The following is a 72089-nucleotide window of genomic DNA, read 5'->3' on the forward strand; positions in this document are numbered from 1 at the left end:
GTGAGTGGAGAAGCATAGTCTTCCACACGTGCTTCAGCAATTACAATCTGCTAGAATACGAAAGACAGATGCATAAATAACCATTAAATAAAATGTACTAGAGGAGGTTATAAGAGTAGCCCTCCAGGCCAGAGGATATAAAGCCTTGAAAAATTCATGGAATTTTGTGAAAGAAATATGGATGGTTAAGGGAATTTTAGGAAGCACAAATACTTGAATCTATGGTACAAGTTTGTTTTTAATTTTAACATTAGTGGTATCAACTTGCATGTTACTATCCCTACCAGGTAAAGAGTGATTTGTAAAACAGTGATGTTTGGCTGCACATCTGTGTGATCAGTTGTGCATAGAGGTGACCTTCTTTTCTTCTCTCAATTAGATTTTTGGCAATAGTGAATCCACTTGCCAAAATTCTCAATACAGAATTCTTAATAAAAAGACACAAATTTCTCAAATAAAATGTCTTTTGCAGTTCGTGATACAACATTGATTCAAAAGGAAAATGCACTGTGTATGTACAGCAGGTTACCCTCAATTAAAGACAGTAGGAATTGCCAAAACTCTTGGAAGATATTATATAATGTTCAAAGCTAAGACAAGTTAATATAATCTGTTCTTGAATTTTGGAAGCTTAAAGGAGCTGAACATCTGTCAATATCTTCTGGCTGACTTTTAAGAGACCTGTGACATATAAAAATAGGTTGTCAATTGAGACTTCAAAAGAAGAAATGGAAAAGGAAGAAGGGAGGGTGGGAACATGGGCAGGAAGAAGTATCACCATGTTCCTAAATGTGTATATGTGAAATACATAAAAAGTGTTCACCTTAAAAAGTTTTAAAATAAATAGTAAAAAAAGATAAAAAGAACATACTAAAAATAACTAAATATATAAAAAATTATCAAATAGAAATGCAGACTATACAAGTATACCTCAATATTTGCCATACTCCTGAAATCATTCTGCTAATGTAGCACAGCTGAAAACATGACAAACATGAGTTAAGAGGGAGCATACTTTATGAGATTATACCTAATAGCAAAAGGCAAAATGATTTAACAAATGTCAATATTTTTATTAGAAAATACAATTAGACTCAAACTTTGTAATACAGAAGAAAACAGGGAATAAGATTGTAGGCATAGATATTTACCAGTTTGTTTAGTAATCTAGAATTACATTTAATATTAGGTCACTTATTTTTTCTCAGAAACACTGTTATGAAATTCATGGTTCATTGACAACAAATTGTAGCATGAATGAGGAATATTAAAAGGAAAAACATAGGAAACATTCTATAAGTGGCAAAGGGACAATCCAAGTATATTATCACATTGTCATACTATTTGCTTTGAATTCCAGGACTGTTTCACATTGATCTTTAAAAATAAATTACTTTTTAGTACCTGCTTTGTATTAATTGGAGATACCTATCAGTAATCAACTCTGAGTACTTTTGACTTGTTTTATGGAAGACCATTTTAACAGCACATTATTCAAATGAATATAATTATTCTTGATTTATGGAAGGCAGTTTTATTGCTCTTTGTTTTCTAATGGTATTAGACAAATTCTTTAACTCATGGTTTAAAATGCTAGGCTTCCACAGCACCTAAGAATACTCTGCAACAGAAGAGCAAACTTAGACTGCCAGCCAGTGATAGCTCATTATATAAACCCTGAGACTGGATTCTGCATCACTGACTTGAACATAATTACTCTCAATTCTCCACCATGTACACAAAGGAAGGAGAATCAAATATGGTAACACAGAAACTTACACAGTTGTACGTAGGAGAATGATGGCTATTTTCCTTTCATTATTTGAGGTTTATATTATATTATAGTTTGTGAAAGACAGTATTTATGTTAATGTGTATCTACCAAACACTAAGATTGCAAGACAAGAGGATTTTTTGTTGTTGTTGTACAATCTGTGAGTAATTCTAGTGATGGGTGGGATAGGGTGGAGTCAAGTGTGGAATAAAAACAACACTAAAATTTCAGTTATCAAATAATAGTTGAAATTCACCTTTCATAGTAAAATATTTTCCTGATAAGTAAAATGAAAAGTATTCTTAAGAATAAAATAGTTCAGATATATTAGGGGTTATGTAAGTGAATTGTTTTATAAAACACTATTTGGTTTCAATTATCCACAGCTTTACTGATTTTGTTTCTTAACATTAGTGAAATGGAGAAATAGTGAACTTTGAAATACGGGACATCTTCAAAACATTCATGAAAGGTGTGCATTACATTTTAATTCCATTTATCCCTGAGCTTTCTGAAGTAGCCTCACATATCCCTCATATCTGAAAAAAAAATCTTTTAGGACAAAAACAATAGCACAGAACTCTAGGTTCTTATTCCAAAATATTAGAAGAGATATCGAGGAAATTCTATGCCATTTCTTTTTTTTTTTTTTTTTTAATTTTTTTTTCGGTTATGTTCGGGGAAGCTATGGTCAGAAAACTGAGTCATGATATGTAGGACCACGCTATAGCTGGCTAATACGGCTATTATAGGGGAGAGTGTTGTGGTGCAATGGTCAAGCTGCTGCTTGGGACATCTGCATCCCAAATCTGAGTATCCATTCAAGTTCTGGAAACTCTGTGCTTTCAATCCAGCATTCTTGGTAATGCTCCTGGGAAAGCATCAGATTATGGTTCAAGTACGTGAGTACCTGACACAAACTGGATCTATCTGGATGGAGTTCTTGGGTCCTGTCTTCAGCCTGGCCCAGCCCCAGCTGTGGTTATTTGGAGAGTGAACCAGCATATGGAAGCTAGGTTTTCCCTCTCTCTGTCTCTCTCTCTTTCACTCTGCTCTTCAAATAAAACAAATAAATCTCTCTCTCTCTCTCTCTCTTTTTTTTTTTTTTTCCTAAACGGCTGCCTGTCACAGCAGCAGTGCAGAAGTGCTGGCTCTGAGTCCCAGTTGCTCTACTTCTGATCCAGATTTCTGATAGTGCACCTGGGATGGCAGCAGAAGATGGCCCAAGTACTTGAGTCCCTGCCACCTATGTGGGAGACCAGGATGGAATTCCTGGCTCCTGGTTCCTGCCTTTGGCCTGGTCCAAGCCTGGCTGTTGCAGCCATATGAGGGATAAACTCCTAGATGGAAGACATCTCTCTCTCTCTCTCTCTTTCTATTTCTCTCTCTCTCACTCTTTGCTTTAAAGATGGCCATTGTATAAGCTCCTTCAAAGTTACTATTTTTACATGAAAGATCCAAAAGTAGCAGGCATCTATAATGTGATATTATTCTTAGCACATGGAGGTAGCTCTGTGGCAGGACTTTGAAAGCATTGCATTCCCTTCATTTCTTCAGCCTCCTTTTCATCTTCTTTTAAGATATGCTCTGCCAGACCTTTCCCACAAAAGAAAACAGGCCCAATGTCCCTGTAAAATTAGGGTAAGGTCATATAGGACTGTGTGAAGACTTGCTTTAGACAAAGCTCTTTTTATAGCTGTCTAAAAGCCATAGAGCATTGAAAATAGGCTGAGAACAAGACACCCAGATGCTCACTGCAAAAAGGGATGTCTTTCAGTTGAACTTTACCCCTTCCCTGATGGATGAACCCTCTGAAGGTTTGGAGCTAATTGGAGCAGGTATAACACCTGTGAATACACCTTTCCAGACTCCATTTTGGTCTCTTATATTTTCAGAAATTGTCTAAATTCTTAAGAATCACGTTAAATCACTATCGGAAACTCTATTCAGTATCCATGGTTCTGGAACACTGTGTCTGTAATTTACCCAACAACTCCCACGAACAACTTTGGGAGCTAGGCTGTAAGAAAGGACTTGGATATTTTTTCCCTTTCCTTCCTAAAATATAAAGACTAGAAGACACCAGATTCTGATGAATGAACTTGCTGGTGATGACAGCTATGGTAATCATCATTTCTACCCATCTAGATAGCTGTAGTAATCATTATTTTTTGTGCATTTCCACACAACAGCATGTTTTTCTTCTAGTTGGGTCTCAAAAGTTAAATCCTTCATTTGATCACATATTTTATTGTTACATTTATCTCAAGGATTGTAGGGGTATAGAGGAGTATTTCTGCCAAACCGATTAACAAGTGTTTTTCAGCACAGGGAACATGATTGATTGAATAGTTCATCTACTATATTTCTCTACATATTAAGCTGAAAAACAGATGTGAAGAGCTGCTTACACCCAGAAGCCGTGTAACTCTGGAGATGTCACTACCCTTCTGTGTAGCTGGGTTTCCTTTCCATACGGGGGGGGGGGGATAATAATAATATCTTTCCCATTGGGCTTGGGAGGAAATTAAGTCAGTTCATATGTGTGTCCTCAACGAATGTCAATTCTTAATAATTACTTTCTCCAAGTGTTTCACTTCAGTATAGACGAACAGGGTCCTTTTATTTGAAGTTCATTTTTGAACTAAAAATACACTTAGCTTTTTCATTTAATTGAAATGTAAATTATTTATGAGTTGTTTAAATCTATTTCTCCTTCCCAAGGATAGTTACATTTAAAGACACCTACAATTAAAACTGAAGATATATATATATATATATATATATATATACACACACACATATAGAATAACTAGGTTTAGGAAGTAGAATAACATTATTTTTCTAAAACTTGCTAATTATGTGGCCTTGGGCAGGTGACTCGTTTTAAAAAGTACTCTGTATTTATTTTCATTTTATTTTAAAGAGAGAGAGGGAGAGAGATATGAGGAGAGGTAGTATTTTCATTGCTTCACATTCCATATGTTCACAATAGCCAGGGCTGGGCCAAGCCAAAGCTATGAGCCTGGCACTCAATCTGGACCTCTCTTGAAGGTAAAATGACCTCAGTAATTGAGGCATCATCTCCTGCTTCCCAGAATGTGCAATAGCAGGAAGTTGGATCAGAAGTATAGTAGTTAGAGCTCAACCAGGCAATCCAATATGGGATGTGAATCTCCCAAGTGACATCCTCACCACTGTGTGAAAACTCCCACCTTTTATCTCAGACTTTTAATCTGCTATATGCATATAATATTTATTCACAAATTATTGTGAGAAAATTAACTGGAACCTACTAAATAAAGACATATTGTTCAGTATACCTTCAGTTGCAAGAGGTAGAAAATCTAATTCAAAATAACATAGGCCAAAAAAGGGATTCATCAAATCGCTTAACTGGAAACGTCAAGGAAGACCTGGTTTCAGGCACACCGGGAGCCAACTGGTCCAATAAGATTCTCGGGCATTAGCTTCTTTCCATTCTTTAACTCTTTAGCCTTCTTCGGAGCCAGCTTCATTCTCGTGTGGGTCTCTCCTCTGAAGAAGGCCTTCATTGGCCACAGAGAACCATCTCCACTGTTTGAAGTTCAATAAGTAAGGTGGCTGCTCTTCACCAAGGTTCTAATGAGATCCTGCACCACATCTCATGCCCACCCCCAAACAAATAACTGCAGATAATAGGTACCTAGTGACCTGCGTATCCAGGCTTGTCCTCTCTGCCTATTCCTGCCTACTCTTCAAGACCAGACAGTTAGGGCAACTAACTTAAGCCACAGAGAAGTTCCCCAAGGACAATTAGGTTGTTTTGAATTTAAGAATAGACAAGGAGACAGGCTGGACAAATATGATACATGTCTCTACAAAGTAGTTTAAGAGCATCATATTGGAACTGACTGGGGACTGGTTTTCAAGGACACAGAGCTTTTAAATCCTTTTGATGTCTGACATGAGGTAAGTTATAAATACAAATAAATGGGGGCCAGCACTGTGGCATAGTGAGTAAAGCTGCTGTCTGCAGTGTCGACATCCCATATCGGCACTAGTTCGAGTCCCAGCTGCTCCACTTCTGATCCAGCTGTCTGCTATGGCCTGGGAAAACAGTAGAAGATGGCCCAAGTCCTTGGGCCCCTGCACCCACATGGGAGACTTGGAGGAAGCTCCTGGCTCCTGGTTTCGGGTTGGTGCAGCTCCAGCTGTTGCGGCCAATTGGGGAGTGAACCAGTGGATGGAAGACTCCCCCCGACCTCTCTCTTTCTCTCTGCCTCTCCTCTCTCGCTGTAACTCTTTCAAATAAATAAATCAATCTTTAAAAATAAATAAATAAATACAAATAAATGAAAAAGTCCTCAAAAATCAAAATTATTGTCACTTCTATTTATATAGAACAATGTATTATATATATATATACACGCATGTTATATATGTAGATTTAATGTTATATTTCATATATATCAACCATGTATGGTGCAATATAGTGATCAGACTATACATACATATTAATATATATGGTATCTAATGAATATATGTATGCTGTATGTGATATGTATTGTACGCCATTTCTTAGAATTCTTTTTTTTTAAAGATACCATCTTTGTACATTGGTATTAGAGAGTAGTTATAGTAGATGGTAAAATGCAGGGAAAGTTTTACAGGTTAATTTTACATCTGGTACTACTGGTTTATTGGCACAAACACAAAACTCATATGAATGTGGTTAATACTGGGTATTGCCATTGTTAATGCATTTTGTTCGTTTTATGCCTCCTCTAAAATGCATATCTGTGCATGTCACTTTCAAACTAGCACCATGGGCTTTATAAACATTATAGTACCCCTGTACAAAGCTGCCAGTGAGTGTGTTGAAATTTAACTACAATACAGCTAGCCACAAATTTAGAAGTAGTTTTAACCAAGGAAGAAGGAGGAGAAAAAAGAAAATGTAACAACAGGTCTGGTGTCTTTATTAGTGGGGCCAGGTAGAAACATTTGTTCCCAGGACCTGGTCTGATAGTTGCCAATTGTTGCTGAGTTTCTCCTTTTGTCCACACCACAGCACACATTAAAACCCACAGCCTTTCTCTAGGGTATGTGCTGGAAATTCGAGATCACAAAGTTTCATGTCTACAGAGGCCAGAAGGTTCTCATTAGAAAATCATTCCTCAACTTCCTAAGGAGAAAACAAAAGACCCCTGCTTTTCCCACAGGATGGGGCCCAAATGATCAGCACCAAGTGGTTACTAGGGAGTATTGAGCAGCTCGTCAGGATGAAGCGAGCTTTTCATTACGAAAACATGATTTAGGCAAAAATATTCGCAAAGGGCAGATCAGTGAGGCAATGGCTCTGAAGCCATTTTCCTTACTTTTAATAATATTATTTCTGTTCTATGTCTTCATTTAAAAAATGGTTTGGTTCTCTGAAAGGTGACATTGAAAAATCATTTTGTTGTAATCAGATTGTGGATACTTTGTTTTTGGTCAGCTCTCTCTCCCTCCCTCTTCTCGCTCTCTCTCCCCCTCTCTGTCTTTCTCTCTCTGTGTCTCTCTCCCTCTCCTTTCCTGGAAAGAAGAGAACTGTGAGTTGCCCCTTATCATTCAGAACCAGAGAAAATGCCCTCAGCCCTCATCAGTTGCCACCTGAAGCCTGATAACGAGCAGTTTGAGTGTTGCTTGCTGGGCTATTTGCCTGAGAGCATTAAGCATCCCTTAGGTCCCTGGTGAAATCGTATTACACCACCACCAACTTTCTTCCTGTGGTAGCTCGAGTATGTGGACCCCTTTGATCATCTGCTATCCAAGCTCACAATGAAGTGAAAAGTCAAGGAAGGCACAGAGATCCTGTGGAGAGTACAGAGCTTTGTGGAAGCCGCATGAGAGTTGCTATATCCAAACTTCAGTGAACTCAGCCTCTGAGCTGGACAGAGATGGCCCAGATAGCTGGAAGGATGCTCTCTACAACCTTTATTTTCCCAGGACCTGACTTTGAGGCCAAATTGAAGTTACCCCCGAAACAGACAAGCCTTTCATTACAGGACTTCCTTGGAAAGCAAGTTTGACAAGTTTGATATTTATACCAGGACCATGAAGTTTACTGGCAAGTTCAAAGGCATAATCCATTACTTCAAGCAGCTGCAAGTGAAAAGATGTTTAGTAGTATTTTCACATGAGTGACAGATGCTCTCAAGAAGGCATACAACTTCTTAGGAAAAGGCTGATGTTAGGTGGGCAACACTTGGGTTATAGCAACCACCATCACACTGGGAAAAATTACAGATCAGAGAAATATGTATTCAGTGTTTGAGTCCCTAACCTCCACTTCTGCAAGACATTTCTCCCACTCTAATGCATTTCTGGTGTAAAACTCAGAAACACAGACACACTTATAATTAACATATATGCATGTTTAAGTACATACAAACACACTCAAGAAAGTAATCATACTGACTCCAAAATCCACATTATATTCTATCACCCCCTTTGGTATATAAATACTCAAGAAAACCATGTGACATACCAATTATCTACATATATTTAAAAAATTGTGTCAATATCTTAGGTCTTCATTGAGATATCTCTCTTTCTTTTAACATTTTAAGTCTTAAAAGAATCGGAAGAATTGACTTTGATGGAATTCATGGTGTAATGGGTAGACTGAACAAGCAACAGACAATGTTGGAGCCGTGGAGAGAATTAATAACTAGATTGGGCACCAGCTTACTGCTGACTTTTAACAAACCAGGCCCAGTCTCTCTTCACTGCAACATGAAGAACTCAGTGCTATGGATTCAATATGGTTTGTCCCCTCAGAAGTCAAGTTGGAGTTGCAAACCCTCGTGAAGTGTTCAAGAGGTGAAAACCATCCAATGAGGTGTTGAGAAGTGGGTCCTTGGGAGCTGGCTAGGAGTATATCCTCTCAGCCGGCTGGATTGGAAACTGGTAGCTTCATGAGAAGAAAGAGAGAGAGAGGCCAGAAGAGACACTCCTGTGTGTTGTCTGACGATTACCATGCAACGAACGTCCCACATCCCCTCAGGACTTTGCCAGCAAGAAGCACAGCCCCAGATCGGCCCGTCACCCTGGGTGCCACGCTTGACTTTTCTTCATAATGTCCCCAGTCTGTGCTACTCTCATTAACTACGCAAAACCAACTAACACAATCATCATCGTGCTTCTCAATTTTTCCAAACACAAACTTCGAAAAACAGACAAGAATGAATATGCTCTCTACCGTATTTAAGAGGAAGGGCCCTCAGCGACCGGGACAAGCAAGAATTTCCTTTAGAATCTTGGGGATTTTTTATTTTTAAAACATTTTTTTGTGAATTTCCTTTATGTTTTTGCAAGGCAGAGTGGCAGAATGACAGAGACTGACAGAGAGATCTCTCTGTTGTTTCATGCCCCAGATTCCTGCAGTAGCCAGGGGTGGGCCAGGTCACAGCTAGGAGCACGAAACTCAATCTGGGTCTCCCATGTGGGTGGTAGGGACCCCAGTGCCTGAGTCATCGCCTGCTGCCTCTGATGAGCATCAGCAGGAAGCTGGGCTTGGGAGTGGAGCTGGGATTTGAACCCAATCATTCTAATATCAGATGTGAACATTCTAAGCAGCATCTTACCTAGTGTGTCAAAAGCACTCCCCTGGATTTATGTGCTTATGATGTAAAATCCAATCGAATTTTGTGTCCTACTCCATAGTACTTGGGTATTCACAAAAAGGTATCAAATTTTGTGTCCTACTCCATAGTACTTGGTTATTCACATAAAGGTACGGTTTTCCCTCATAACTTTTTCAAGTACATTTTCAGCAAATTAAAACTGTATTCAAGTCTTAGCAACACACATCTCACTGGTGCTCCACCAGGTAATCCTGAAGTTATATTATGACCCAGATTGAGAAGCAATGAATTATTGAATTTAGGCATTTCTGATGTGCCATAGGTCTGCAGTTTTTGGTAATGGGTAGTTAAAATGGCATATGGACATTCACAAGTGTGACTGGCCTATGTTGGTCAATGGCACATTGGTACAGAGTTCATCTTAAATGGCCACTTCAGGCTCAAGAATGTTCTACAGTAGCAGTTACTTAAAAAGTGGACAATTAAGAAATTCCTGGACAAGAGGGTGATCGCAGGGGCCTCTTTGCTATTGTGGCATATTTTGGAAATGCAGAGTTTTTGCAGTGCAGTAATTCTCTGGAAACATGAGATCTTGCCTTTGGGTGTCCCAGACCACCATAGACCAACACCAGTTACTGAGATGCCCCAGAAAGTGGGGTTATCACTGACACGGTGATACACAGCTGACTACAGGCCTGAGTTTCCGATGCACTGAGCCAAGACTGGCTCTGCTCATGAGGGGGGCTGTGAAGGTTGACCCAGGGCACTGCCGAGAGAGGACAGGAATTTTTACCAAAAGAGAGAGCAGTAGGCCAGTGGCACTCCTTGGAGTAGCATTTTCTCAATTCATTATATTCTCACTGGGCTCTGAAAATGAATCAGTTGTTTATTTTTCATGTATCTCTGCGGCATGTCCAAAAGGCACAAAACTTCAACCTGAAAATCTGCCCTTTATGTTTTTCTTGTTTTGAAATGAGAGTTTGCTGAACAAGAAAAGCTTTGCTCATGTTCTGTTTACATCTGTCTTCTGATTTTGCAAGAAGAAAACCTCTGTTCCCTGTGGGACTTTCCTATCCCTGCTCACTCTGTTATGCAGCCACTAGCATGATATTTTTTAAACACCTGATAGGCCTGTCCCACTCTCCACAGCAAACAGAAATCAACTTTCTGAGACAGCTAGAAATGGTTTGCCCAGGGATCAATTCTGTAGGGACACAGGAAAGAAGTCAGTAAAAACCTTAAGTCAAGAAGCACATGATTTTTGAGATTAGATTGCAAATAGGCAGGATCTGGACATTTGTCTGGGTAGTGAGGAACACACGTAAAATGATGTGATTTCAAGATGCTTGGCTTTCATGGAATTCTGTAAGGTAAATCATGACACTGGGTAGAATAGAAGAGTCTTTTGATCCTTGTAATCTCTGTTACATGAGACCACCGAACCTGGGTAAATATCATCATCAAAACAGGTAGGGGCATGCAAGACCCTCCTTGAATTTGGAGGGTGTTTAATGTATCCTTAGTTTCATAAGGGATGCATATTTCCAGATACAGTCTGTGCAACACATTTTAAATCACCACCGTGTGCTCATTAATATGAAAATGTTTGTGCTCAATTTTCACAAAGTGAATTTCTGGAAAGCCTAGGAACTAGTGTTTTTCAAAAAAGATTTATTGATTTATATGAAGGACAGAGCAATGGGAGGAGGGGTGTTAGAGAGATAAGGATCTTCCATCTGCTGACTCAAATGGCTGCATCGGCCAGGGCTGGGCCAGGCCAGCCAGGAACTCTATTCTTGTCTCCTACATGGGTGGTGTAGGCCCAGGTTCTTGGGCTATCTTCCTCTGCCTTCCCAGGCACATTAGCAGGGAGCAGGACTGTAAACAGAGCAGCTGTGACTCTAACTGGCACTCTGATATGGGATACTTGCCTCAGGCAGTGACTTTGCCTGTTGAGTCAGGAATTGATATTTTTATAATATCTCCATGTGATTCTTTTACCTCAAATTTTGTGAGCCACTTTATTAGGAAATGAAAGTTTTCTGTATTTGTCGAAATTTATTTTTAATTATGAAGGACATTTGTTAAGTATACTCCCAGTTGATTCTAAATCAAGAACAATCCAAAATATGGGGTTTGATAGGATAACAGCAGAATGGAGGAAATCTATATTAAACTGATTTCTGAATCTTACTCAACTGTGTGGTTTCCAAAGCAACATACAAAAGAAAATTAAACCTGCTATTGAATTTTTGTAAAAATCAGTGTAAATTACTTAAAAAAATCTCAGAAACAGAATTGTGCTTTGAGAATTTGGGTCCTTGCTCCATGTCAGATCAACCAGGTAATTGCTTTATCTTGAGTTCCTAAACAGAAAATTACTCTTCGTACTTCAGGTAGTTCAGTGCGTGTTTAATTGACCTTCTTTAATTAGGTTTGCTTGATGATTTTTTCATTAAGACTGACAATATTGTGATTACTTCTTTTACTCTTTTGCAGAAAAACTTATTCTAAAGCTGGCTGCACATAGCATTAGATAGAATCAAGAAATAAAGAAATGAGAGAATGTAGTTTAGAATGAGAGTTTGTTCAAGATGGTAAAGCAAAAGATAATTTCATAGATGGGAAAGAAAGCAATCTTGCATAATAGAGAGTATCAGTGCATTACTTAGTGTAGTTCTAGTCCTGACTTTTGGCGACAAGTCATATATCATTTTTGTGTGTCAATTTCTTACATCTGTCATGGAAATTGACTGCAGTTGTGACAAGGGTGACCTATTATATTCAGTGGCCAATACAAAAATTAGCTGATAAGCCAATGACTGAAAAAAGATTTATGTAGGCAGAGTAAATCAGAAGTAGCTTACTGAGAGTTCATCATGAATTGGGGGGTGAGTGAGTGATGTAGATGCCCACAACCCATATCGCAGTGCCTAGTTTCACATCCAAGCTCCATTTCTGATCCCAGTTTCCTGTTCCATGCATACCCTGGGAGGCTGCAGGTGCTGGCTCCAATACATGGGTCTCTGCCACACACATGGGAGACTCACACTGAGTTCCTGGCCCCTTGCTTCAGCCTGGCCAGCCCCAGCTATTTCAGCTATTTGGGGAATTAAACAATAGATGGAAGATCCCCTCCCCATCACCCCCATTACCATTGCACTGTCTTTCTGCATTTCAATTAAATATAAAATTTCAAACTCATTTAAAAATAAATAAAAAGTCCATTAACATTTCACAATGGTAGATGAGCTACCACACTTTCAAAAAAGAACTGATAAAGGATGAGCAATGCTGAGATGAGACACCAGGAATTAAGCTCAGAGGTTAGAGTCTGAGTGAACAGGCTTTTCCTATACAATGTGCTGAGGTTACCCACACTTAAACATTAACTATACTTGAACATTCTCTATACTTAGGCACTGAGACTTATATCGGTCACTTAGCCCAATCCTTGAGCAAATCACAGACAATCTTAAGACATTATTAAAAATCAATTCCCTATAATTTGATGTCATCAAACTGTAGGTTCCTCTTTTACCTTCATCTTAGTGGCTGAGGGTACCTTCTCAAGTGTGGTTTTACATTAGTCTGAATACCAAATCATCTTCTGTTAGCGTTAGATATTTCCTGCATCCATCCTCCTAGGGTCTGTGTATGGCATTATGGGTGCCAGACCCCCAGGCAGGCAATCTCAAGAGGATTTCCTTTGGTGTCCAAAGCCTGCTGATAGCAGGTCCTTGCCTATATCTTCAGATCAAGCTGTCTGGTGAGCTTGTCTCAGTTCATGCTCAGAATATGGACAGAATGATTGGGGTTGTAATATCTTCTCCTAAGGCATGATCTCCACTCTGAATCTAATTTTCTTAACTCTGGCTTTGCCAGATGGCCTGTTTGGTGTCATGAGCAAATTTATGTATGGCATGCCACTGAGACCCTTGGGTTGGGGAAGCAGCAAGATTATGGGTCTGGTGCTGTGATGTAGTAGGTTAAGCCTCTGCCTGTAGTGCTGGCATCCCATACAGGCACTAGTTTGAGTCCCAGCAGCTTCACTCCCCATCCAGCTCCCTTCTAATGGTCTGGGAAAGCAGTGGAAGATGGACCAAGTGTTTGGGCCCCTGAGCCCATGTGGGAGACCTAAAAAAAGCTCCTGGCTCCTGGGTTCGGATCAGTCCAGCTCTGATCATTGCACCAGAGGATGGAAGACCTCTGTTTCTCCTTCTCTCTGTCTGTAACTCTGCCTCTCAAATAAATACATAAATAAATCTTTTTTTAGAAGCAGTATTTTATCAAGATCATAAGCCACTGATCTTTTTGTCTCTCTGATGCAGGTGGTATATTAAACCTGAGTGATGCATTTGCATTTACTCCTTGAAAAGCCATCCTTTGAGCTCCAAAGTCTAAATGTATTCCAGTGACAGAGGGAGAAAAGTAAAGAAATCAGTCATATAATTTAGACCAAAATATCAGAAATTTCTAGGAATAGCTTCAACATGTGTTGAGTACTTATCACGTGTAAAGCACTAATGTATAAACATTATAGATACATGCAATTTCTGTCTAGAAGAAGCATAATACCTGCTTTAAGGAGACCCATATTCCATCTGGGGTCATGCACATATTTATTTTGATAATGGATAATGTCTATGGATTTTTGTGAGCATTCTGAGTAAAAAGACTCCTGGTTTATGATAACATTTTGCACTATATTTCATTGAAACACTGACTTGCTCAACAAAGGTGACATCTAACAAAGCAAGCTAGTCTACCTGCAAGTCTAAAACCTTGAATAATTAGTCACAACCATTCTCTTCAGTACTTGAAATGGTAACAATATTGAGTGGCTACATAGCTAGTTTTTATTTCATTTATTTAATCTACAGTTCATGGCCTTCTATGGTGGCTTTCTCCTACAGAAGGGGCCCCAAAAACACAGAGATGCTAAATACCCATGAGCTTTAACTATCAATTCAGAAGACCAGGAATAATAATAATTTTGACATATGAAAAGATGACTCGAGCACCATAATAAATATGTGATTTAATTGCATGGGGACTTCAAAAGGGGAGATGATTATGGGTGTTATTGAAGAACTTTTGAACTCATCCAAACTGTTTTCCCCAATGTTTAGGGTAAGGGCAGTGTCAGGTATCAGTGATATGTTAGAACTTTGAAGTATTTAAAAAGTTGAATTATATACAGCCACCCAGGAAAAAGCTGCTCCACGTTACACATTTTATCATTCCAGGCAAACCACTGAGGGTTTTATCTCAAGGATGAATGAAAGACTACAAGAAAAAGAATAAAGTTTTCCACCAAATGGACATTAATTTTCTTCATTCCATCTCATAATAAGGTTTACATTATTATTTTTTTGGACAGGCAGAGTTAGACAGTGAGAGAGAGAGAGAAAGAGAGACAGAGAGAAAGGTCTTCCTTCCATTGGTTCACCCCCCAAAGAGTCGCTATGGCCGGCATGCTGCAACGATCTGAAGCCAGGAGCCAGGCGCTTCCTCCTGGTCTCCCAAGCAGGTGCAGGGCCCAAGGACTTGGACCATCCTTCACTGCCTTCCCGGGCCACAGCAGAGAGCTGGACTGGAAGAGGAGCAACTGGGACAGAACCGGCGCCCCAACCGGTACTTGAACCCGCAGTACCGGCACCGCAGGCAGAGGATTAGCCTAGTGAGCTGTGGTGCTGGCCTAGGTTTACATTCTTGAAAGGATTTTGTTCCTCTGACCATGTCCACATGGCTATAATCAATGTAAAGAGGGAAAATCCAGACATAATTCTGATTCCCAGGTCCAAAATTTCCCAGATCATTCACTGGCTCATTTACAGGTGCCTCTCAGAGTTTGCTCCAAAGTATCTGGAATTGTTGTTCCTGGGCTGTGAGCAAAGATTAAATATGTCTTTCCAGGAACTATTCATTAACTCAGTTCCAGTTCACCATGAGAATGCCAAGGCAGAACTGTTCCATCTCCAATGTTCCAGAAGATGTATTGTTATGTCCTTCAGTGCTGGAAGGAACAAATTAGGGGCAGGATAATCTGGTAAACCAATCCTGCAGGTGTTTTCAGAGTGCGGTTTATCAAGGAATTACCAGAGGACCAAAAGTATCTGTGACTAGTGAGGAAATGATGGGAGAAGCCATCCACATCCTATTTCAACGCAAACCTACATTCTGATGTACAACAAACTCAAGCCTTCAGGTTGAGGTACCACAAGTTATCTCTTGCTAAGGGAACACTGACCCGGGAAACCATGGAAATTGCATTTACTGGATCCCATTGCTAGGCTTAGGTTCCAGCAAGTTTGGGAAGCAAAAGGGCCTTGTGAGGGAATGAGACCCACCTTTAGATAGGGGTCAGTTTGGGTCTTCTTCCAAGATCTTGACCCATGAAATAAAATGTAGCACACAAATGTGATGCTTGATCTAGCTATACTGCTTTTCTTTAAAAGTGTGAAAATAAGGAATTATTAACAAGCTTGAAACATTTCAGTGGGTAGAGGGAGAATAACTGAATAGCTAAAACATACAGGAGGATTATCTTAATAGACTTTAAAATCACAAGGAAATTTATTTTTTAAAAAATTGAATTTGTCAAAATAAAGACTAATATGTTTATCCTATTATTTTGGAAGCTTATACTAAAATAAGAGATAACAAATTTGTAGAGTATGTCTGAAGTCTATATCAGGATGAATTAATTGTCAAAGAATCATAAATATATATATGGAGGGGGAGGGGAAGACAGAGGTGAAATGCAAACTGTATCATTTCTCCACAAGTATAGTTATAGTTCATTTATTGATCAATCTGTGCCTAACTTTCTAAGGAAAATGTCAGCTAATTTCTTTCAGAGTTTCCAGCAAAAGTGAGTGAGATCCTTCAGAGAATGACATGTTGTAGAGCTTTATCTTTTTCTTGTTTCTGTAAGAAGCAACTCTCCACAAAGAGCTATTTTTGTATGTGCTTAGAGTAGGCAGAATCTTTGGTTCTCTTACTGGACTTTCCTGCCATAGGAGAATCTGTCATCATCAGCAAGTTCATCTTCAAGTGCAATGGGCCACCAAGTGCACTCTCATATTCTGCTTTCCCTCCAATCCTGGCATAAACATCTACATCGTGGAAGGGCAGACACACTGCATGAATGGTGTCTGAGCCACTGTGCAGCAGGGCATGTGGGAAAGATGCAGACACAAGGGCCCCAGCATTTCTTGCTTTCAGTTAAGAAGAAATGTGCATGGGTAAGTGGGAGATATTCCAGTCTCAAGGCTTTTCTACTTGCTGCTTCTGCTGCTACTTATCAACAGGAATGCTATTAGGTATTTTGTTGGATGGTTCTTCAGTTCTTCACTGCCTGTGGTTGTCCTGTTTGCCGAATGAGCTTGAGATTCTTGATTCTGTGGACTAAAGACCAGCAATGGTGCCTCCTCCTCTCATCATCTCTTCCTCCCCCAGTCATTGTGACAACCAAGCACACATTGATAGAACTGCAAATGGCTCCTGGGAGTCAGCTCTCTCCATGAACCCTCTCTTCTCCTTTAAACTTTGTTCAAATGACTCGGTGAGGGCTCTCATGACTACTGTGTCTCAAATGCAGAACCTGAGTTTGCATTTGGCTTCCCATTCACCCCATTCAATAACCCTTATCCTCTGATCCATAATTTTTGCAGGGGGCATGTCTTATTTTCATTCTTCTCATCACATCTACCACAATCGTTGCTTGATAAAAATTTGTGGGATTAAATTAAAAGGTAATTGAGAACAGATGAATCGGTCTCATGTGCCCCTCTTTCCCCCCAAAATCTGGGCTATCATCAGACTTGTTCACACCAGGAGATCCCCATTTCCACAACAGTGGGCAACAGCAGATGTTATCCTTTTTGAACAAGTCTATACCCCGAGGCAGACCACCCTTCATCCCTACTTTATCCCAGGTCGCTCAGGTATCCAGCAGGATCCTAGGGTGTGGATAATTAATGGGCAAAGCAACAACTCAAATCAGGATTATTTATAGATAGTTTAATAGACTGATTGCTCCTGCACTCCAGGACGAAAGCTTGGGAAGGTAGTGAGTAAATAAAAAGTCAGTGGTTTGGAGGTGCTGGCTTGAGGGAGGCTGCAGGTTTGGTGGGAGCAGAACAGCCCAAAGTGAGTCTTTAAGGAGAGAGCTGGTGGAATAAATATTTCAACCTCACTGTCTTCCCTCCCATACTCTCTTATCTGGGTTCCCTGTTACTTGTGGCGAAGAAAAAACTATAGGCAAAGGGAGAGCAGTGCATGCAGACAGGAGGGTGCAAGATGGCAGAGTACTATGAGAAAGTGAAAAGCGGAAGATGGTGAAAGAAGCTAAGAGGCCTCTGGTAAACCTCCTGTGTCCTATGGGCCCATCAAAAGTGTTCTGAAATCCAAACTAAAAAATAATTCTGTAGAGTTTTACAGACTGATTTATGCTTACCAGATCCACAGAAGGTCATTTTCTGAATAGATTGCATGGTTCCCTCTTTTCAAGTGAGAAGTATGGTCCCGGGCTCCATAAACACAGGTAGAAGAATTTCTGAGGCACTTCACCATCTATGTTCACTGGTTGCTAGACTATATGGCTAATTTTCAATGAGATACATGATATCTCCAGGAAGTAATTTTATCCTCCATTAAGAAAGTCACTGTGATTCATTCTAAAATAACTACAGAGAAAAGCAATGGTGGTTCACTGGGTTAAGCTGCCACTTAAAATGTTCACATCCCATAAGTATCTATCATCTATCATCTACACACACATATGTATATCACAACATTTACATATACTGAGACTTTGGATAGACAAGAGAGTACAGCAAGGTTTTTCTGTGGGGAGATGATGTTCAGACAAATGGTTAAAGTGGGGCTGCTCTTATATTGTCAGAGAAATTGCAGTAGATCATGTAAGTTCACCAGCATATGAGCCTCAATTAGGCTATCAGACAGCTCAAAACACAAGGGACTCCCGGGTCCTCTGCAGCCTGTCCTCCTCCAACTTGGGCTTTGACTGAGATTCATCTAACTCCTCTGCCAAGCAGCCTCCATCTCCCTGGAGGGACAGCTGAACCCAGCAGCTGACTGGGTGAGATCTCTGTTCCCTGGAGGAGAGCATACAGCTTGCCCTGGAAGCAAGCCCTTTGCCACAGAATAGGAAGTTCTCATGAATGGCCAGGTCCAGATTCCTATAATGCCTGACTGAAAGCTATAGAACCATTCATTTGTATTGTTGACCCAGGTGGTTAGTTAGGGCCTTAGTGTTTTGGTGTTTGAAACATAGTCTTGGCCGGCGCCGCGGCTCACTAGGCTAATCCTCCGCCTAGCAGCGCCGGCACACCGGGTTCTAGTCCCGGTTGCCCCTCTTCCAGGCCAGCTCTCTGTTGTGGCCAGGGAGTGCAGTGGAGGATGGCCCAGGTGCTTGGGCCCTGCACCCCATGGGAGACCAGGAAAAAGCACCTGGCTCCTGGCTCCTGCCATCGGATCAGCGCGGTGTGCCGGCCACAGCGCGCTGGCCGCGGCGGCCATTGGAGGGTGAACCAACGGCAAAGGAAGACCTTTCTCTCTGTCTCTCTCTCTCACTGTCCACTCTGCCTGTAAAAAAAAAAAATTAAAAAAAATATTTAAAAAAAAAAGAAAGAAACATAGTCTTGAGAAAAAAAATTTAAAAAGAATTCATTGGTGAGATTGCCTTGCTCCAATGTTGTTTCCTAGGGAGTGGAAATGACACAGTTGCAACTCCACAAAGATTTCCTGGCCTCAAATATGGCTAATAAGCAGCATATCCTTCCAACACTGGGTCTTGGTGAGGAGAACACTGGCAGTCACTGTCATTGCTGGGGAATCATAGTGTGACTATGTTTCAGGCATCATGTACATATCAAAATTCTTCATGTGAATTGATCAGGAGTGAGGCGAGACAATGGGGGCAGGAGTAGGAATGTCTGATTTTCTATCCTTGCTTCTCTATAAAGGCAGAGACTTAATATGATCAAATTTGATCTAAAGCAAAAAAAAATGGGCATTTTTACATGCCCTTTTAAAAATTTACTTTACTAATTTGAGTGGCAGAGAAACAGGGAGACAGAGAGTGAACTCCCATTCACTGTTTCACCATAGCCAGGGCTTGGTCAAGCTGAAGCCAGGAACCAGGAGCTCCATATGAGTCTGCCATGTGGGTCAGAGGAACCCAATTCATTGAGCCATCACCTATTGTCTCCCAGAGTGCACGTTAGCAAGAAGCTGGAATGGAAAGTGAAGCTGACTTGAACCCAGGGAGTCTCAGGTGAGATGCAGGCATCCCAGCAGGGTCTTAACAACCATGTCAACCATCTGCCCCATTGCATATATTTTTAATGTATTTCAGATTCATGCTGGCTAACCATGGATATTTTGAAAATGACTGCTGCATTTGTAAACAAAACCAAGTAGCATGTATACTATATTCAACAAAGGGTCTGATCATAGATAGCTAAAACAAAGATCCCTGAAGAAGTAATGCTGAGTCACTGGTCATTCATGCACCTGTAGGAATAGAGAGCACTCTGTGGGGAGCAGCAGAGGGCAGGGTGGACTGCAGTAAGGAGGTGAATATATCACATGGAGATCAACAGCACAGTGTTACTGGCAGGATTCCTGAGGACAGAGATTCTGGAGACGAAACAAACACATTCTATGTATTGTGAGGAATAGGGTATGATAGAGGAGGAGTCATATTACAGATGACTTTCCAGTTTTCTTTTGAACACCGTAACTTCCTCTTCCTCCCATACCCTTGTCAAGTTGACATGCCCCACATGCACTTGTATGCTACCTCTATTTCCACACATTCTCTGTCATTGATCCTTGACATTTAAACATTTTATGGATCATTCTGGAAAGGAGACTGATCTTTGGAGGAATGCCCCAGATGAAGCAAGAATAAAATAAAGGGACAGGAAAAAACACTCGCTGTACCCTAGATAAATAATGTCTCCGGATGTCTCCCAATTAAGAGAAATTGAAATACGTGTATTGATTCCAAAATATATTCTCTCTTACTTAATGCTTCTGGAGGTCTTAAACTGGGCAGCTTTGATTTTCTGCTTTGCTCTTTCATTTCTCCATGTGACCTTTCTTGGGGCCACACGTTTCATCCGCCACCTTCTCAACACAAACTTTCAATTTCACTGGAGCTTTATTTAAATGTTTTAAGGCAAATTGAGTGACTGTGGCTGTAAGTAATCCTGGTTGCGTCCTCAGTTGCAATCTGTGAGTCTGAAGGTGTACTTTCTGTGTTGTTTAGCATCCTGAAGCAAGCACGGATGGGAGCTCATTTCATTTATTGTATAGATCAGAGGGGCTTTCATTTACTCTGTCAGAGACCGAGGCCAGTCATTAATTTATTGAGAGAATTAAATATACTACTGGAGGAATAGTCCAAACATTATTTTTAATACTGACAGCAAGAATTGATAAAGTGTCTATCACCCATAAAGGCAACATTCTTTTAGATTTATGACTTGATGGAATAAAAATAAAAATGGCAAATAGTAACATCTACTGCTGCAACAGTACGTGAGAGAATGTAGTGACATTAAGAACAACTCTCTAAAGGTGTGTGAAATGTCATCAGTCAATCATAGGCCCCTAGAGATGATTCAAAAGGTTTAGCAAACCAATCATTTCTAAATGAATTTTCTTGTTTAAAAGTGGTCTTTGATGAAGGCTCATTAAGGCAATGCAAGTGTGTTGAATACTTGTCCTTTCCTATTTCTATTGGGAAGGCTAGGAAACCTTTTCCAGTCTGCACGGTAGCTTTCGATTTTTATATTCTGGAGTAAATGAATACATTCAGCATTTATTGAGGACCTGCTAGGTTTCAGGCACTGTTCTGGCTCTGGGAATACAATGATGACAAGGCAGACCCAACCCCTGTCCATGAGGAGCCTCCAGTCCCAGGAAACAGAACACAAACCAACCAAGGCACAAGATATTGTTTGTGGTAAATGATACAAAGAAAACAATGGGATAGAAAATAACTAGGTTGGTCAGAGAAGATGTTTCTGAGAAAGAAACATTGAAGGTAAGACCTAATTAAATGGAAATGGCTTTGCAAAAATTTGGGAGCAACATGTTCCAGAGAAGTGAATAGCAAACATAATGGCCCTAAATTGGAAACCACTTTGTAATTCTTGAAGAAAAGGAGGAGAGGCAACATGGATAAATGATAAAGAGAAGAGAAAGAATGGTCTGAGTTGAGAACAGAGAAGTTGACCAGATTCAGAAAATTGCAAGGATTTTATTTTAATACAGCAGAATGTCACCTGGAGCTTCATCAGTAGAATGATATAAAATGATTTAGTTTGGAAATATTCTGCTGGCTGTGTTGTGGAAAACAGACTCTAATAGGGCAAGGGAGAAAGCTGGGAGCCCATTTAGAATGCATTTCCACATCTCTGGCAAGAGATAAGGATGTCTTGGACTGATATTTTGGTAAAGATTGAGAGAAGCACGTGGAGCTGAGATATGGTTTGGCAGCTGAGCTCCAGGGATGGAATGATGGATTAGATGTGGGAGGTGGAGGAAACGAAGTCAGGGATGGTCATAGTCTTTAGCCTTTGACATGAACAACTCAGTTAATTGCACTTTTGGTTTCTTCCATGGCTACCCAAAGATCATCACAGTGGCACCAGATGTACATACTTAGGTAGTCACCAACAAGAAAGTTGGATATCTTGTACCATTGATTTTGATTGTTTTAATCATTGTTTCTAGAGTCATTACTAAATTGTATCTTTTCACTGTAATTTATTGTCTCAATATAGCGATAAACTGTTTTGACATAGAGCAGCACCTGTGTTCAAACTGATGATTAATTCATTGCCTGTAGGTGTTAGAGATTAGGTATGATTCTACTAAGAAAAAAAAGTCTTGAGTGAATATAATAGAATGCTTGAATTTTTGCCAAGTTCTATTAGGATTTCTCTTGAATCTTTTCCTCTTTGTAAAGGCCCACAGAAAGCCATTTAGATGACATAGAACTTATGCCAAATGCTGATTCTTATCCAAGGTTAGCATATCTTGAGTTCCATTCAGCAAATTGATTTCTTCTTGAGATTTCACTTAAAAAGAAAAATTTTATTGCATAATGAGGTAAATTAATGCCCTGCAAATGTAATATGCCTCTGTGATATACAGAGTATTTCAATTTTTATACACTTAGCAAAGCTTTATCCTATTATCACATAATCACTTCTAGCCTAAATAAAACATCTAGAGCTTAATGCACAATGAATCCTATCTTTTAGCAGCTTTATTGCTATATCAGTTATTAATTTAAATTTGTGTCATTTTAGTTAACAAGAAAGATAGCTCTAAGATTTGTTTGCTTAGATTATATTTAAAATCCTGTATGTTAGAGTATTTAATATTGCAAGGATAAGCTATGATTTTATTGTTGAGATCTAGACATTCTTATTGTGTGTTTAATCCTCTAGCATCCAAAAGTGCTTTACAAAACATAAATACAAGGAGCTCATTTAACTCTCAAGTGATAGAGCAGTCTAGGAAACAGGTGTGTGAGCCACAGAAGTAGTGAGGCTCCTGCCAGTTAATGATTCACTGGCTTATACTATGCTTAACACATGACACCTACATAAGTTCCTGCAAGATTAATTCAATGACATTTAGCAAGAACTTACAACTCTGTAAAAAAGACCCAGAGACACATCAAGTAGGTCTAATCCTTCTTTGTTTGTAAATCTATTTCCTGAGATAAATTGCAGAGTCCCTTCACCTCTAACTTCATTTTGTCTTGAGTCTTCATCAGTTCTGGAGGCCCAATTGACAATCAGAGTGACAAGGAGAGAGGGAAAGGCACACACACACACACACACACAGAGTGATTTCATAGTGACCCAGTCTCCAGATCTGATCACATCATCAAGTCAACTTTACCCAGTCAGATACAGTATTCTGCCAGCTCTAGCTTTGACACATTCCTCATATTTGATAATACTACCATATTTCTGCTATTCCCTTAGTATCCTCAAACTATAATTAGTGAAATAGCTGCTCTGTCAGACTCTAGTCCATCCCATTACCTATTCAACATTTTTGTTGGCTAACTGATACATCCCTTAGATCATGGCAGGACTGACCTGTTCAAAATCTACTGGATCGTAATGTTAAAAGAATTAAATATAAACTTCTGGGTCTTACCTCAACCATTATTTCCACTCATATCTCCCTGCTGGCTTCATTTCTTCCTACTTGCTGAGCTTTCTTCTCTATTGGAATGCCTTCTTCCTCTGCCTAGGCAAATTCTCCCCACCTTTCAATTCTTAGGAGTTCCATCTACTCCAGCAAGCCTTTGATCACAAATCAAAATTCTGCTTCACCTCTATACTCCACCCTCTTGGCCTCGATTTCTTCCTGAGGCTTAAGGATAAACAGCTCACTGCCTCTTGCCTGGGGCTTGTCAAGTTTTAACAGTGAAAGTCCTTCTGTGGAACCATCCTCATAGACTATCTGCTATCTCTTCTCCACCAAGATGGAATTTCAGTGAAGGTAGGAAGTGTATCACATTCTCATTTTTTCTAGCATCATGTAACTTTGCACCCAGGAAGAACATGTTACTATCCAGTACAATGGAGATTATGTTGGGCTTTTTATCTAACACACTAATTATAATGAAATACTCAGAAGAAACCAAGGAGTTACTAAACTCTTCCCTGAGTAGCCTACCTATTGCCACCTCAGCTCTTTCAACCCTGTATTTTGAAACAGTTATAGGGGTGAAGAAATTAGATGGAAATGGTCAATTTAGCCAGAAGTCTCAAAAATAGATTCATAACCAATTCCCTGAAATTAGTCTTGGTTGGGAGGGTCCAGAATATTTCAAAAGTTCTAAAATAAATCTGGACTGTAGATGAAATTTTTATCTAACTCTGGATGAAGCCTTGTCTTTTCTGTCTTTTATGAGCTCACTAGTAGTCAAATGGTGGTGATGATGGTGAGGGGGAGGGGCAGCAGGAAGGGCTGCGATGGAAAGCTTATGCAAGCCTTATGAACAGAGATGCACTGGACAGATGTTTCGTCAGAATTGAAAAGAAAGCTCACATAAGTGTCGCTGGAGATGTGATGCGTTCCCCATATTGCTCCTTCACCCCAGAGACAAGCCCCATGGCCAGCTTTATAAAAAGATTTATTTGTAAAGGCATTGTGTGTGTGTGTGTGTGTATGAGAGAGAGAGAGAGAGAGAGAGAGAGAAAGAGAAAGAGAGAGATATCTTCCATCTGCCAGCCAGGGCTCGTCAAACCTAAAGTCAGGAGCCCAGAACACCATCTGAGTCTTCCACACGGGTGGCAGGGCCCAATCATTTGGTTGTCTTACAATGCTTTCCCAGGTGCATTAACAGGAAGCTGGATTGGAAAGCACCATGAACTTTTTACTTACTGGAAATAAAGGTATCAATCATTATGAAGTCAAAAGACAAACTAAAGCATGGTGCTTGGATTAATAAAATGATTTAGAAGAATATTTCTTGGTAATGTAAGATCTTAGGAAGAAACTTAAAAAAGTGTAGGTGAATGGGGCAGAGTGAGTGGGTTAGTCAGGGCTCTCCAGAGAAGGAAACCCATAGGATACAGGCACACACACACACACACACACACACGAATATGCACACGAACATGGAGACAGATTTTAAGTAACTGGCTTATGTGACTGGAGAGATCCACAGCCCGATCTCTTCAGGGCAAGCTGGAAATGTCAGCAGGAATTAATGTTGGACTTGAATCCAGAATCTTAATCTGATAAGATGAAGCCTGCCCTCTTTAGGCCAGATAGTCTGCTTTTTCAAATCATACTGGTTTCAATGTTAACCATGTCTTTAAAAATACCTCAAAGCAATATTTAACCTGGTATTTTACGAGAAAACTGGGCACCACAGTGGGACATGGCATGATTCAATGTCAGAGAGCACATTTTCATTAGGTATAAGCAACACAGAAATCCAAAGTGAAAGTTACATGTTAAAACCTAAAATAGTCCCGAGGCGACAAAATCTTTAAAATCTCTGAAGCACATACCTTCAAAGGTGAATCAGATCTGTCTGTATGTAAAGTAAGATGAATTGAATTTTATCTTTTCCCCTCTCACTTTCCACCCAAAACCAATCATATGTGAGTGTCAAGTTCCCCACTTCGCCTGGTTTACTGTAACAGGCCAGGGTAAAGCCTGATGCGCAGCATTTGTAAAGCTAACATAAAAACACTGCAGGGACAGGCTCAAAGCCACAGAGCAAGGTAAATACTGGCTGTAATCTAATTAGCAAAAGATAATAGAAGCCAATGGAAAACAGGCCACATGCCCAAGAAGGACAGTTCCCTTGGGACACAAATGATTGATCGCTTGGAGACAGGAAACAGATAGGGGAAAGTGTGTTCTTGCCTTTGACCTGAAACATAGATCACGGCTTCCAACTCAAGTAAAAGCATTTGTAAAAAGCCAAATGCCTTACATTCCAGCAGTTTGTCATCTGCAAGGAAGACTGGTGAAGCTGCCCAGCAGAACACTAGTGGCTCTGGCTCTTCTATTCTAAACATACCTAAGAAACGTAGCTTGAGGTACAGTTGCATTAGCCAAATGTTATTTTCCTTAGTGCAAACATAAAGGGACTGATGTTTTACACTCTTCTCTCATTGCCTTCTGATGCCCAGTCAGACACACAAAACCCAGCAGGTTTGGAACAGCCACGGCCCCACCATCCAATTTATAGGCCACTCGTAAAGACTTAAATTGAGTAATAAATATATCACTTATGGCAACTTTGAGAAAAATATTATGTCATTCAAATATGCACAGAATTGAAAACTTGGGACCATGGGTTAAGATGCCATTTCCCAGGGGGGCACCGCGGAAATAGTAGTGTGGTGCCTCAGCTTTGCAGCTCTGCTTACAAGACGGAACTTCAGCTGAGGGGCTCAGCCATGCTCCACAAAGAAAACAGACAGGGAACCGTGTCAGATGGGGAACAACACGCAACGCGTTAACGTGGCTTAAACATCCCCCTGCAAGACTGTGGAACAGTGACGTGGGAACCCCTCTGAGAATGTCATTCTCAGCCACAGTTCGGGTGAAACTAGTAACCTGAAGAAACAAGTGTCACCCAGAAGTGTCCTTAGTATGAGATCTGAGAATTTAAGCAACTTGGAGAAGAATCTGGGGGGCGGGTGTTTGTCACACAAGTCAAGATGCTGCTTGGGACACCTGCAACCTGAATCACACTACCTGGGTTCATGCCTTGACTCCATTTCCAATTCCAGCTTCTAGCTAATGTGCACCCTGGGAGACAGCAGGCAATGGCTCAAGTCCCTGCCACCAATCTGAGACCTGAATTGAGTTCCTGTCTGTTGGCTTTGGCCTGGCCCAACTGTGAGTGTTGCAGTGTTGTGGACACTTGGGGAGTGAAGCACCAGGTGGAAGATTCTCTCCCTCCTCTCTCTCTCTTTCTCTCTCTCTCTCTTTGCCTTTCAAATAAGTTAAAATAAGTAAAGAAAATATAAAAAAAGAGGAACCTGAAGGACAGAATGAATTTGAGAGCACACAAAGGTTTAAAGAATAGCAGGATAATCTCTTTTGTGTTACAGATAAAAGTGAAACAAATAGCAGGAAGGAAAAGGAAGACTGCATATCTTTTGTCCAGGCCCCATGAATGTTTGTATCAGAACAAAGGAAGAGAGTCTGTGTCCACTTAAGAAGCAGAAAAGAAAGTAGATGTGAGGGCCTGGAGACTGTTTCTAATGCAAAATTGAATGAGCTGACATGTTCTTCAGTCAGAAAATCCAAATTAAAAAAAAATTCACATACAATTTAATCAAATGCAAAATAATTTCTTGGGGATGGGCATTATGGTGCAGTGGGTTAAACCACTGCTTAAAATGCTCAACTCCCATTTCAAAGGGCCAGTGTGAGTCCTGGTTGCTCTGTGCTTCCAATCCAGCTTCATGCTAATGAATCTGGAGGAAGCAGTTGGTGGTTCAAGTGCTTGGATTCCTGCCACGCCTGTTAGAAACTCAGTTCCTGGTGCTTGGTTTTGGACTAATGGGAACCCAACCAGTGGGTGAAAGATCTTTTTCTCTCTCTTTTTTGTTCTAAATAGAAGAATTTACCTTTCACAGACATTTAAAGAAAACAAGTCTCCCAAACACAGAGGCTTTTAAAAAATTTGGCTTCTTTGGGTAGTTCAGCCAATATAGAACATATGCATAGATTTGTGGCATACTATAATATTGTTTCATCATAGAACAGTTTTAAAACGATAACATAATTAATAGTTTAGAAGTTACTGAAACTATAGGTCTACTATCTCACTTTGTCGCCCCCCCCCCCCCCCCCCGCACTCTGCCATTCAAACAAATAAATCTTTGGAAAAAATATTTGATCAAAATATAAGGTTCAAGAAAAAACACCTTCTGTTTAAATTTCCCTTCAATTACTTTCCATTATCTTTAGCTAACAATTCTCCTAAATAAATACTGACTGCATGAGGGCACACTAATGTGGAGCCATGTCAGACATAAAGTCTTGAAAACGGCAGGAGTCATACAAGCACACTTGAGTTTGAAAATTGAATTAGAAGCTAAGTTTACTTGGTTCAAAACTTTGAAATCCATGCAAAAGTTTTTTCATAATACTCATTTTCCATAACATTTTAAAAAATCTTTTATGTGTATCAGGAACCATGAAAATACTTAAACTTTTACAGGAAGATTTATTTATTTGATAAAGCTATAGAAGGAGAGAGAGAGAGATCTTCCATCCCTTGGTTCACTCCCCAGATGGTTACAATGGCTGGGACTGACCCAGGCTGAAGTCAAAAGCCAGGAGCTTCCTCTGGGTCTCACATGTGGGTGGCAGGGGCCCAAACACCTGAGCCATGTTCTGCTGCTTCTCCCAGGCTATTAGCAGAGTGTTGGATCAGAAATGGAGCAGCCAGGACACAAACAGGATCAATATGGGATGGTGGCATAGTAGGCAGCGGCTTTACCCGCCACTCCACAATGATGGCCCCAGTACTTACACTTATTGAGCCTCTCAACAATTTTGTCGTAGGAAAATAAACTAGCTAAACACGTGTAAACACGTATTTTCCTACATGTTCAACTTTCAGATATACGCTATTCATACCCTTGGAAAAAGTCTAAAATTCCCCATTGAGAAAAATATTGCAATAAAGCATGATATTGTCATTTTATAGATTATCATGAAATCATCAAAATATTAATTTTTATTAAATATGAAATGTGTATCATAAAATATAGAGAAATATTTTAAAAATTTGAAATACACTGTATGGTTTCAACCCTGAAAAGGCAGAAAAGCGAAAGGACCAAATGGAAGTACTCAAGATGCTAACAGTGGACACATCTGGTGATGACTTTATGATTGTTATGATGTTATGAATCAGTTTTCTCATTAAAATTTTCTGTATATTCCAAACACTAGATTAGAAGCTGAAACATCAATAAACTAGTGAAAGTAGAGAAAAGAAGTAGAGATGGTAACAAAACTTTCCCAAAGAGGACAGAGGGCAAAGGGCACCTACTTAAACAAGACTCTGAAGTTTCAGAATGAGAGTGTCAACAGCTCAAATGTAAACAAAGTTGAACCACAAATGAGAAATCTCAGGCTTGTAGCATTACCAGTCACTGATAGACTTCACACTTTCATTTCCTAGTGTATCATCTCACCTATCCCTTGAGGAGCCACTCAAAGAGCATTGGTTTGGAAGGGGGAAAAGAAAAAAGAAAAAGAAAAGCAAATCAGAGGACTGTAAGTCTCCAGGGCTAATGAGCTTGGTTATTAGTTGTAAAATGTTATGGGTTAATCTATTTTAAGGGTCAGATAAGTACACTGTAGGGTTTACCCATGTTGTGGTTTTGAAGGCATTTCTTACTCATATCTGTTGGCAGTGTTCACCCTTCCCTTCCTCATGCATAGGGGATAGACCACAGCATGATCCCTCCAGAGAAATGCACTGCAAAATGCAAGAAGAAATGCAACCAAGGAGTGAGAGAGAACTGGACCCAATGTTTTTCAAAAGAGTCACAGAGAAAAATTAACAGGTATGTCAACAAAAAATATCAATTAGCACAGCATTGATTGTTAATTAATCATGCTCTTTCCATTCTACAGTTATAGTTATATAGCAATATCATTAATTTTGTTAGTGGATATTAACTAGTTCCATGATTAAAGGTTAATACTTTATAAGTAAAGCATATTGTATACCAAGTATCTACAATTATCCCCTCCCTTAAGTTATTCTTTGTAGCAATTGTATGTTTATTGCTAAGACACATAATTTTACAATTATATTTCCTTCAAAAATAATTACTTGCATTCAAAATGTAAAAATTTAGTAGTTAAAGGTAAGATGATAAATGTGAAAATAGAGGCATAGCATTTTGAATTAATTAGAAATACTAGCACTTCAGGAATCATATAATTTGGTTGGATCTGTGCTTACCCAAATTAACTTTCTGAAAAGTTGAAAAAAGTTATCCACTTCACAGAGAACTTCTTGCTACAGTCATCTCATATAGGATGAGGTACTAGTGCATGGCAAAAGTTGGTAGCTAATAGTGTTCAGCCTAGAAGGTAGTCAAACACAACACAGGACTCTTGTTTGATGGGGAGAGGAGAGGGCTGCAGTAGATTTTGCAGGCCACAGTGAATGACACAGCTGCCCTAACTTTTGATTGGATACTTTCTGATCCTTTATTCTCCCATTGTTTCTTGAATTTATTCATTTCTATATGGTGTCATATGGTTCGGTGCTCCCAGCAACCTAACTTGACACCAGAATCATATGAGAAATCACTGGTTTTTAAAGTTTTATTTAATAAATATAAATTTCCAAAGTACAACTTTTGGATTATAGCAGCTCCCCCCCCAAAAAAAACCTCCCTCCCACCCTCAACCATCCCATCTCCCACACCCTCTCCCATCCCATTCTTCATCACGATTCATTTTCAATTATCTTTATATACAGAAGATCTACTTAGTATATACTAAGTAAAGATTTCAACAGACTGCACCCACAAAGACACACAAAGTATAGAGTACTGTTTGGGTAGTAGTTTTACCATTAATTCGCACAGTACAACGCATTAAGGACAGAGGTCTTACATGGAGAACAGGTGCACAGTGACTCACGTTGTTGATTTAACAATTGACACTCTTATATATGACGTCAGTAATCACCCGAGGCTCTTGTCATGAGCTGTCAAGGTTATGGAAGCCTCCTGAGTTCACCAACTCCGATCTTGTTTAGACAAGGCCATAATCATAGTGGAAGTTCTCTCCTCCCTTCAGAGAAAGGTACTGCCTTCTTTGATGGCCTGTTTTTCCCGCTGGGATCTCACTCACAGAGATCTTTCATGGTGGTTTGTTTTTTTTTTTTTTGTTTTTTGTTTTGTTTTTTTTTTTTTTTTTTTTTTTTTTTGCCACAGTGTCCTGGCTTTCCATGCCTGTGAAACTCTCATGGGCTTTTTAGCCAGATCCAAATGCCTTAAGGGCTGATTCTAAAGAATGTAGATTCTGAAAGTCTCATCCCTGGAAGTCTATTTTAGTAGGTCCTGGCTACCAATATTTTAAAGTAATTTTGACATAGGTTGTATTGAAGTTACACTTTGAGAAGCAAAGGGTAGAGAGAGGAGAGGAAGAAGTTGTAGAATCAATTAGAAGGATAATTTCTAACTAGAAACTCCTACCTAAATCTTTCCATCCTTCCCTCTCTTCCTGCTCACTCTTTTTTCTCCCTCTCCAGAAGGCAATACTATGATATCACTAAGATGTGACATGGCACAAGTCCAGGTCTGCTACCTAGGAAAGGTGTAATCAAGGAGAAAATCTATATTGGAAAAATTAGAGACAGTGAAGGAGACCAAGATACAATCAGACAGAGCCTGGATAAGACGTATGCTGATTTCCCATCATGAGAGCCATAAAAGAGATGTGTGTGTGTGTGTGTGTGTGTGTGTGGGTGTGTGTTGAGGGCATGATGCTGGCAATTGGGATTACATGTTTAAATTTATACTAAGAATAGGAAAATGAATACGAGGAAAAAGCTGTTGGAATGATGACTTGGTGTAAAGCAGATGATTGCGATTGTTGAGGCATCTGGTGTGTAGAAAAGAAACAGCAAGGAAATTGTGATGTGAGTTAGAGGAGGCAGCTAGTGTGTATAAATGTTCATCTTACTTATTTGAGATTCAGTGGGAGCAGAGATCTCAGCTGCTGGGTCACTTCCTAAATGTGTGCAGTGGTCAGAGAGCCAGGAGCCAGGAGCCAGGAACTCAATCCAGGTTTCTCATGACTGGTGCAGGAACCCAACTAGTTGAGTCATCACCACTGCTTTCCAGGGCCTGAATTAGCAGGAAACTGGATTCAGGAGTAAGAGCCGGTCATCAAATGCAGGCATTTCAATAAAGTGTGCGGGCGTTCTAACTGATGTCTTATTTATCAGATCAATGCCTGCCCTTATACTTTTTTTTTTAAACTGATTTACTTCCTGTTTCCATTAATTTGCTTGATAGATGCTGATGGAGGGCCTTGTATGACTGGGATTTCTTTTTGAAATTGGGAATTCTGAGGAATCAAAGATGTTGCCTAAACCCCACAGATTTCACAAGAGCACTAGTTAGACAAGCTGACTTTATTTTCCTAACTCTGGTAGATTCACTAGCCTATATAATTCATTTGAAAATTCTATCATGTAGGAAGGATTTATACAAGACTGAAAGCAAGGAGAAAAGACTTTTTTAAAAAAAGAAATTCAAATGGTGAAAATAAAAGAGAAAGCATTAATAATGGGAGAGAGATGTCTCCATGGAAATGAGAATAAGGTGGAATGGGAGCCACAGGAAAATGTAGTTAGGTCACATTGTGGTTTTTGTCACTATTCCTCTGAGAGAGAGAAAAGAAGGTATAAAGAATATGCTAGGAACAGAGTATATGCACCTGTTGATAGACATAGGCTTAGAGATATTACCATGCATATAAGTCATTTTAAAAGGCAAACCACACACACACACACACACACACACAGTGTCTATACTAGTATCTAATCATGATTTGAATAATAAAAATAAGGATTTGCCTTGATTGGTCAGGTGTTTTGTACAGTGATTTATGATGCCACTTGGGACACCCACATCCTAAATCAGTGTGCCTGGGTTTGAGTTCCAGCTCTACTCATGATTTCAGCTTCCTGATAATGTGTATCCTGGGAGGGTGACAGCTCAAGTGATTTTAAACTTGCCACCCACATGGAGACCCAGAACCTGGGACTGAATTCCTGGGCCCCAGCAGCAGCCTAACCAAACTCTAGCCATTGCAAGAATTGGGAAATGAACCAGTGGATAGGGGATCTCTTTGTTTGCCTATCTCTTTCTCTCCCTCCCTCTCTCTCTGTCTCTCTGCCTTTCAAACAGATTAAACGCACACGTGCGCAAACACACACATACACACACGTAAAACAACAGAAGTTTGTATTTCACAGTTCTCGAGGGTTGGAAGTCCAAAATTAGGTGCCCGCAGGTTGGTGTCTCGTGAGGGGCCCAAGACAGTGCTTTGCTGCTGCATCATCCAGAAGAGAAAAATGAGTCCTTACATAAGAGAAGGCATGGAAGGGGAAAATACCTGCTTGTTGGGAGAAGCAGTTTACGAGGGCCCTGATCACATTCCTGATGGAGGAGCCCTCATGACCTAATCACCTCTTACAGGCCCCACCTCTTCGTGTATCACATCGGCGTTAACATTTCCACCTTGTATCACACGTCCACATTTCGGAAAGAACACGTTCAAACCACAACATTGGGGAAAATTCAGGCTTAGCTTGTTTGGAATCTTCCTGGGGAGCACATCAGTCCTCCAGGACTGACAACAGCTGGGATGTTCAAGATGATAGTGGAAGATGGCATTCTGAGACTCTCTGAAGGCAGGTTCATTATTGCAGAAGACATTCAATTTAGATGGCCCCTAGGACCCAGCCTGACTCTAGAAGGCTACAATTCAGTGGATTTCTACCCGTTTTCATACCACACAATGAATCACACTTGGTCAATTGAAGTTGGTTGCCAAGGTTTCTGAAATAATTGATTTGTCCAAGAGACAATCAGTTCAATGCCACCCCAGTATATTAGGTATTTTGACAGGAGACATTATAAGCCTCTTATTAAACCTCGTCCTATCCTTTCAGAAAAATAACATCCAGTTCAGTAGCTACAGCTGGCCTCTGTCTTTGCAACTCTCTTTGGCATTCTGCATGACAGCCATATTGTGGCTGCGAGCTATTACAACAACACACTGACTTCAGATTTACAACTGTGTGCTTGTCATTTCCAGATGTGGTTTTACTAAGATAGTTGTGCACGATACATTGTGAGAAGCAGCAGATTTCCAGTAAAACATGCCTATAAACAATATGGTTTCTGGCGAAGAGAGAAAAAAGGTTTACACCCAGATGCCATAGAAAAATATAGTCTGTGCTTTGTTCCTACTTACCCTGAGGGTTTAGGTGTGATCTAGAGGTTTCAGTTTTGCTTTGTGTGATCCTCCCTGACTCTGAAGTAACCTATTTAGACTCTTGTGTTCTCTGAATAATTCGAGCGCCGAGATACTTCCTGTAGTTTGCCTACTGTTCTGCTAAAAGTTTAGGAATTTTCTAACAGAAAGTCACACTCTTAATTACAAAAGCAATTGCTGTATTTTGAATTGCTTTTCCTAATCTGTAAGCCTCTAAGCAGCACCTGAACAGGTTTATTTGAAAGCAGAAACCAAAACTTCCTGTGAGAAGTCACAAGCCCGCGAGTTTCTGAATATTTTTTCTACATTCCTTGAATATCCTGCCTGATTTTTACTTTAGCACAAAGCCCACAAGATTCAAAAGACATGTGTTGGCAGGGAAAAAATTAGCACATATGGATGTGGGTGGCAGTATCTTAATGCCCAAAATGGGTCCACCCTTATTTTCAGCAGTAGCAATATCTATTTAATACAAGTCAAGGAGGAAATTGGTTGTGACAGATGCATCCCTCAACAAAGGGGAAGCAGATGAAAGGTATTCCTGATTCCATGTCTGCTATTTTTACTTTTCTCTTAAATCAACTTCTTTTTTTTAGGGACTGACTCCAATGTCGCTGGCACATCAATCTTATCCTCCATTGTGGCATTACCATCTATTGCAACTATTATATCATTCATCAATACATATCTACATTCAGTCACCCATATGTCTATCCATCTATCCATCTACCCACTCACTTCCATATAATCATATTAATGAAAATGATAATCTTGGGGCCTGTGCTGTGGCGTAGCGGGTAAAGCCACTGCCTGCAGTATCGGCATTCCATATGGGCACCAGTTTGAGTCCCAGCTGCTCCATTTCTGATCTAGCCCTCTGCTATGAACTGGGAAAACAGTAGAATCCTCATGGGAGACCCGAAAGAAGCTCCAGTTTCTGGCTTTGGATCAGCCCAGCTCTGGCCGTTGCGGCCATTTGGGGAGTTAACCAGTGTATGGAAGACCTCTCTCTCCCCCTACCTCTTTGTTTCTGTAACTCTGCCTTTCAAATAAATAATTAAATCTTTAAAAAAATTATAATCTCAATGATACTGATGACATGGAGCTTTATATTACAAGGAATGATTACGCCTAAAGGGATGCCTATTACATGTTTAGTCATTCAATGTCTTAATTTTTTTGAATGCTTTCCTTTTCCTGCAAAGACACAGGTTTGTATAGCATGGTTTTGAGACTCAAGTAGAGTACTGGAGTGTGAGGAAGTCTAGCAAAAAAAATAAATAAAAAATAACAACTAAAAATTCTAGTTTGTTCTAGAAGAGCAGCTTAATTTTTTTAGAAAGTCTTTTTTTTTTTTTTGGTTTCAAGTGAAATCTGTATCTATAAAAGCATTATAAAAGAAAAAGGAAAATGGAAGAATGCCACTACATTTGTCCAAAGACATGAAATATGTTGGGATGTTCTATAAAAAAGGCTTTTTAAAGTCACATACGTGTAATGTATGTTGCTCATGATTGTCTATGATCTTCAGGGCTTAACCCACATTTCTTGAAGTGTGATCCAACTCCCTCAGCTTTTTGACAATACTGATACAAGGTCATATTCTGTGCAAAGAAAAAAAATACAGGAAGCTGGTAAGGAATGATATTCCTTCTAGAATTCAAAGAAGATCCTAGATAATAATCCTGGGGTCTACAACCAACCAGCTGCGCAGCTTCTCTCTATAACTCTGCATGGGGTAATGGGATATTCTGATCAGCCAGACCTTTGTCAATTACCTATAATATATGCAAGCATAAGCAGAATTTCTATGGAGTGAGAGAGCAGCCTTTTTCCAAGATGGGGGGTGCTGGATAAACATACACATAGATTCAATAGAGTAACAGAGCAAGACATTCACGGTGGATGGCTGTGACTTCATAGGGAAACACAACATCCATCTGCAAAAGACACTGTTAAAAATGATCTTTTAAAGATTTTTATAATTATTCAAAAGGCAGCGTTACATGGTGGGGTGGGGGAAAACAGAGAGGTCTTCCCCCTCTGGTTCACTCCCTAAATGGCTGCAACAGCCAGGACTGGGGCAGGCTGAAGCCAGGAGTCTGGAGCTTCTTCTGAATCTCCCACATGGGTGCAGGGGTCCAAGCCCTTGATCCGTCTTTTGCTGATTTCCCAGGCACATTAAGCGGGAGCTAGATCAAAAGTGGAGCAGCCAGGAGTTGAACCAGTTCCTATATGAGATGCAGTTGGTGGTTTAACCAGCTATGCCACAATGCCATCCCCTAAAGTTGCTTTAAAAAGCTGATGAGAATATATTATCCTCTGGGTTTTCAGTAGTACACTGAGTGATAGATTTCTGGATAGTTCTCCTTCTTTCAAGAAAAAGAATCATTTCTCATGTCATACTCCTGTCTTCTTAACCACTGATTCAAAGCAATGGGACTTCAAGACAAAGACTGGGCCAATGACCACATCAGGCTTGGAATTGGAATTCTTATTTTTAAGATTTTGCTGAAGAAAAAAGAATATCTATCAAGCAGAACTAATTAAATAAGAAGCATTATTAGTAGACTTTTCATTTGCATTTCATAAGCCTCTAAAGTAAAATGATGCAAATATATTGACTAGAGTTGGCAGTTATTATGGAGACTTATTGCCCTGTAGATTGCAAAGTGATTGACAGTGACAAAAAATGTCCACCACAATAGGCTCAGAGCAGTATCATATTTTAACGGCAACACTCCTTCCCCCTTCAGTTTTCCTGGAATCAGATATTCATTCTTTGTTTCCAGTTTCATTAGTTACGGTTATTTCTTCTTTACTTACTAGTTATAAAACAATACACTCTTACAAAAAGAAAAGGTCTTTAGGTCAACATAAACCAGTTGAGGTGAGTAATAAGTAACTCACGATGTCAAAATGACAACAGGAATATAAACCTAACTCATTCTTGTAATCTCACAGGGGCTGTAACCAGCAAGATTGCTTCAGAAAATAAACGGGAATTGCTGTTCAGAAGAGTCCTTGGTGAGCAGAGCAAGGAGGAGGAAAGGGGAGAGGGGAGGAGACTGGAGGAAGAGGCGGAAATCAAAAGGGAAGCACGGGAAAGGAAGAGACAAAGGGCACCTGTGTTTTACATATGTGGAGAGAGAAAAGCAATACAATCAGCATGCTTTATTTTCATGTGCTCAAGCCATTACATCACACAGGAGAGGTATAATAAACTGTACTAGCGAGTGGTTAGGTCACCCTAATGAATACAAATAAAATATCTCTTTCTCCTAAAGAGGTGGAGCATTTTATTAACTAGCATTTGGAAAGTGTTATTATTTTTTATGTCCACGATTTTATGGATCCTGCTTTCCTGGGAGGCTGTAGAAGCAGTGACGAATGCTGCGGAGACTATAAACTCCTATTTCATGTTTTTAAAATAAAGCAAGGAAATCACAGAAGAGAAAAACAGATCAGTTAACCTCCAGCATTATCTATGAAGTTCTATTAGCTCACTTTGTAAAAGTCTGCCACTCCTATTTGGTTGAAATAGTACCAGTGCACACAACCAAGATGTTTTATTCTAAGACGCACATAAGCGTCGCGGGTTTTTGCAATCATATGTGTGTATGTGAATCTCTTTGATGTTGTGAGTATAAATGAAATAATAAAAATCAGTCCTTCAGAGGAGGGAATATATCGAAGGAGGTATTACCACAGAAAAAGTTAGAATTAGAGCAGAGAAATCTCATAAGCATTGGATGTTTAGAAAAATGGAAATTTATATTCCAGGAATAGTACTGAATATATTTTGCTATAATTGTTGGAGATAGGGGTACTTTATTCTTTCTTTTATTAATCAAAATACATGCAATTTCAGTGAAATCACTTAAACTTTACATATGGCACATTATCTGATAAATAAAAGCATACGTGAAATGTATATGTAAATGTATAAACATACATAGAGATGTATGTAAATATTATACACAGTTTCTTCTTTTTCAATCATTTTCCATTTATATAAAAAAACACCACTGATTCAAGAAATAACAGTATACAGAATTATCATTCAGTATATTTGCCAAAAATCTAAAAACGTCTATAGAACATCAGACCTCTAAATGTTGTTCCACCAAGAAAAAATGCTTTCATAAAGACATGATCATAGCATTCTGGATTTATAATAAATCTGCCAGACCTTCAGATAAGGAGAAACCATGTCCATTTTTCCACTCACTACTGTAAGAAATTTTCCCTTGGAAAAAATGGAGGACTTATTAGCCAGGCCTCCCCAGAATACAGGCTCTGACAAGGGCGAGTGTTCTCATTGAATCGAGCCCCTGGTGTTCCACCTTGTAAAGATAACTTTACATTGCAGTAGTGACTGAATTATTCCAATTTGCTGTGGCACTACTTTTCTGAAACTGTCTGTGGACCCATGCAAGTCAAGGGGAAGGAAAATGAAGGGTCATCCTAAGTTTATACTGCGGAGTGTTTTCATTTTCTGCCCAGCTAAGGACATCCAGGCTCCCTGTTGGGCAAGACTTGTCTGTTATTTTCAGAGAAAAGACTGCATATGACAGTCTCAGACTCTTACCAGCCTGAACACAGATGGTAAAGATTACAGCGTGCTGTGTATTGACCTTTAGAAACTCTTTCTTCTCAAGGTTCTTCTCTTCTGGTGGCAAGGCTGGCTTTTTTCAATTAATTTCATTACCAAAACTAGTTTTGTTTTATCAAACAAGTTGAGTTACATTATAAGCAGTTCTCAGGCCAAACCATTCCAAGTCTCTTCTACTCCTTTAATGCCAGTGCATCAAGAAATGGGAGTTAATGGAGACATTGTGTGAGTGCTGACTTGCCTTTTTAAACAGGTACCTAAGCTAATGAATTTCAACTGGTTGTCTGAGATGAGCAGTGAATGGGGATGGAGGAGAAGGAGGTCACCGACAGCAAGTAGGAGGCCCATTGTAAATCACAAGACAAGGGGCATTCATGAGCTGGTTGTAAATTGTCAGCCTAAGTCTACAAAGTGAGCCCATACTTTGATCATAAATAAAGAAAAAAGCTAAAACAATATAAACTGGGTGCCCAAAGTAAATGGAGGATACAACTGCACTGTTCCTGGTGCCCAAAATGCTATTGCAGGTCTTGAATATATAATATCTGGTTGGAAAATATAGAAGAGAGATTAGAGTACAAATATTTTCTTTGTCATTGAGCTCGAGTAATAACACTATTAGCCTGGCAAACTCACGCATGCACTGGATCTTTACAATCATCCAAATGTACAATCATCCAAATGTAACAGTGAGTACTGTTTTACATCATAAAACTTGAGAGAGATATGAAAGTAAATCCCCTTCTCACTATGGAGAAGTTGTTTGGTAGATTATTTTCTGATGGAAAGTTTAGACATATTAAGTTTTCAAGTTAAGAATCTACTTCCTACTATCCTTCAAACCATGATAAAATCACTATAATAATATCTTAGAACTATAAAACATGTTGAAATACAGCACTAAACCATTATCTGCATTGTTTTATTTTGTTCAAATAAATTAAAGCTCAGCAATTGATCTGAGATAAAAAATTACCATTTTAATATGCACTTAAAATTTCATATAATTTTAGAAGGCAGTACAGTCAGACTTTTGATCTCAAATGAGCAGGTGATAAAAGTGTCATGTAAGATTTGCTTATATTTTACAATTTCATTAAAAGGGGATTAACTTTTCAGAGAAAATATGAGAAAAAAACTAATTAAAATTGAGAGCCTCAATAAATTTACCTTAGTAGTGTCACAGAACATTTTGCAAGTGCAACAGAATGATGGTAGCAAAGTGAATTATTCTAGGAAGTCTTAAAACAAATAAAAGAAAATCTATTTTTTATCCAAGTCAGAGAAATTGCTTTGATTTATCAGACACCCAGGGAAATCGTTGAAGAGAAACAAGGAGTTGGCTTCATTAATACATGCTAAAAAGACCTGATGTTACCAATGGGACATGGAAACATTTTTCTAATTTCCTTTGACAATTTTGTCCAATGTAGAAATCAAAGTTATTCCTTAATTTTTTTTTCCAAAAAAGAAATTAAAAGCCAACAACAACTGAAAACCAGTAGTTCAAGCACATTTCTGTTACATGTATATTTGCTATCTGCCCATCCCCATCTACTTCATTTATACTCATCTCTTTAAAAAAAAATTTTTTTTTTACTTAAAGTTAGAGTGATGTTGAAAGGAGAGAGGGAGAAGTGAGAGAGAAAGAGAGAGAGAGAGAGAGAGAGAGAGAGAGAGAGAGAAATCTTTTATCCTTTGATCCATTCCCCAAATGGCTGCAACACCCAGGTCTGGCCAGGGCCATTCCAGAAGCTGTGAACTACATCTTGGTCTCTCATGTGGGTGGCAGGGACCCAGGTACTAGAGCCATCTTCTACCACCTTCCAAGGCATGTTAGCAGAGAGGTGGATTGGAAACAGAATAGCCTGGACTCAAACTGGCCATCTGATATGGGATGCTGGCATCACAAAGCGAGGCTTAACCCACTGCACTACAAAGCTGGTCCCTGTTCTCCTTTTCCTAAATCATATAAATGTTTGCCTCTAGGGTCTTTCATGATTCCCTCAGGGTCAGGAGTGGACCTTTTCTTCAAGCCATTCCACCCATTCCATTCTACCAGCCTCGGTGATGGGTTCAAGAATCAGCATGTGCTCAGATTCCAGACAATAAGATTTTAGAGCTGTTGATGTGATAGGTCATCCAGTATCTCCAACTCTAGGAAGGCCAAGTGGGAGACACGCAAAGGTCCAATGGAAAACATGAATGGTGATGGTGGGCAAAAGGAACAATGACACGGGCTATTTTAACCTGTTCTGGAATAGAAGCTGTGGTAAAGAGACAAGGAAAACCTGGAGTTACTAGGTACATTTATGGGAAGGAGGTCCTGGAGAGATTTGAACACAAAATGTTATCTTGTAATAGACAAGGTTCTATCTCCTTGGCGACTCCTCTGTGTATCTATCCTCCAGAGATCTGGTATGAAGATTGCAAACAACATATGTGCATGTAGTCTGACCACTGTCATGACTAGCGACAGTGATGCCACCCCCATCCTCATCCTCCACAACACGTACTTCCCTCGTAGGTAACAAGCCGTGCTTTCCCTGAAAACACAAAGTGGCTGAAGTTACCAGTTTTACATGTACATCTCACCTCCGCACAGCAGGTTTGACTTTCCAACAGCATTGGGTTCATGTACCAATTGATTTTAATAGGCATGAATATTAGAATGTTTGCTATTATGTCTTCCTCTCAGGCCTTTTTCTCTTTCAATTATAAGTACAATACAGACCTCAGGTAATTTTATCTTTGTGTTTTTGCACTTAAGAACTTCACTCATGACCCAGGTTACATGGACCTTTGCTGATCTGCCTCTCCATAATTTTCTATTATAACTAATAAGTTCTGCATATTAAAATTCTAGACCATTCAACATTGCCATCATGTTGAAATACATCTCTATATGTCAATATATCCAGCTGAGTAAACATTAAAGCATAATTGAATTTTTCAGCAATGACATTTTAATTAAGAAATGTTCTTGAGCTTTTAGTAGTTCAATATATTTCTTTATAAGAATTTTCCTTCTCAGAATTTGCCTGAAAAATATAATTGGGTCTGCTACTGGAACCACTTGGCACTATTTTGCCCTGGTTGTGAGGGTGAAGCTTATCATGTGAGATCAATGGATATATGTAATTTTGCCAGCCAATACTAATTAACACAAAATTTGCAAGCACTGAAATGGAGGTTATACGTAAGTCAATGCAAGTAGTTTACAGTATTATCTTAGTGAGTTTAGTTGTCTAGGTAAACTTATACCTGTATAACAGAAGGTAAGACTAGTTTCAACTTTGGGTAAAATGGCAACTTTTTCCTTCACTTATGCTCTTGAGGGAAAAACAGTATATCCTGTGGAGATGGTCAAATATTATGAGGTGTTATAATTTGTTTTATTATGAGTATACATTATAGTTGCACTGAGTATGCTTTTGAAGAAATGGAACATCTAGTTCCAATTCTTAGTCTTTTGCACTTAAGATTTCCATTGATACTTTCTTTGAATTTCAAAGAATGAAATCCAAGAGTCTTTTTTTGTATCAACTGAAGTCACTGCCACATTCTGAATTTGCTCACTGCTTGATGATATCCATACAGTTGTGAGTTACTTCTGACAGCCTTTCTCTCTCTCTCTCTCTCTCTCTCTCTCTCTCTCTCTCCCCCTCCCTCCCTCCCTCCCTTTTTCTTGTTCATGAATCAATGGGTGCTCAGGGAGATATTGGCAGAAAGGATCAATAAATCAATAGTCACTTATCAGGGACATATTCTGTACAATAACCTCTTTTTGGAGTTGTAGAGGATGCTAGATTTATAAGATACATTCTTTTCTTTTGAGTTTGCAATGTTGTTAGAACTATATGTCATAGGAAAAAATATAAAAGAGGCAAGAAATGTAAAAGAATTTAAGTCATATATATAAAAAGAGAATGTGTCCTTCCTAGGGCTCTTATCAAAAAGCTTGAAAGATATTTCTTCCATTGTATGTATGCATTATTCCTTTTAGCTGTACATTTGTTTATCTGGCATAAACAAATCATTTTGGGTTGTACAGTGGGAAATTGTCATTTTTTTTCCTGCTAGGATCTCAAACTTCCTCTGGTACTTGTGAAATATTCTCTTATGTCCTCAACTTTCTTAGATCATTGGCAGGTGGAAAACAAATGCAAAGCCAAAGTTCAGCCACTCCAATGTCTTCCCCCTGAACTTTGAACCTATATTGAGTGATACACAAGTGAATGAGAGAAAACCACTGATTCTGCGCCTGGTGACTTTCTGGCAGTTGTACCACCAGTGAAGACCAGTATCTAGCAATGGTAGCAGCCATGGTCATTACAGTAGTAGTCACGGTGTAGGCATCATCCAGGCCAAGATATTTCTAATCAGGCTGTTGTTACAGGGTTTTGTTAATCTTTTTTCCTGCCTTTGGTTCCTGCCCATTTTTACAACCATGTTCTTCTGGGTTCTTATGGATTCTATGAACTGCCTAATATCACCTCAACATAATCCTTTCCTGATTAAGTTATTCCTTAAAACTAGTTTCTTGTAATTAAGATTCCTATTGGCAAGAATGGCTGAATCTGGCATTAGACAGTTGCAACTAAGCAAAATGTCAAGGAAATAGAAGAAAACTGATATTGGTTCTCTGATCTGGAAAAAGCTAACGGCACTGAAAATCCAGTTATTCAAGGATTAGAATGCACATGACAGGTAATGGTGAAACAGTCATCTAAATTAATGTTTGGTCATCTGGAATAAAGTTCAAACTGAAGGAAGTCTTTGGAGAATGGAATTTGTGCTCCCACATAAAAATGTGGGGAAAGGGAATTTAACAGCTGTGTATAGTAAATTGGCTTTTGTTAAAATAGCCATGGCAACCTGAGAAATTGCCCTTCTTATAATCTACTTCATTTTACTCTGATTTGGTTAAGTATTGCTAAAACAATGGAAGTTATCTTTACAGCCTCATGCCCAACAACTCTAACCTGGATTTCCAAAAGTTAAATAACTGGACATATCCTTACATGACTTTCAAACAGGATATTGGATATATAGTAAAGACACAAATTTCATTCAGCCTTATCATCACATTGGACAGGAACACTTTAGTTAACTGATTCTTCAATTCTGCAGCATTCCTCTCATGGATCTGTCATTCTCAGTATAAATGTGCTACAGCTCTTACAACCTGGCTATCCATTCCCACTGGAGATCTAGCTTTGAGTACAATATCTTTTTCTTTCACTCATTGCTCATTCCTCATTGAAATGCCTCAAAAGAGTTTCAGACAGAAGTAGACAGCTAACTCAATCATTTGTGGATCAAGAACTTTTCAGCTATAGACAACTCCCTTCTGAGACCTTTGGATCAAAATCCACAGTCAGAATAAAAGTCTTATAGTTTCATATCTTCCTTCTTATATTACATATTTTTTTATTTCTCTGTCTGCATATGTGATAAGAAAAGCTAATCTATTTTTCTTACTCCTACACTCAACACAACACAGAACATGCCTGAGACCGAGTGTGTGTGGGTTTCTCCCTAACAACAAGCAGTTATCCAAAGGACAACAACTAGTGTACCTACAATGCAATTCAATCCTGACACTATCTACCTGGAGGTAGCCGTGGACCCCACAGGCTAGGCGCCCAGTCTCACAAGACTGCCTCCAAGTCAGTGACTATCCACACACCCTTGGTTGTGATCTGTGCTTCTGCCTGATTGTCAGTCGCACTAACTTGCTAGGCTGATGAACAGAAATCAAGAAAATACTTTACTGATTTATGATAAGGGACACAGCTGAACACTCCGATGAAGAAGTACACAGGGTGGAATCCAGAAGGGTCTTGAACACTGGAACTTCTGTCCTTGTGGGGTTGGGGTTTGCCATTATCCTGGTGCATGGATGTGCTCACCAACAGAATAGGTTGCTTGCATTTTATTAAATACAGCTGTGTCCGTATCAGATATCTGATATCTGAAACGCTGGAATTCACTGGTTTGTACAAAATTCTACCTTGGCTAGGATTCCCCAGGTGAATCTTTGTGATCTGCACATTAGCAGAGTGGCCCACAAAGCAAATGAAGCAGCAGAAGTGTTACAGACCTAATGCACTAGGATAGATTAATCAGTTAAGGTTGTTTTGGACAGTACAATTTTGTCCTCAATCATTTGTGAGTCATCAAAGATGGAGTCTATGCAATTACAAAAAATACCTTGTTTCTTCTGGGAGAGCAATTCAGGAAGTAAAACAGTCACTTGATCCATGAAGATGAAAGGTCACATGGTTACCTAAGGTCAGCCAAAGTGACACTCTTGGGAATATTCTTTTGGGCAGACCCAAACCATTTAAAACAATTGGGAACAAAGTAAGTCCTAAATGTGTCTTAGGATGTCCCTCATATTCCCTGCCTTTATCCACTATCGGACTTGAAAGTGCGTCAAGGTACCACACAACCATTATCCTGTTCTGACATCAACCTGATGACAACACTTCAAAAAGAGATGGAAGTCCCTGGGGTTGACTTCATTCCTCTGGATGCTGAGGTTATCCCTAAGAGGAGAACAAGGTTCCTAACTGGAGAGATGCTTCAGCTGTAGCTTAAGGAGAAGACATTCACCCAAGAACACAGCTACCTGTCCACCTGGAAAATAGAAATTTCCTAGAAATCATAGAGATGCCTGCTCCTCTCTCCTCACCAGCTCTTCTAGTCTGCCCTCCTCGGGAGCTTTCAACAGTCAGTTTTCCCTGGGAGAAAACCAAACAGCATTTCCTGTTCATAGACTATCTACAGATTTTGCCTTTCTAAACTTTACCTTACCTTTCAGAGAGATGGCTTATCTACGACACAGCTTCCTTTTGTGTTGGTACCCTTCAACAGAGTTGTAGCTCAATGTGCCTAGAAGTCATTCTTTGGCAACTGCTAATGTGAGTGGTTAACTTCTTTTGGGAAGTATTTAGTGTGTCTTAAATGCAGTAAATTAGCTAACTCTGACAACACTGAAACTAAGTACTCTTTTATGGCCATTTTCCACGTGAAGAATCAGGCATAATACAAGTAAGTAACGTGTCCAAGTTTATTTAGCTAGCTAGCATTCTTGGCCTCCAGAATCCAAAATTTTTTGTAAAATGAAGAATATATACACACAAAAATGAATATACTTGAGGTGGACAAACTTATAAATGTTTATGAACTGAACCCACATATGTCATCAGCACCCAGTTTGAGAAACATCAATAACCCCAAATACCCCCTCATGTTCCCTTTTCAGTCTCTCTCCTTTCCACCACTGTCCTGATAGGGATAACCCCTCATATTATGACTTCTACCAGCAGAGGTTACCTTTGTCTGTTTTAAAAGAATAAAAAGAAGTTTCCAGTATTTGCTCTTTTAAAAATGTTTGTATTTTGTTGCTGCTCTCAGCATTCTATTTGTATGATTGACTTCTATTTTGCATGTAGGTGCTAACTGTTCACCCTCACGGCTGTGTAATTCCATTGTGTGAGTATGTGACAATTTCCTCATACAGTTTGCTGCTGCTGAACGTATGATGAATTTCTTTGTTGGGGTTGGTGACCCTATGGACTCTTTCCTTCTGTGTATGTACTTGAGAGTGGAGTTGCTGCATCACAGGACCTGTGTATGTTGACCTATAGATGATACAAAGAAAATACACTACTTGTACTCCGATGAATAACAAATGAGAGCTTCAGTCGATTCACATTCATGTCAACATGCGGTATAGAATGTCTTTTTCATTTTGGCTATTGTGGTGTATGTCCAGTTTTTATTACATTATGGTTTTAGTAGGTATTTCCCGATGACAAAAATATGAGTGCTTCTTCATGTGTTTATTAGCCACTGAATATCCTCTGTTTTTAAGGACCTATTCAGCTTTTTGCCTTTTTCTTATTTAGTGGCCTATCTTTTATGATATTACTAATTTGGGACATTGCTTTTGTATTCTGTGTGACTTATCACCATATATATTCATTGTGAATAACTTCTATCATTTGGGGAATGGGGTTACCCTCTTAATAGTATCTTCCCATGAACACAAACTTTTAAATGTGGAAATAAATTTTTCTTTCATGTGTTTATTTGTTTAATGGTAGGCTCTTTTGTGCCCTGTTTATATATTTTTGTCAATGTCAAAATCACAAGAATGTCCTCCTGTGTCATCCCCTAGAAGTTTTATTGTATCTGCTTGCAATGTCTCTGGAATTGTGCTTTGTGTACGACTGGCAATAGATGACCAGGCACACTTCCCTAATCTGTTGTGTGGAACATTGAAACCCACTGCTTATTGAAAAGACCAGTTTCTCTACAGCAATCTAGTGTCATTTGGGCATCAATCAGATGTTGGTGTGTGTGCACTGATTTGTGGGTTCTACCTGTCCCATTAGTCAGTTTGCCTTTACTGCACCAACACAAAACTATCTTAATTATATCCTGATGAAGACTTACTCTTTGTGATTTCAGATTTTCATAGTTATCCTTAGCCCTTTTCATTTCCATGTGCATTTTAGAAACTTTAACGTTCTTAACATCATATAGTATCTATAGGTAAATTTGGTGAAAATTTAAATTTTTGCAATATTGAGTTTCCCAAACCATAAACATATCATATCCTCTGTTTACTTAAGCCTTTTAAAATTTATCTCAATAATGCTTTTGTTTTCAATGTAAATGCCTTGTTCTTTTCTAGGAAAAATTTGCTTCAGAACAATATTTCTATCAAAATTATATGAAGAATTACGGTGTAAATCCAAATATATCTAGAACTTTTTATATGAAGAAGTTTTTAGTTTCAATTTATTATAAGAAATTAATTCAGGCCGGTGCTGCAGCTCACTTGGCTAATCCTCTGCCTGCAGCGCTGGTACCCCAGGTTCTAGTCCCAGTCGGGATGCTGGGTTTTGTCCCTGTTGCTCCTCTTCCAGTCCAGCTCTCTGCTGTGGCCTGCAAAGGCAGTGGAGGATGACCCAGGTCCTTGGGCACTTACACCCACATGGGAAACCAGGAGGAAGCACCCGGCTCCTGGCTTCGGATTGACGCAGCGCACCGGCCGCAGCACACCAGCTGTAGCGGCCACTGGGGGGGGGGGGGGGTTGAACCAATGGAAAGGAAGACCTTTCTCTCTCTCTCTCTCTCTCTCTCTCTTACTGTCTAACTCTGCCTGTCAAAAAAAATAAATAAATAATTCAGATTTCTATTTCCTGTCAGTTTTGGCACATCTTCTTTTAAAGAGAATTTTTCTAAATTTAATTCAAATTGCCATAATTTATTAATTATATATATATATATCTTTAGTGAGAATTCCTTTTAATTTTTATATTCTCAATCTATTTTTAAAACTGTCTTATTAGAAGGTTAGCACAATTTGCTCTATCAAATTTCTACTGTGCATTTTCTCAATCTTTAAAAACTTATTTGTCTTTTTAACTTCAAAATTTATTATCTTTCACTTTTATAATTAATTTGCTGTTTTTGTTGTAGTGGCTTGAAATGTGACCCTATGTAATTTTTGAAAATATTTTAATCACTTCTTGTACACGTTTTTCCTAAGCATTTCTTTAGCTGCATTCTTGATGTGTTATACCATTTCTTTTAGAACTTTTCTCATTTTCAATGTGCATTTTACTTTAACTCATGTGTTACATGAAATATGAGTGCATTTCGAAAAGTTTGTGGGGGAGCAAGCATTTAGCAAAGTTGTAAATACGCCAACATCCCACCTCAGAGAAGCAGAGTTCAATTCCTGGCTCTTGCTCCTAATGCCAGCTTCCTGCCGAGCAGACCCTGGCAGTAGGGATGGCTCAAGTCACTGGGCTCCTTCCAGTCACAGTGGATACCTGGGCAGAGTTCCCTGCTCCTGGTGCAGTCCTGGTGCAGTCCTGGTGCAGTCCACAGTCCTGGCTACTTCAGGCTTTTGGGGAGTGAACCAGTGTGTGTTTCTCTCTCTCTCTCTCTCTCTCTCTCTCTCTCTCCTCTCTTTCCCTCCCACTCTATATCTCTCTGCTTCTAAAACAAAACAAAATAAGTTTTTCAAAATTCATAGAAATGGAAATAAAAGTTAATTGTATTTTGTTGCAAAGAATTTTCAAATCCATGCATATAAGAGGTCTCCAAAGGTTTTATTGAAAACATGTGTTATGAAGATATTATACAGACATTTCAAGTTATTTTTTGCAACAAAATAAACTTACCTTTCAACTCGCTGTCTATGAACTTTCTGAAATACTCTTGTATATTGTTTTTTTAAAGATTTATTTATTTATTTATTTGAAAGTCAGAGTTACACAGAGCGAAGGAGAGGCAGAGAAAGAGAGGTCTTCCATCTGCTGATTCACTCCCCAGTTGGCCACAACATCCAGAGCTGTGCCAATCGAAAGCCAGGAGCCATCATCTTTATCCAGGTCCAAGGACTTGGGCAATGTTCTCCTGCTTTCCCAGGCCATAGCAGAGAGCTGGATCGGAAGTGGAGCAGCCAGGTCTCGAACCAAAGCCCAGCACTCTAGGCGGTGGCTTTACCCTCTATGCCACAGCACCAGCTCCTGCCCCCATCTATTGTTTAATGTTTAATTTACTGTTAGGTCAGTTGAGATTTCTAATCAGTTGACTCTGATTATACTCTGAGAAAATATCTTGCATTACCCAAATTTTTTTTAAAAACATTGAAATTTTATTTATGAGTATGTGGCTGACTTTTGTAAATGTGTCATGTGTTCATGAAAACAATATGAATATAATCACAAATACAACTTGGTTAATTTTCAGGTCTTTGCAAATTATTCAGATCTTCGGTATTCATTTTATACTTGCCTGTGTATTAGCTAATGAGAATCTTGGTCTAAAATATTCCAGCATGTTTGTAGACTTGTCTATTTATATATTTATTTTGGTTCTATCAATTCCACTTACATATTTTAAAGCACTGGTATCAGGTGTATGCAAATTACATTTGTGACATATTCCAAATATCCTTTTTACCTCTAATGATCATGACATATCCCTCCCTATCTCTAATATTTCCTCCTGCCTTAAAGTCTGCCTTCTAAGTAGATCATTAGCTTTTCTCTAGCTCTGTAATTGGAAAAAGCTTTTGCTTAAGCATCGTGTCTCACTCATTACTGAAGTCCCTCCTACAGGGGGACGTTTACCAAATACTTGTGCAAGGAAAAAAGTGTGAAGGAAGATGGTATATGATGGCTTCAAAAAGTTCATGGAAAAATGTAATTAAAAACAAGCTTGGCAAGTGTTGTAGCACAGTGAGTTAAACTTCCACTTCTAATACCACCATGCCATATCAGAGTGCTGGTTTGAGTCCCAGTTGCTTCACTGCCAATCTACCTTCCCCTCTGTTAATTGGCCAGGGAAAATGGCCCAAGTACTCAGGAGATCCACGTGGAGTTCCTGGTGCTGGACTTCAGACTGGGCAAGATCTGGTTGTCATGGCCACTTGGGAAGTGAACAGTGGATGGAAAATCTCTCTCACTCACGCTCCCACTCTCTGTTGCTTTACTTATCAAATAAATAAATCTAAGAAAAGATAATATTTTTGTGCAAAAAAATGTTGAAATCAATGCATCATTTTTTTCATAAAATGCACAAATTTCTGTTTATTTTTGCCAAAATAAACCAACCTCATCACCATTTTTCCATGAAAGTTTTGAAGCGTAGGATCCCTATAATTCAGATTTGTGGTCTCTGATCTTGTATTCATTAGAGTTTGCAATACGATTGCACCACACATATCACACACACACACACACACACACACAGAGAGAGAGAGAGAGAGAGAGAGAGAGAGAGAGACTGAGAACTAGATGACTACATTCCTATGATTGGTGGAGACTGGTGAGTCTAAAATCTGCAGAGGAGGCATCACCAGGCTGGAGACCCATGGCAGAGTTGCAGTTGGAGTCCAGAGGAGTCTTTCCACTGACAGGATGAGGTCAACTCACATTTTGCAAGGTAATCTGCTTTACTGAAACATACTCATTTAAATGGTAATCTCATCTAAAAAATAACCTTTCCAGAAATGTCCAAAGGAATGTTTAATTAAGTATCTGGGTACCAGTCCCTAGAGAATTTGGCACACAGAATTAACCATCCCAGCTATGTTGATAGCAGATAGATTAATTAAATTGGCTTTGGGGTTCCAGTCTCCATGATGGTTGAAAGTTAGCAAGGTCCTGGCAGAGCAGGTGGTACTCCAAAATTCCTCACATTCTTTAAGAATCATGAGTAATGAAATTGCTTTCATCCTTCAAAGTCTCCCCAAATCTAAAATACTATATGTGCGAAAATTTATGTATACAGCATATTTAGAAAATAAAGCAAAATGGATGCTCCTAACTTAAGTTAGTGACAGTGCATAGCCTGGGTTTCTGCAAGATTGTCTGTGTCTTTCTCCCTTCTTGTTTTGCACACTCAAAAAGTGCTCTATTGAGACAGTCAATAAAGGAAAAGGGTCTAACAGTCACAGTTGTCATTTCTTCCTCTCTCTGGAAATAATCCACCAAAAGCAAAAATAAACTCATCCCTATTGTATTTAACCCCTTGGTTAGCAGGTCCACATTTCGACTTGTGAATTCTTTCCAATGAGAAGTACCAACATAGAATCAGGTCAGTGTCACCTCCCATGCAATGCATGAACAAAATTTATAGCATGATAGAATATTATCTTTTTAAAAAAATTGTCAATTTTACCTTGAACACTGGTAATTATCATAAATGTAAATTTTAAAGATGTTTTGCTCAGTTGATACTGATCTCTTCAGTCAACTCCAAATGTTGAAAGCCCTCCGGAAATTTAATTAGCAATTACCATTAATAATTTACATTAACAACAGCGAAAGAATTACTAACTAATGTACAATTTTCTTTTTCTTTAAAGCCCAATCAAAACTTACCTCCATTCATTCCAAAAAGTAGCCCCCACCTCTAACACACACTCACATACCTAACTTAGATCACCTTCCCTCCTCTGAACATGCAAACTTGTTTATGTGTTCCTTGTAAAGTGCATTTATGTCCTTTCACATATGTTGGTTTTCTTAATGCTGACTTGTAAAATAGGTACTTTTGAAAGTTCCGTTCACTTTTAAATACCCTGAGGCTGTATTTAATGCACCAAAGTAGTAACATGCCAAATGGCTCCCTGGTGGTTTTAAACAGTTAATGCTGCGTCATAAGAAGCCTAATTTATTGTTAGGGAGTAATTTAGGCACAGGGGAAATGTACTATGTCAAAATTTTTCATGTCCGTAAATCAAAATCTCCGACTGTCTTTAGTTTGGTGCTCCCTCACATCGCATGATATTTTATCTTTGTAGTTATCTACCAGAGTTCTCAATAGTGGCATTATAGATGTTTTGGACTGACCATTTGGTTTTTTTGTGGGGAAAGGGGCTGTCTACATATGATAGGTTATTTAGCTGTATCCTTGGTCTCTACCTATTAAATGCCAGAGGCTCCCTTCTCTCTCCAACTGTGACAGACTTAGCCAGATGTCCCTTGGAGCAGCAGGTCAAAACTGGTGAGGACCACTGGTACTTCCATGTCTATCATTATAAAAACTAAGAACTGGGGCTGGCGTTGTGGCACAGTGAGTTAATCCAGAGCTGTGGATTGTTATCGGAGTGCCAGTGCAAATTCCAGGTGCTCCTCTATCTTCCAGCTTCCTGTTAATGCTCCCTGTAAGGAAGAAGAGAATGGCCCACATGCTTGGGCCACCCACGTGGGAGACCAGGAAGGTGTTCCTGGCTCCTGGCTTCGGCTGGCCCAGAGCTGGCAATTGTGGCCATTTGAGAAATGAACAAGTGGATGGAGGAGCCCTCTTTCTCTCTCTCTCCCTCTTTCTGTTCCACTCTGCCTCTCAAATAAATAAATAAATCTTTTTTAAAAGTTAACGATTTTTACAGGAAAATTCTCACGAAAGATCAATGCCATCTTCATTAAGTCAAATTTCTTTCTTTTCTTTCTTTCTTTCTTTTTTTTTTTTTTTTTTTTTTTTTTTTTTTTTTTTTTTTTTTGACAGGCAGAGTGGACAGTGAGAGAGAGAGACAGACAGAGAGAAAGGTCTTCCTTTGCCGTTGGTTCACCCTCCAACGGCTGCCGCAGGTGGCACGCTGCAGCTGGCGCAACACGCTGATCAGAAGGCAGGAGCCAGGTGCTTCTCCTGGTCTCCCATGGGGTGCAGGGTCCAACCACTTGGGCCATCCTCCACTGCACTCCCGGGCCATAGCAGAGAGCTGGCCTGGAAGAGGGGCAACCGGGACAGAATCTGGCGCCCCAACCGGGACTAGAAACCGGTGTGCCGACGCTGCTAGGCGGAGGATTAGCCTAGTGAGCCGCGGCGCCGGCCTAAGTCAAATTTCTTAACACTTAGAAGTTACCTAGAAAGTCTTCAGATCATTCAAGGACATCAATTTGAATAATCCATGTACTCGCTTTTTTAATATCACTAACACGGTCAGTGCAGCAACTTCGGACTAATCCGAAATCTCCCAGGCACTGCTCTAATGCAGCTTAAATAGAGACAGGTGCCAAAGGCTTGGCAGTGTGTCTGGGAGGCTGGAGATAAAAGAGTTATCTGGTCTTCCTGTCTTCCGGGAATGTTCTCTGACCCACACAGGTGAAGGCCTCTCAGCCTATTGCCAAATGATGCTTCACAGGAGAATTTGAATTTGAATTCGACTGGAAATGTTTTAAAATGCTAGCCTCATTAAGAATTCCTGGAAGGACTGCTGATATGAATGACTCATATCTTTCCTATTCCTGGGTGTCCCTGTAAAATACCAGGGATGGGGGCATTTTCCTCTGTTCAGAACTGTTTTTAAAACTTGCCATGTATTTGATGTCATTTGTGATATTTAAATAAGGTTTAATCTCAGTTTTTTTTTTTTTTTTCTTTTCTTTTAACCTAGTTCTAACAAACAGGTATGGCATATCTCTCAGGTAATGTGGTAGCTCCCACTGTCACACTAATATAAACACTCAAGTTAATAAAATAAAATCATACTCTTTGTGGCATAGATGCTTCTATACACCTTGACAATTAAGGCAGCTCAAGAGAAAGCCTGAAAATTATTTTTAAAATTTATTATATTTTAAAAATTTCCATGTTTGATGGAACAATTATAATGGGTATGAACAGATAAAAGCTGTAATACCAAAGAATACTTTTGTGGTTATCATTTAATTATAACATGTTATTAGGTTACATGGCCAATTCTTGGGGCTGGTGATGTGGCTTAAGCCATGGATTACCAGGCCGACAGCTCATATGGACACAGGTTCAAGTCCAGACTGCTTTATTTCTAGTCCAGCTCCCTGCTAATGTGCCTGGAAAGGCAGCAGAAGACGGCCTAACTCTTAGGGCCCCTGCACTCATAGGGGAAACCTTGATGAAGCTTCCGGCTCTGCATCCGTCTGGCCAACTCTGGTTGCTGCAGCCATTTGGGAAGTGAACCAAGAGATGATCTCTCTTTCTCTGTCTCTCCTTCTCTCTCTGTTACTCTGACTTTCAAAAAAAAATCTTTTTTTAAAAAAATTCTGTTTTTATTAACTTTAACTCACGAAGTTTATAAAAAATCTAATTGAATATAATTTATTTTAATGCAAACATTTGACATCTGAGCATAGATTTTATATACAAATTTTCTGTGAACGTTTTGAAGACCTCTTCTTTTCTTCGTCGTTTCCTAGACGTAATTTAGGCAAAGTTGTCACAGTACACAAATATAATTGGCAAAAGGTAGCTTTATATTCCCTTGGTTGGGGAAAAATTAAATAGGGTTTCAGGAATTTTGTTTATTAGGCCTTTTGCCCAGGTACAAGCATTCATTTTCCCATTTTCCTTGAGATAGTCGTTTAGCCCTGGCACTCCTCATCTCCTTGTCCTGTTTGTGCACATTTGCAAGTGTGTCACCACCATTTGGAAAGACTTTATGTGGTATTGCCACCCAGGAAGCGTCTACCATGTGGCTGCCCATAATGGCTCTGCTAAGACAGGACCACATCCCTGTCCTCAGCTCCACTTTGAATTTCTCCTTTCCTTTCCTCCACACTTGTCAGAACCGCATCACCACCTGCTCTTAGCACAGCCTTTCTCAACAATTATTTTTTCTTTGTTCCAATACTCTTCTTGATTGGATATCCTATAGGTTAGACATGGGTCACTGATGGGTTGACCTCCAATTCAGTTCTATTTCTCACAGTTCATAGACAAATGTGCATTATTGAAATCAAAGGACAGTGTGCAGTCTTGAGAGGGATAGGCTTGTTTATATACCGTCACTGTGTCTACCTCAAGCTTGAGTCTCAGCCCCATATGCCTTCTGGGCACAGAGGATACAGACTTGAAGAACGTGGGTGTCTGTGGACTGGAAGCCCTGCATGAAATGGGAAGGATGACAAGGAGAGAGAGAGAGTTTAGCTCTTTACCAATCTGTCATTGCAATCTGTTAAAAATACTAACTCTTGTATTTTTTATCATCTTGACCCATCTGAATGCCACCTTATTCTGCATATTTCTACTTTCTGAATCGATAGACAAGTCCAGCAAAGAAATTATCCTTTTTGCTTTTCTTGGGATGTTCCCTGAAGATTCCTGTTTTTCGTGAAAGGCCAAGAAGTCCTCTTTCAAACATTCCTGGGGGATATTATATGGCTTCCCCTTCCTGTTAGATCCATTTCTTCACCTATTAGAGTAAGTAACCAGATGTGCCTGTCACATGTGAATGGGGACAATTTGTAACCAAGAGAGAAAAAAGAGAATAAAGTACAGAAAAACAGCTCCCTATTAATTTGCACACATGCGGGTCTTGTTCAGATACCTTAAAAGTAATAGTTCCCCTTCCCAAAATCTCCAAGGCTATTGTGGCTGACCATGAGGTCAGGGGAAGGGCTAATTGCAAGACCAGCTGTCATCAACCTGACCCAGAGAGGTAGCTGCAGAGTCAAGTACAAAGGCCTACTGATTCTCAAAACATCCCTCAAGGCACTCACCAGGGTCTCTGGACTCTGTGAAGGATATTACTGATGGGTAAACCACAAACACAATTGGGTAGATTTTCTTCCCTCTTACATTTAGCAATGTGGATAGTCACTTAGGATAAATTAATCACATCATTTTAGATAAATCTAACATTATTACTATCTACTAAAAAGTTATACCTAAACTCAATATTCACCACCGCAAAGTAAAGCAAAGTTTTAAATATTTGAGCTGCTATATTGAGGATTTAGTCTTCATTATAAAGATATAATCATGATTATTATTTCAAAGTGGTCTCAAAAATTGATATCCGTGGCTATATTATATCCGTATTGCTTCTCTATCTGTACATACACATTATATATAATAAAATAAATATATGCTTTTATATGATAAAATGTAAGGGAGAAACAAATATATGATAGTTGCAGCTATGGAAATATGTATTCATTTGAATGATGAAACTCTGTGAAACAATAAATGCCTAGTATTTTAGGATTTAGGAATACTGAGATTTTGCTGTCAGGATTTTCTTTGATGTAATTGTTATATTGTGTTTTCTTTTTTAAGAAAAATAAATGGTGACTTTCAGAAATCTTGGCATTCTATTCTAACTCCTTTATTTAAAACGTTTCTGGAAAAATTTACAGGGGTGATGGATCAGAAACACTCTTTGTGTATTCAACTCAATTCAAAGATGAACAATGCAATCATCTCCAATAAAACAATATTCATAAAGGTTACAACTAGTTCTAAGTGCAGTTGTATTTACCCTGCTCACAGTGGTATGTGTCTGTAGGATAAATGGATTGCAATGTGTCTGTGTGAGTGTGTGTTTGTGTGTGATTTCAGTTGGTTTCATGTGCTTGCTGCTGTAAATGAGGGAGTGCATCTCTCAGGGTCAGCAGAATCCCACCCCCACCCCCCCACAAAGCGAAATAAGACCTTTAGGAAGAGCAAGATCACAAGGCAAATAGTCATCCAGTCAGCATGCCCAGTCTGCAAGTTTAGCAATCAATAAACAGCTATAGTTTCTCACACACTAGAGCTTTATGACGCAAGACTTTCCAGAAAGTGGACAGTAGTTTGTTCCATAACAACTTCCTACTCTGGTTTTCCCAGCCTACAGAGAGGATTTTGCCTATAGTGTTAAGGAGTATTAACTGTCAGCTGATCAATGGATTAAAATCAGACATCCATCCTCAGAGCATCCAGTTTAAAATACATGCTATAATTAAGGAAAGGTGGAAAAATAAATCACAGTCTATTATTATTACTAACTGTAAAATTACACTTGCCTTCTATGTAATTGCATCCATTGTCTGTAATGAAAAGGGACAGTGGCCTTGCCTTCTTCATCCTTTCTGCTGCCCCCTCCCCTCTTAATTAACACTTTCAAGACAGCATTTCTTTCTAAGGACATTCTTTTTTTAATAGATTCTTTTTTTTTTTTTTTTGACAGGCAGAGTGGACAGTGAGAGAGAGAGACAGAGAGAAAGGTCTTCCTTTGCCGTTGGTTCACCCTCCAATGGCCGCCGCGGCCAGCGCGCAGCAGCCAGCGCATCGCACTGATCCGATGGCAGGAGCCAGGTACTTCTCCTGGTCTCCCATGGGGTGCAGGGCTGAAGGACTTGGGCCATCCTCCACTGCACTCCCTGGCCACAGCAAAGAGCTGGCCTGGAAGAGGGGCAACCGGGACAGAACCCGGCGCCCCAACCGGGACTAGAACCCGGTGTGCCGGTGCGGCAAGGTGGAGGATTAGCCTAGTGAGCCGCAGTGCCGGCTAATAGATTCTTTTTATTTATTTATTTATTTATTTTAGAAAAAAGCATTTATTTATCTCTATCTGAAAGTAGAGCTATACAGAAAATGAAAGAGAATTTTCTATCTACTAGTTTACTCCCTATATGCCTACAACAGTCTCTGCTGGGACAGTCTGACACCAGGAGTCAGGAACTGCATCTCGAAGGTGGTGAAGATCAGGCTGGAAGGAGGTGTCCAATATGGGGTGTGAGCATCCCAAGTGGCAGCTTAACCTGCTATACCATAACACCTGCCCCCTTCACAGACATTCTATTTGAGATGGAATTGAATTTTATCTTTAAATTATTTAAACATATCATTACCAAACACTGAATTTCATTATGTTTCTCTTTTTCATTTGGAAAATATTTAGACTTTTTTTTAGTATTTTATTACCTGCTATACTAAGCAGACCTTAAAACAAAGCACTTCGCAGAGAATTCAACTTATGGGCAAACATGTCATAATTACTTTATGCATAGCAAAAGAATGTTGCTCTTAAACATATAGACTTCATAAGTTATTACAGCTCATGTTGTTTAGTATAACTTGAGGCATGGTTATTTACATAGTGGGGTATTTGGTTAGCATTAAAGATTTGCTATATATCTAATGACCTCAAAATGCCCAGCATGGAACCAACTCTTCACAATTCCTTGACATGACGTTATATTTACAAAAGGGTATCACTCAAGCTTAAATATTTGTAGAAGTTTTTAAATTAGTGTTTATGGCTTCAGAACATTGAAATAGAGAATTTTTTGATAAACATACTCATGTACACCATTGGAAAAAAAATCCTTAAAGTCTAGAATAGGGTACATCTATCTTCCTCTTTAAACAAGCCATTTTTAGCCTTGCTCCCCTTAAGGCTGTAGCTGTTCCTGAGAGGGAGAACTGCATTTTCCTCTCTAAAACAGTTCTTTAGCACAGCCTGAGAGTTAAGGGTCCGATTTGGCCTCAGCCGTGTGGAAATTCGTGTTGTGAGAAGTCTCAGTGCAGTAGAGCGTCCGTGGCCTTCCCTGCAGACTGGAGAATGGGCCAGAGAGTCCCATGCACTTCTGGAGATTCAAAGGATGCTGTCTGGGTTCTGTCTGCACAGCCTACATTAAAGGGTCACTCTTCACTTGTAGCTTATTTTTGAAAGTGTTTCTTTACAGATAACAAAGAGGGCTTGCTGTTGGTGTTACAATAGGTCACTCTTACTTCAAATTATTTTTTTAAGTGATATAAGTAAATTGACTACATTACCCAGCAATCCCACTCCTGGGTATTTACACTAGAGAGGTGAAAACTCATGTTCACATAATAACAGCTATAAGAATGTTCATAGCAATTCTATTCATAAACATTAGAAACTGGAAAAAATGCTCATCTACCATTGAATATATAAACAAACTGGATTATGTCTGTAAAATGGAAAACTACTCAAAAGACCAGTGATATGTGACAAAAGTTGGATGAATCTCAAAGACATTCTGCTGAGATAAAGAACTCGGTCTCAAAAGATTACATGTGGTATAATTCCATTTAGATTAGACATTCTCAAAAACAGAAAACTGTGATGATGGAGAGCAGGTCCGTGGTTGTCAGGGGTTAGGAGCTGGGGAGAGTTTAACCACACAGGCCCAGCACCAAGGAGCTTTTGGGTGATGGAACTGTTCTGCATCCTGGTTGTGGCGAATGTTACACATGTCTGCACGTGTGATAGGAGTCATAGAACTCTATAACCAGAATGCCATCTTTACTGTATTAAATTAAATCAAGTTAATTATAAATGAATAAATGATAATAACGCTGGCAGGCAATGATTTAACATTGATTCAGACATTACCTCAAAGAAAGAAAATATGATTAAGATCTTTCATCATAAATTGAAACGTTTTTCTGCTGCTTAACCATTTTGTGTTGCTGAGACTCTGAAGTATGCTGAGACTCACTTTCCTGTCCAGCATGTGTGATTAATGATAGCATACAACACACACACACACACACACACACAGATACATAGCTACCATCATCATCGATATTGCCATTGCATTGAACGCTCAAATTTCTAGGGAAGGAGCAGGAGTTTGGTGCCACAGTTAAGACATTGCTTGGGATACCCACATCCCGTGTAGGATTACCTGGGTCCCAGCTGTGGCTCTGCTCTGATTCCAGTTTTATGCTAATGCACATCTTGGCAGGCAGAGGTGATGGCACATATACTTGGGCCCCTGTCGCCCATGTGGCGGGCTTGGATTGAGTTCTCAGCTTCTGGTGTCAGCTTGGCCCAGCTTTAGTACTTGTGGGGATCTGATGTTAGCTCTCTTTCTGTTTGTCTCTGTCTCTGTTTTAAATTAAATATAAATAAACAAATAAATAAAAATTGAACAAACAAAAAGTGCCAGAGAAATTTGTTAGCTATTGCTAATGGACATATTGGAGACTGTCTTAAGAACATTGCAAATGGCCCTAAAATATTTTGGAAGTAAAAGAGAAGTACACTTGGTAAAGCAGTGACTATTTAGAAATCCAACATTTTTGCCTCCAAACCGGAGGCATTAGGGTCTCTGCCCTTGACTTTCCTCTTTCCTTTGCAATCATCTCCTTAACACTCTCATCTAATCTGTCAGCTTCAGTGATTTCATCTGGGCAGCGGACGGCTCTGGAATCTATATTTACCATCTTGGTGTTTCTCCTGGGTTTCAAGATTGGATTTCTCACCCCGTTAGAGTTAGATTATCTCAATTGTGATCGCTAAGGCTTTATCTGGAGCTGAGCTCATTCATTTCCTCTTGCAAAGCTTTCTCTTTTTGTGACTTCCCAATTCTGTTAATGGTGTCACTAGTTTCTCTGGAAACTCATCCAAAATTCTTGGTGCCTTTCTCTTTCCTTTGCCTAGGAGAGAGTCTGCCCTGTTACCTCAAACTTAAACTGTGGCACTTGTTTCTCTATGCATCTTCTCTTTAATGTACCCTACATACACACAACTACTCTATTAATCTTAAACACAATCCCTATATAACTTCCCGGTTTGATAATAGTTATATAAAAGCTTCATAATTACCTTAATAAAGAATTCAAGGTGTGGGTACTTGTTACTAGGGTTAAGACACTGCTTGAGATATCTGCCTTCCATATCTGGTGCCGGGTTCAAATTTCGACTCTAGTTTCTCGTCCAGTTTCCTGCTAATGTGTGCCCTCAAAAGCAGTGGTGATAGCTCAGGTACTTGGATCCTGCCACCCCCATAGGAGACCTGGATTGAGTTCATAGCTTAGGGCTTTGGCCTTGCACTGTCCCTGGTGATAGCAGACGCTGGGAAATGAACTAGTGAATGGAAGTTCTCTTTCACCACCTCTCTCTCTCTCTCTCTGTCTCTTACCTTCAAATAAAACAAAATTTAAAATTTTTTAAGAATGTGTAACAACTTGATACAATATAATTTTCATATTGATTTTCCCTTATGTCCTTTAGCCAAGCAGGTAATTTCATATGCCCATTTTAGCCAAATTAAGATTTTTATTTTGTTTTATATTGATTAATATGTTATCCCCTTTACTGGAAGTGGCCTGCACCTCCATGCACTTCACATCTCTTCAGTTCTGGCTTAAAAAGCCTCACCATGTTCCTCATATCAGGAGTGATTTTAGATTCTTTTGAGCTGACAAAACACACTTGGCATTCCCTTTATATAAGATGTATTATTTTCTGCCATTTACTAAGGGTATTTATGGTTATGTATTATATCCCATGAGAGAAAAATGCATATTTGCGCCCAAGTGTTGAAGTGCATAGACAGACATCTTAGTGAATGTTCAATGCACATTTTTTCTACTGAAGAAAAATAAACCAGTATTATTTCACTCAGTCTAGCCAGGTTCTTTCCCTCTGGCTCCCCTCCACACTCTAACCCAATAACTCCGTTGAAACTTCCCTCGCTGTTACCAGCTACATCCTCGCTAATTTGATTGGCAAATAAACAGCATACCTTGTCACTATCCTTGGAAAAGGTGTTCCAAGCTGGGCTGATAGAGGGCATCACCTTGAGTCTCAGTCATTGACCTTAACTGTCTCTTAGCATTCCATATTGTTCCACTCAAGCTACAGATATGTGGTTCTTGTGATCCTAACACTTTAAGTGCATAGTTATTTCACCTTCCAAAAAACATATATTTTTTGCTGTAAGAAGATTGTTGTCACCATTTACACAGAGGGCAGTCAGAAAAGAGTTGTCTAAAGTGTTTCTGGAGTCAAAGTTGCAGTTTAGGATTAATGTTTATCTCTTTACTCTGTGGGCCCCAGATTCTACGAGTTGAGGTTGTTCTAGTTGGCAGTGAGGAAATTTGTCTTAGATGATCTGTTAGCCATAGAGGCTTACAATGAGAAAATCAAATAACTAACACATGTGTTCCTCAACTATAGGCATTTTCAGAATTCTGTAGGCTAATAAACAAATCGTTTTGCATTTATTGGGATATCCAAAACGTATTTAACAGTTTCAAAAGAAACTTAATTTCATGTTCAACGTTCCTTATTTTCAGGTGCGATCAAATTTCCACATTTTTAGGTTCTTGCCTCACCTTCTCTGTTATCCAATGCACAGCATCAAATTTTGGAAAATCAAGAATTCAAGTTCATGCATATTTTGATTTAAAACCCAGGGTGATCCCTTTGCTGAACAACAGTTGAGGCATTTAGGCACATCTTGCAATGCTCTTTCATATTGCCATGCAGTGCCAAATTTAGTGCTCCTAACAGTAGCCCAGCCACTGTGCAACAATGAAAGTTTCAGTTAGAGACTCACCTATGTTTAATTTGTATTGTAAGAATTAAGCAAAATGAATTGCTTTCTTTTTTTTTTTTTTATTTGACAGAGTCAGACAGTGAGAGAGAGAGACAGAGACAAAGGTCTTCCTTCCATTGATTCACCCCCCCCCCCCAAGCACCTGGGCCATCCTCCACTGCTTCCTGGGCCACAGCAGAGAGCTGGATTGGAAGAGGAGCAACCGGGACTAGAACCAGGCACCCATATGGGATGCCGGCACCGCAGGCAGAGAATTAACCAAGTGAGCCATGGCACTGGCCCCCTGATTTGTTTTCTAATAAAAGCCTACTTAATCTTCAGGGAAAATAATCCCCCCCCCAAAAGCTTCTGAACACCGAAGGCAGCACAAAGAGCTGATGCATCCAAGAAAAATATTACAGGAAAGTTGTCATCGTCGCACTCATAAGTGAGTAATAAAGTTGGTGGAGTGAAGTGAGGAACTCACACATGTCTCCACCCCACCTTGGTGCCTGTTCCTCCTCTCATCTCACTAATTCCCATCACTTGCGCCCTAAGGCTCCACTGTCTGTGGGAGTCATTTCATCATTCCTGAGGGAAGCAGATACATTGCTGAACTATTTTATGTTATTCTTCTCTCTTAATAAATACCACACACATGACTTTTGAATGTGCGTGGTACCGACAATGAGTAATTAAGTCTTGTGGGAAGGGGAGCTCAGGTGGAAGTAGTGTAAATAGATCTGGCATAGAAACTGTGCTGTCTGGTTTCAGGGAGAGCTTTCTTTGGAGTGGCAGCATGGTGTGGTCGCCTGAAGTTAAATCTCCTCCACTCTGGGTTCAGTTTTATCATGCACCAACAGGCTAGTCTTGCAGCTATAACTCACACTGTCCCACATCCTAACTGCTTACCCTGTCAAACGGAGACAATATTCTCTACCTGTTTCACAGGGTAGTAGAAAATTGGTACCTGTAATAAATGGTAAGGTGTTCCTATTCTTGATTAAACTTTAAAATGTTTCTACCTTTCTTCTTTTTAGCATTTCAGTTTAAGGTCTCTTTACTCAACACCTGGCCTAAATAAGCCACACAAGGAGCACATGAATTTGAACTTGCATCATCTTAACAGACGTCCTGCTTGGACTCAAGCCATTGGTTAAATGCACTTCCCTCTAACAAGCTTTTACTGAGCACCTACCATGTGCTGAGTACCTGTTCAGTCATTCAAATGTGGGCTGGCTAATAGCAGCATTTACTTTTTCTCAATAAAAGTAACATAAAATCTGAAAAATGTGTCCAACATTAAGAGTGAACCAAAGAGGAGAATTGAAAAGAGCCTTCTTTTCATAGAAGAACATTTCAAGAACACTCAGATCCACATGACATTTCACGTGGAGCTAAGTCACTCCTGAAGTCAACGCTAAGACCCTAAGGGAGCACAAAGTCACCTCCTAAAAATATTTGGAGTCAGCAGTGTTTTTCTTTCCTGGAATAAATGACTAAACTTTTGAAACTTACATTAGTGGAGATACACCCAAACTTCAGCAACATAGCTGGGCAGGAATTGGAGAGACTGGAAGCAGCAGCAAGAATTCTTGGTCAGCCTGAGCACAAAGCTTTTGTCCAAATCATCCTTTCACAACCACTTGCCCGCCTACATATGACATAGAGCTAATTCAGAGGGTGGTACCAAAGACTTTATAGAAAGCGGTAGGAAATTCAGATGGTGTTTATTTGGGAGTTTGGCTGTGTCTGTCCCGGACATCCCTCCAGTCACCGATTTTTGAGAGAGGAATAGATTCTTGGTCTTTCAGGACTAACGGAAATTAGTAAGGAATCTTTCTAAATAGAATGTGCACTTCCATATGTGTAAAGATAGCGGTTAAGGATGTGGGTTGAACAAGACCTCCTGGGTTGAACACCAAAGGGTCCCATGTTCTAATGGTAAGAAGCCACTTCAAAAGTTCATAGAAAATGAAATTAAAATAAAAAGTTAATTTTGGTGCAAAAAATATGGAAATTAATGCACTGAAGCATCTCCAAAAGATTCATGGAAAATATTATGACAATTTATGTATGGAATTCAAAGTCTTTTACATCAAAACATATTTACCTTTTAATTAAATTTTCCATGAACTTTTTAAAATTCTCTTATACTAATGAGTCCAAGTTACTTAATTTTCCTGTATTTTCGTTTTGTCATCTGTGAAATGGGAGTAATTATATGGCCATCTCATAGGGTGCTCATAAACATTAGCTAAATTCATATGTAGACATTTTCAGAAACCATATTTATTATCAGACAGCCATTTTGGGAACCTAACTTTTACTAACTGGTATAAAGTATGATAAATATCAGTTAATTCAAATACCTTGTAACTCACAGATCAAACCAAGGAGTTATAATCAGTAAAACATAGCCCAAAGAGCCTCTGCAAAGATTTTGTAAGCTTCCACTCATCACTGCTCAATGCCTTAATTACATTCCTCCCTCCCTCCTCTATTCCCCTCTTCCTCTCCTTCCTCTTCTCTCCCTCATTCTCCTCCTTTTCTCTTCCTTCCCCTCTCCCTCCTTACTTCCCTTCCTTCCTTTCTTCTTTTTTCCCTTCCTTCATTCTTTCCTTTCCCAGCTGAAGCTCTGTTTTAGGTTATCTAAATAAAACTTTTTCACAAAATCATAAAACCTGTTTAAAGACAACTGTGACCTGCTAATTTGAATAAACCTCAAGTTATCACTCAAATGGTATTTGTTAACATAACTACATGCAGTTGCCAAAAATCAATCTGATTTTCCTATTATCTTGATTATTTTCAAGATTTTGGGCTAAATAGAAAGTAATACCCATTCTATCAGATTTGAAAACTTTGATGATCATGTTCCTAGATTAAAATTCTTCCTTCCCCTCTCCCAGAAATATTTTAAAGTGAGCATATTTATTTATGAGTTACTGTGGCTATATAATTGTTCCCTTCCCCTACAGATTTTAGATTCATATTTATTTTTCTGTTGGTTAAAAATAAACTCTTTCATTTATATCATAAGAAGAGTAATTACCAAAAACTCACACAAACCAATTAGTGGAATCATGGAGACCCAAAAATCCAGTAATTTAAATAGCTGTATCGGCCCCTACAAAGAAATAAGCACCTGAATTTGAAAAAGAAAGGCTATCATTATTTTCAAAAGCATTTGATCATTTTCCCCTTACCAATTCACAAGGTTATGTATTATTATAGTGTATGTAATTGCCTGTTTGAAAGGTTCAGAAACATAACAGGGATTGAACATAGACTACTTTCAAAATTTCTTTATAGGATGCATTTTTAAAAATTAGAGCCTTTTTACATATGAGAACATGTAACAAACGAAAAAAATACACTTCTACTCTTTTGCTTGGAAAAGGTGAGCAAGTGGTACACTGTGAAACTCAAAGAAGTCTTGGAAAGCATCTGACCTGGTGGAGTGCAAACATGATTTACAGCCTGTGAAACAGAAATCGCCACTAAACCTCCTTGCTCTTTGGGCTCTGTTGAGTTGGAATAAGGATTCTAAGCTCTTTTTCTGGCCCCCACCTGCTCCACACCCTCACTCTCTGATTTTACTAGCACCACTTCCTCATTTCCTTTTCACACCTTCCTTAGAAAGGATTTAGTATAGTTTAAGACATGCCTGTAGGCAGGTTTCAAAAGTCAGGGCTGACTTTATCTAAAACAGGGGATTTGAGGGTTGTACCTTCTCTGAAGAGCCCAAGATAGTTTTTAACTATTTCCACCGAAGTTTGGTCAGGGTATATCCCAAAAGAAATATGTGCTGGGATACTTTAACAGTCCCAAGTCTAGTAAGAATCCTGTGGAGATACACAACAGTAGGCACCCTTTTGGTGAACATGTTCTCAAAGGTACGGCAGAAATAGACTTCCAATGAGAGAATTAGGACTGTCTTATAAAAGAAAACCTAGTTTACAGTTTTAATATTCAGAAGGCATCTGATTATTCATAGATGAAGTGGGCTACTGAAGAATATGTTTTTACCTGGCACCTTATCTCTAGCAAATAGACTTTGTAGCAAGAGTTGTAAAGGCTGCTGACTTGATCAATGAGCATTTGATAACCTTCTCTTCTGTGCCAGGAATGAGGAAGAGGAACCAAGGAAAAGGCTCAGAAGTACCTTCTGGAACTTAAACAGTATGAGAAAAATAACAGCACGCAGGCTCACTTTTACAATGCTGGGATACTTCTGGTATCTGATAAAGTAGATCCACTCTGAAATGATTTTTGGAATGAAAATATGAATGGATACAAGAAGGCATAATAAAAGGATATTAGAGAAGCAGAAGTCAATGAATGAAGAAGTGAAGATGAGGAGACAACACTTAATGGACAGGGGAGCTTGGGATAATCCTGACTGACTTTGTCCCAAACACGATAATCCTGAATGTTAAAATTACAAATGATCAAAATCTCTAAAGTCTAAAATTCAGAAAGTCTAAAATCCAGAGTTATTAAAATATCAAAAATATAATTTTGAAAAAATAATTTGCAAAAATTTAAAGATATGTAATTGCATTTTAAAAATGATATTTATTTGACAAATGTAAAAACATAATAGAATGGTTTATATATCACCTTGCACTGTATAGTAGGTAAAATAACTTCCACATTTTTACAAGTATAAGCATTCAGTTATACTAACAACAGTTACCAGGGTGTACTAGTTATGATAATATAAATCATATGTCAAGGAAATAGATCAAAAATCAAAATACATAAAGACATATCAGTGTGGTTGTCAAGTGTGTGTATATCCAACTTAACTAACAGTGGTCATCTGATGTGCATGATGGATGATCTCTCTTTTGACAAGATTCACCAAAACAGAGAGTCTGTAAGCTGGAGACTGTGAGTTATAGACAAATCCAAAGGCCTCAGAAGCAGAAACACCCTGATGGTGCAATTCTCAGTCTGAGTACTAACACCTTAGGTCAGTGCTGTCAGTGTCAGCCCTGCATTCCAAAGGCATGAGCCTGGAGCTGATGTTCTATGCAGCAGAAGAAAACGGTCCCCATCTTCTGCGCTGGTTCTCTCTGGCTCTGGTTGGTGGGGCAGCACTGCCCATAGAATGGGCAAATCTTCCTGCCTTGCACGTAGACTCGAACACTCCTCTCTTCTGGAAAGACTCTCAGAGACACACCCAGAATTACACTCTCCTAGTTTTCTGGATATTCCTTCCACTGAACATGACACCACCATCCTGCATATCACTTAAGTGCATTAATCCCTCTCCCGGAATCTGGCTTTCTAGCACTCCTATATAGCCTGTTCTGCAATTAGAAATATGGTTTTAGGGGACTTCAGCTTTCAAGATTTAAATATTTGGTAGTTTAACCTTTTAAAGTTGTGATTTTCAGAATTTTAGACTTTAGGAATTTTAGGCATTAGGAACTTTAATCTTTGGGGATTTCAACATTCAGGATTGTGTCTTTGAGGATAATGATTGTCACTCTAGCGGTAAAGGAAATTTCTGAGGTGCACTTTAAATAAGGTTTTCAACAGATAAAGAAGGAGGAGGGTATTAGACAAAGGGCCAGAGACTAGTAAAAGTATAGAGTATTTCACAGAGGCAGTCTGTTGTCTGAAATCCTCAGAGAATAGAGTTGCCACTGAGGAATCAAACTTGAAGGAGAGGTTGGCACCTTACTGGAAAATCCTTGACTAAAGTGCTTGTCAATTTCACATTGGAAATTACTTTGATAGCAATAGGATTCAATAAGTTCTATTGAGGCAGAGGGTAAGGAGATCACTGAAGGGTGTCGTCATAATCCAGCCTATACAAGATTGGGTTCTTGAAAGGAGGAAGTAAAATAAGGAGAGGGTTTAGTAGAGGAATTAAGTCCTGACACCTTTTTCAAAGCGTGTTGTGGGGAAAGCAATCATGAGGAAGAGAAGGAAGCTCTCACACCAAGAATCCCAGCCTTGGTGTCCAGAAAAATCACAATAAACACTTTTTTTTTTTTTTTAAAGTGAGAGTCAGAGACAGCTAGAGATCCTGTGAGCTCTCCTCTGTTGGTTCACTCCCCATATGTCTGCAATGGCTGGAGGTGGGTACCCAAGCTAGGAGCCAAGAACTCAATCCTGTTCTCCCATGTGCTTGCAGGAACCCAACCATTTGCTTCGTCTCTGGCTGCTTTTCACTGTCCACATTAGCAGAGTTTAAATAAGGAGATATAGCTGGGAACTGAAACCATGCTTATATGGGATGTAGCCATACAACTGCTCCGTCAATGGACATACTCAAACACCCACCCCAGAACAAACACTTTCTATGCCTTACTGAGCTAAAATTTCCTCACATTAACCACTAGGGAAAGTTATCAGTACTAATACTTCACTTTAGGGTATGATTCTAGTATCTGGAGTTTTAACTACTTCCCTAAAGACATAGTTGGCAAATCGTGGGAATTACATTTCAATCCCGTTGACTGAAGACTCTGTGAGCTCAGTCTTTGGGAGATGATATAAATGAGATACAAAACCTAGGATGGAGAGAAAGTTCTGGGAAGTGGAATTATGTGATTAGCATTTTACAAATAGAGTTTTAAAACGCCCATTATACACTGAAATGGAGCCTTCTGGAATATAATGAATAATTAAGTGCAGAAAATCATAAGAGATACTAGAAAGCCCCATTTGTGAATTTTTTGATTGGAATTATAAAAGTTGAGCCTCTGAGTATTGTTAAAATTCCTCAGGAAAAGAATGTGACTTAAGACAGCTTAAGAAAAATTTGTGTGAATGCCTTCAATTAAGGAACCAAGAGGGAATAGAATAAAACTGAGCGGGATGAACAATAATCAGAAAAGTTGGGGGTGAAGCCAGAGAGTGAAATGTCATAGAAGGTGAGAATTTCAAAGAGGGGCCGTGTGCTTAACAGTGCCAAATGCTGCAGGAGGTCAAGTACAACCAGAACTCAAGTGGAGCTGCTAAATTGAACAATTAGTAGGTCACTGGTGAGGTTTGTGAGTGCTGACTCTATGAAGTATTGGGGACAGAAATTGAATTTCCATAAGTTAGTGAGTCAGTGGAAGAAAAGGAATTGTGAAAGGTAAGTGAGGACAATCCCTTAAAAATAAAATAATAACCAAAATGCCATGTTTATAAAAATTACAATAAGAAGTACATCAAAAAGTAACTTAAAGTTTCTCATTCACTAGCTACCCAATCCCACTTACTTCCCCCATGGTTTTCGGTTAATGATAGATTGTAATGAATATGTTAAGGAATTTTTACATGCATGTAAAAATACCCATTCACATATATGTGCATATGTATTTTAGGGTGTGTACACTTATTTTAGGACATGCATACATACTCCACAAAAATTAGCACTCACCAAGTATACATGCCTTCCTCTATATCTCTCTTTTCCTTTTTCCAGATTATAAGTTTTGACCAGGGCATTAGGCCTCCTTTAAACTGATACATTTGAGTGCTAATATGACTCCTCTAGCTTCCTTATCCCCTGAAATGTAGAGTCATGATCAACAAACTAACTGAATGTAAGTAAGAAGAAAGAATAGTACCTTATTTATTTATTTATTTACCAAGAGGCTGCAGGGATAAAGAGATCTCTGGGATCACAGATACAGAAACTTATATCTAAAAGATTTACAAGTGCATTATTTGTTGTTGAACTTTATGATTTTTTTCTGAATACAACATCAGAACTGGTTAGGCAGCTACAACCAGTGCCAGGGGGATCCACACATGTTGATCCTTTCTCCAGAAGCCTTAAGCTATATTGGACAGTGTCCATAGTGGGATCACACTCACAGATGGATGCTGGATATACGTAATGAAGGGAGAGAGGGTCTAGAGATTTCTCAGTGTGGCCAAATTCCCAAAGGTTTGTATGGACACCAAATACTTAAGTCTGATGTTCATTCTCTTCATTTTTCTGTGTACTTTCTTCCTTCAGAGTTTATATCAAAATAGCCCATTTAGATGTTAATTTGGAATTAACAACTTAAACGACATAAACAAGTTTATTTTGTTTTTTAGAGAAGGAATGTGCTCTGTATCAGAGGCAGCAGCGGAGCTATGTGAGCACAGTGGTAAGCATAAGGCCACTCTGGCACCAGGGAACGTGGCCATGCTGAATTCTTGGGGCACATACCGATGCTTTGAAACCAAAAATCCAAAAAACAAAAGCAGTCCTGTGTTTTTCATTTTGATTGCAAGTTTTTTATTTTTCCCTTTAAAAGCAGATTTTGATAACTGGTAGCCAGCCTCTTTGCACAAGAAGGCATTGGATTATTGTGATCGAGGATGAAGGTTTATTATCAGGTTCTGTACAGGGGCCAAGGAAATTAGGTCACCTTGAAAGGTAACTGAGGCTGTTCTTGTCTCAGGGTTATATAAGCAGTTGGTGTGTATGCAAGTAGGCAGGTAGACTGTTTCTGGAACCACTAAATATGATAATACTGACAATAGCAATTAGTATCATTTATTGACTTCTAACTATGAAACATACAATTAAAATTATTTATGTCATTTTATATTTAAAATAACTTTATACATTGGGCATTTTATTGACATTTTATAAGTAAGGAAACTAGCTTAGAGAGTTCACCAATGCCGCTGAGGCTAAGTCCAGCAAAGTTTAGATTTGAATCACATTTCAGGTCTGTGTGATACTGAGCCCCTTAGAATTCAGACTGCCTCATCAAAGCAGACCCATAAAACTTGTCCTTGCAAAAGGAAAACGATGGAAACCACATGGACAAAAGCAGAATTTGCTCCCTTTTCCTGCAAGACGGCTGAAACCTAGAGAGACACAGACCCACGAGAGAAGCGCAGACTGGATTTTTCTTTTCAGGATGGCCTCTGAATCTCCTCTTTAGCTTCTCAGACACTCCATGAGAATAGCTTGATGTGCTACCACGCAGCCAGCAGGGAAAGAGAGCCTGTAAAGAATGGTGGGAGGTACACGAGCTGTTCTGTTTTCTCTGTAGGAAAGAACAGGCTGAATCCTGTGAAGATTAAAAGGATAAATGAAAGATTAAGAAAGGAATCAGGGGAGGTGGGAGAGGAGCCTCGTAAACAAGCAGGAACACACATGTGGTCCCAGAATGCAATTAAACATGAACAGCTCCATTGGAGGCAGCACATGGACCAAGATGTTGAATAGTACAGTGCCAGGGTCATATTAAATTTCCAAATACAGATTACAGCACTCAGTCAGTATCTTGATAAAATGACTCCAAATTAACATTAGGACTATTTAAACCATTTGAAGTACTGATTCTGGATAACCATTAATAGTTGATGTTACTGATTGCTTTCCTTCAGCCAAAATCAAATCCTTGAAGTTAAAAAAAAAAGAAATTAATAAAAATTTAAAGGATTGAACATTTATGTCAATGCATTGCTGTATTACATAATACATTTTCTATAAAGTTTTCAAATTGTCTAATAAAAGTATAATACACCAGGAAGTTTAACACATGCTCATACAGAACTAGCATGGTTATCGCAGGATGCCAGGTAGGAAACGTTTACTCTTTGTAAATCCTTTACAAGGAGCTAAAAGTTCAGAAGCAATTAGGTGTGGTTGACATTTGCATTTTAAGGATTTTTCAAGGTTTGGAGACATTAAGCCTAACAAGTATATCAAAATGACAGCTATCCCCCAGCTTAAACTGTCTTTCCCATCTGCAATAAAATCTCCATCATCTCAGGCCTAGAACTGTGTTGAGCTCATAGACTAAACATTCAACAGTCGTATGCACTCAGCAGCTTTAAGACTTTGGTGGTGCCTTTGTGAAATCATCCTGGAATCAATTTATCTTCATGCTTCAAAGAATCCTAATTCAGAAGTGCTCCAAATGTTTGGGACTATTTTAAGATTATTTTTC

General features: G+C 39.2%; 1 long non-coding RNA gene across 2 annotated transcripts; it reads left to right on the forward strand.

Moving 5' to 3' along the window:
- The first annotated feature begins 15397 nt into the window (after positions 1 to 15397).
- Positions 15398 to 37257, forward strand: LOC103348886 (uncharacterized). 2 transcript variants are annotated; one of them, XR_007920273.2, is made up of 5 exons: positions 15398 to 15601; positions 29129 to 29223; positions 29364 to 29516; positions 31223 to 31372; positions 36946 to 37257. It is a non-coding gene; the product is annotated as an uncharacterized lncRNA (long non-coding RNA). The 2 variants fall into 2 exon arrangements; XR_001793671.3 differs by lacking the exon at positions 31223 to 31372.
- Positions 37258 to 72089: the final 34832 nt, after the last annotated feature.

The sequence above is a fragment of the Oryctolagus cuniculus genome, chromosome 3 (genome assembly GCF_964237555.1).
Source record: "Oryctolagus cuniculus chromosome 3, mOryCun1.1, whole genome shotgun sequence".
In the NCBI taxonomy this organism is placed as follows: Eukaryota; Metazoa; Chordata; class Mammalia; order Lagomorpha; family Leporidae; genus Oryctolagus; species Oryctolagus cuniculus.